At 36.3% G+C, this 71,882-nt stretch overlaps 6 protein-coding genes across 8 annotated transcripts in view; 2 read left to right on the forward strand and 4 right to left on the reverse strand.

The window, feature by feature from the left end:
- pcsk9 (proprotein convertase subtilisin/kexin type 9) overlaps window positions 1-2,216 on the reverse strand; it is a 12,730-nt gene extending 10,514 nt beyond the window's left edge. The window contains exon 1 of the mRNA XM_067384823.1: window positions 1,844-2,216. Coding sequence (XP_067240924.1) covers window positions 1,844-2,020 — 177 coding nt within the window. The 5' untranslated portion in view covers window positions 2,021-2,216. The remainder of the gene's footprint in view (window positions 1-1,843) is intronic.
- Window positions 2,217-9,532: 7,316 nt separating this feature from the next.
- bsnd (barttin CLCNK type accessory subunit beta) lies at window positions 9,533-14,051 on the reverse strand. The gene is made up of 3 exons (XM_067383476.1): window positions 13,794-14,051; window positions 13,575-13,657; window positions 9,533-11,140 (listed from the first exon to the last, which is right to left on the reverse strand). The coding sequence occupies exons 1-3, from the start codon at window positions 13,968-13,970 to the stop codon at window positions 10,873-10,875; spliced, it is 528 nt and encodes a 175-aa protein (XP_067239577.1). The 5' UTR covers window positions 13,971-14,051; the 3' UTR covers window positions 9,533-10,872.
- Window positions 14,052-14,685: 634 nt separating this feature from the next.
- si:dkeyp-51f12.3 (uncharacterized protein LOC107988041 homolog) lies at window positions 14,686-28,608 on the reverse strand. Its single transcript, XM_067383477.1, has 3 exons — window positions 28,336-28,608; window positions 27,425-27,851; window positions 14,686-18,289 (listed from the first exon to the last, which is right to left on the reverse strand). Exons 2-3 carry the CDS (start codon window positions 27,751-27,753, stop codon window positions 18,115-18,117), a joined length of 504 nt encoding a protein of 167 aa, XP_067239578.1. The 5' UTR covers window positions 27,754-27,851; window positions 28,336-28,608; the 3' UTR covers window positions 14,686-18,114.
- A 9,482-nt stretch (window positions 28,609-38,090) lies between these two features.
- On the reverse strand, window positions 38,091-40,535 carry si:dkeyp-51f12.2 (uncharacterized protein LOC100151460 homolog). Its single transcript, XM_067383478.1, has 2 exons — window positions 40,039-40,535; window positions 38,091-38,446 (listed from the first exon to the last, which is right to left on the reverse strand). Exons 1-2 carry the CDS (start codon window positions 40,320-40,322, stop codon window positions 38,206-38,208), a joined length of 525 nt encoding a protein of 174 aa, XP_067239579.1. The 5' UTR covers window positions 40,323-40,535; the 3' UTR covers window positions 38,091-38,205.
- Window positions 40,536-43,975: 3,440 nt separating this feature from the next.
- dhcr24 (24-dehydrocholesterol reductase) lies at window positions 43,976-58,677 on the forward strand. 2 transcript variants are annotated; one of them, XM_067384826.1, is made up of 10 exons: window positions 43,976-44,398; window positions 45,642-45,800; window positions 46,023-46,128; window positions 50,198-50,316; window positions 50,412-50,675; window positions 52,559-52,702; window positions 54,528-54,725; window positions 57,037-57,215; window positions 57,361-57,533; window positions 58,606-58,677. In XM_067384826.1, the coding sequence occupies exons 1-9, from the start codon at window positions 44,168-44,170 to the stop codon at window positions 57,512-57,514; spliced, it is 1,554 nt and encodes a 517-aa protein (XP_067240927.1). In that variant the 5' UTR covers window positions 43,976-44,167; the 3' UTR covers window positions 57,515-57,533; window positions 58,606-58,677. The 2 variants fall into 2 exon arrangements, with proteins under 2 accessions (XP_067240927.1, XP_067240926.1); XM_067384825.1 differs by lacking the exon at window positions 58,606-58,677 and having other exon boundaries at window positions 57,361-57,863.
- Window positions 58,678-64,495: 5,818 nt separating this feature from the next.
- Window positions 64,496-69,097, forward strand: si:ch211-121a2.4 (transmembrane protein 205). Of its 2 annotated transcripts, none has more exons than XM_067384828.1 (4): window positions 64,496-64,629; window positions 65,451-65,600; window positions 67,094-67,257; window positions 68,570-69,097. In XM_067384828.1, exons 2-4 carry the CDS (start codon window positions 65,501-65,503, stop codon window positions 68,870-68,872), a joined length of 567 nt encoding a protein of 188 aa, XP_067240929.1. In that variant the 5' UTR covers window positions 64,496-64,629; window positions 65,451-65,500; the 3' UTR covers window positions 68,873-69,097. The 2 variants fall into 2 exon arrangements, with proteins under 2 accessions (XP_067240929.1, XP_067240930.1); XM_067384829.1 differs by lacking the exon at window positions 64,496-64,629 and adding an exon at window positions 66,522-66,613 and having other exon boundaries at window positions 65,535-65,600.
- Window positions 69,098-71,882: the final 2,785 nt, after the last annotated feature.

Below are 71,882 nucleotides of genomic sequence, written 5' to 3' on the forward strand. Positions count from 1 at the left end.
ATTATTGGATTTCTAGCAGAATTGGTCAGGTTTTGATTTTTTATCTGTTGGTATTTGATAGAATCCATGATACCATGTATCTGAACAAGATGTCCAGGACCTCCAGCAGAAAAATAGGCCCACAACATTAAAGATCCAGCAGCATTAAACAATTCAGATTTATTTTTACAGTCATTTTTGATCATATTTACCAAGGGTGCCAATAATTCTGACCACCACTGTATGCTGATTTGATACTCGTTATTATCAAAGTTGGAAACAGTTGTGTTGCTTAATATTTTTTGGAAACTGTGATACTTTTTTCAGGATTCATTGATGAATAAATAGTCAAAAAGAACAGCATTTATTCAAAATAGAAATATTTTCTAACAATATAAATCTTTACTATCACTTTTTATCAATTTAACACATCCTTGCAAGAAAAAAAATATTAATTTCTTCCAAAAAAAGAAAGAAAAAAAAAATACTGACCCCAAACTTTTGAACGGTAGTGTATATTGTTACAAAAGATTTAATTTAAATAAATGCTGCTCTTTTTTTTTTTACTTTTTATTCATCAAAGTATCCTGAAAAAAAGTATCACATTATAAAAAAATATTAAGCAGCACATGATTTATAATAAATAAGCATATTAGAATGATTTCTGAAGGATCATGTGACACTGAAGACTGGATTTAATGATGCTGAAAATTCAGCTTTGCATCACAGACATAAATTATATTTTAAAGTATATTATAATAGAAAACCATTATTTTAAATGTAATAATATTTTACAATATTACTGTTTTTTTCTGTATTTTTGATCAAATAAATGCAGGCTTGATGAGTAGAAGAGACTTCTTTTTCGAAAACATTAAAAATAGTAATGTTTTCAAACTTTTGAATGGTAGTGTATAGATAAATATACATATATATACATACATATATATATTATATATATATATATATATATATATGTGTGTGTGTGTGTGTGTGTGTGTGTGTGTGTGTGTGTGTGTGTGTGTGTGTACTTGTTTTTGTGAAATATCAGGACATAAATGTGTATAATGACATGGGTATGACATGGGTATTACAAAAAAAGGTGAAATATGAGGACATTCAGCATGTCCCCACTTTTCAAAAGGCTTATAAATCATATAGAATGAGTTTTTGTGAAAAAGTAAAAGTGTGCACAGTTTCCTGTGAGGGTTAGGTTTAGGGTTAGGGGTAGGGTAGGGGGATAGAAAATACGGTTTGTACAGTATAAAAACCATTATGTCTATGGAATGTCCCCACATTTCACAAAAACAAACATGTGTGTGTGTGTGTGTGTGTGTGTGTGTGTGTGTGTGTGTGTGTGTGTGTGTGTGTGTGTGTGTGTGTGTGTGTGTGTGTGTGTGTGTGTGTGTATGTATGATGTCCATGGATTTTTGGTCATATAAAGTGTCCTTATTACACATTAATATATTGGGGCTAACAATGTGCCTGCTACTTTAGAAAAAAATAATATTTTCTGGAATAAAATCTCCATCCTGTAGACATGGCAAAAGCACTTTGCTTGATTTAAAGGAGAACAAATATCTTCATATATATCATATATCAGAATCATTTAAAGGAGAACAAATATCTTCATATATATCATATATCAGAATCATTTCTTTTACATTTATAAAAAGAACAATTTCATGTGATTAAGTCCAAATGCCCACTATGCTATAGTGCACAGAAAACTGAATTATTGAAGTTTGCTATTTGATATGCAGCATTTTCCTATACCCTAAGCATAAATTTCAAAAACAAAATTGTTTAGTTAGGAAAAATACAAAGTTAATATCAGGTAATAAGCCCACAGAGTGATTAGTACCTTCGTGCACCTGTAAAACTGGGCGGATGGCCTGCTCTCTGCTTCAGGCTGGGTGTCATCCTGCAGAATTAGAGACAGGATCATCTCTTCATCCTCAGTGTAGTCTTCATCACTCTCAACCACAGCCACGAGACCCAGCAGAAAGCTCAGACAGCACACCGTCACGACGCCTCTCATTTTGTGGACACTTTCTGTGCCTTTAGGTCAAACTGAAGAATGCAAAATAACCAGCTCAAGTGATATTGCTCAAGATTCCCTTTTTTGCATTGCTGTTCGTCATGTGGTAAGGCAGAGGTATGAAGCAGAGAGATTTGGAGCTGAAGTGTATCCTCATGTCTTTTAACATGTCATTTGAATATCTCTGACGGACTGAACGCTGTGAGGTGGGGCGTGCTGACGTCTCTCTGTGCTTATATCGAACGATGCCTCGATAATAAATACAGCAGAAGAGGAGTCAGATTACAGTCCACCCACACACATATTACACGCTTACTATTCCTGCACAGGCTTGCAACATTTGCTGAAGTTAAACCTGTAAAATGAAAGTGTCAATGAGGCTACAAATAGTCTAACAAATAAAGTGAGCAGCCTTAAACAATGAATTGAATTGAAATTGAAATGTAGTGAGTTTTTACACAGAACATAAGCACGCTCACATGTCACCTGCGCGCGTCCGTGAGAGTCAAATAGTTGCACGTGTCGGATGCTGCTATAAACTTTGACCAAATACAGATTCACGTCGTCCTCTGTTGGCCAGATAGTGGTATTGTTGAAGGACTAAAAGAGTCGTGATCAAATGAAACGAGCACAACACTTATTGTAAAAGCATATACAGGTGTTGGTCATATAATTAGAATATCATCAAAAAGTTGATTTATTTCACTAATTCCATTCAAAAAATGAAACGTGTATATTATATTAATTCATTACACACAGACTGATATATTTCAAATGTTTATTTCTTTTAATTTTCATGATTATCACTGACAACTTAGGAAAATCTCAAATTCAGTATCTCAGAAAATTAGAATATTACTCAAGATTTTTAGAAATCTTGGCCAACTGAAAAGTATGAACATGAAAAGTATGAGCATGTACAGCACTCAATAATAGTTGGGGCTCCTTTTGCCTGAATTACTGCAGCAATGCAGCGTGGCATGGAGTCGATCAGTCTGTGGCACTGCTCAGGTGTTATGAGAGCCCAGGTTACTCTGATAGTGGCCTTCAGCTCTTCTGCATTGTTGGGTCTGGCATATCGCGTCTTCCTCTTCACAATACCCCATAGATTTTCTATGGGGTTAAGGTCAGGCGAGTTTGCTGGCCAATTAAGAACAGGGATACTATGGTCCTTAAACCAGGTACTGGTAACTTTGGCACTGTGTGCAGGTGCCAAATCCTGTTGGAAAATGAAATCTGCATCTCCATAAAGTTGGTCAGCAGCAGGAAGCATGAAGTGCTCTAAAACTTCCTGGTGTACGGCTGCGTTGACCTTGGACCTCATAAAACACAGTGGACCAACACCAGCAGATGACATGGCACCCCAAACCATCACTGACTGAAAACTTTACACTGGACCTCAGGTAACGTGGATTGTGTGCCTCTCCTCTCTTCCTCCAGACTCTGGGACCCTGATTTCCAAAGGAAATGCAAAATTTACTTTCATCAGAGAACATAACTTTGGACCACTCAGCAGCAGTCCAGTCCTTTTTGTCTTTAGCCACTTCTGACGCTGTCTGTTGTTCAAGAGTGGCTTGACACAAGGAATGCGACAGCTGAAACCCATGTCTTGAATACATCTGTGCGTAGTGGTTCTTGAAGCTCTGACTCCAGCTGTAGTCCACTCTTTGTGAATCTCCCCCACATTTTTGAATGGGTTTTGTTTCACAATCCTCTCCAGGGTGCGGTTATCCCTATTGCTTGTACACTTTTTTTCTACCACATCTTTTCCTTCCCTTCGCCTCTCTATTAATGTGCTTGGACACAGAGCTCTGTGAACAGCCAGCCTCTTTTGCAATTACCTTTTGTGTCTTGCCCTCCTTGTGCAAGATATTAATGGTCGTCTTTTGGACAACTGTCAAGTCAGCAATCTTCCCCATGATTGTGTAGCCATTTAAAGGCCTTTGCAGGTGTTTTGAGTTAATTAGCTGATTAGAGTGTGGCACCAGGTGTCTTCAATATTGAACATTTTCACAATATTCTAATTTTCTGAGATACTGAATTTGGGATTTTCCTTAGTTGTCAGTTATAATCATCAAAATTAAAAGAAATAAACATTTGAAATATATCAGTCTGTGTGTAATGAATTAATATAATATACAAGTTTCACTTTTTGAATGGAATTAGTGAAATAAATCAACTTTTTGATGATATTATAATTATATGACCAGCACCTGTGTGTGTGTGTGTGTGTGTGTGTGTGTGTGTGTGTGTGTGTGTGTGTGTGTGTATGTATATATATATATATATATATATATATATATATATAAAATATATATATATATATATATATATATATATATATATATATGCTAGATACCAAATATATAATTGTATATATGTATATATGGAAGTAAAATAATGCCAAATGTTTTTGAAATAAAAAGCTTGTTGAATTGCACTATTTGAAAAAAAATATGCATTACATTAGCTGTACTTGCATTTAGATGCACTGTATTTTTAAGGCTTGCATTTTTATGGGCTGAAATTCAACATGGTCGTATATTTAGGCTATGAATATTTCAATTAAAAATATTTCACACACATTTTCATTATTAAAAATTCAATAATTCATATTCACCTTTTAGATTTCACTTCCAAAATATTCATTCTGTTTAAAAATACAACCTATAAAATTCGACTAGCAATTTTCAGTCCATTTTATTTCGCTTTACAAATTCGCTTCCACAAATTCAGTGGCTCAAATTCGGCAGAAAATTCAACATTTCACATCCGGGAACTGCAGGAAGAGCAGTAGAGTGCCGATACATCATCTCTATCTGCTGTTAGTCTTCTTCACCAGCAGGTGTCGCTAGCGGCTGTTTAGGAAGACCAAAGCAACGCTAGTAAGTCATCATTCATTCATAAAAACGGATTTACAGAAATGGAGCAAGTGGTAAGTGAATGTGTGATGATTATCAGGGCCAGTATAAATGCAGAAAAGCTGATAAAGACACAAAAGCTGCATTTATGTTTAATTCAGTGTATTTACGCTTACTTTCCCTGTGTAGCTACAGCTTTCTCTCCAGTGAACAAGATAACGTTATTGCCCGATGCTGGTGTACAGATCAAACGTTAAATCTGAGATATACATATATTTCTCTCTGTTGATAAGTTTCCTTAAATTTATATCGCAGCGCGGTGTTGTAATAATAGGGTTTCCCTCATCCGTCATAGGATTCCCCTGCCATCAGGACATATAAAACTCTTAACACAGCTTAATGGACTCGTACAGTGATATAAAAGACCAAACTCGCACCTCATTTGTGATGTAGGTTAGACTATATAGGCTCCAAGAAAGCAGATACTGGCATTAAGTTGATTTGACGCTGAACGTTTGATTATAATATTCGCAAATTTAGGGACCGTCTCTAAAGTTACGACATTCTGTATTCACGTTTCTACCTTCAATAGCATTTAAAGAGAATGACTTAGTCACAAAACCAACTCTAAAGTGTTTATCTAGGTGTCAGGTATAATGCAAACCTTTTAGATTATTGATGTTTATTAAAATAAAAGGTAACACTTTATATTAAATAGTTGATATGAACGAACAATGAACTGCACTTCTACAGCACTTACTAATCTTTGTTAATGTTAATTCCAGCATTTACTAATACATCATTAAAATCAAGAGTTGTATTTGTCAACTTTAGTTAATGCATAGTGAAGTAACATGAACAATGAACTGCTGTATTTTTATTAACGTTAACAAAGATGAACAAATACAACAACAAATGTGTTGCTCATGGATAGTTCACATTAGTTAATACATTATGAACCTTACTGTAAAGTGTTTCCAAATAAACTGTCAAGTAATATGTAAAGATTGCTATGTATTTCACTACTGTATTGGATAATTAGAAGCTCAATAACATTTGATGAGAATGATTTACAATCACCAAAACTACCTGTGAAGTGTTCATCTATAGGTGCCAGGTCGAAGAGTGATGCACCCTTCTCTCTCTCTCTCTCTCTCTCTCTCTCTCTCTCTCTCTCTCTCTCACACACACACACACACACACACACACATTCAAACACACTCAACTCAAAGTACATGCACATATACTTTTTCTTTTTTTTACACATTCATCACACAATTAGTTCTACTTTGTTAATTTTATTTCTAAATTTTATTTAAAATTTGTATAAGCAGGATAATCTATGATCAGGTAAAATAAAAAATGAACAAAGTAAAAAAAATGGTGTGATGAACATGTAAAAAAAAAAAGAAATAGTATATATGCATGTGCTTTGAGTGAGGTGTGTTTGAATATGTATATGTGCATGTGTGTCTACAAGATTTTGGTAGAAGGTAGAAACGTGAATACAGAATGTCGTAACTTTAGAGACGGTCCCTAAATTTTCGAATATCATAATCAAACGTTCAGCGTCAAATCAACTTAATGCCAGTATCTGCTTTCTTGGAGCCTATATAGTCTAACCTACATCACAAATGAGGTGCGAGTTTGGTCTTTTATATCACTGTACGAGTCCATTAAGCTGTGTTAAGAGTTTTATATGTCCTGATGGCAGGGGAATCCTATGACGGATGAGGGAAACCCTATTATTACAACACCGCGCTGCGATATAAATTTAAGGAAACTTATCAACAGAGAGAAATATATGTATATCTCAGATTTAACGTTTGATCTGTACACCAGCATCGGGCAATAACGTTATCTTGTTCACTGGAGAGAAAGCTGTAGCTACACAGGGAAAGTAAGCGTAAATACACTGAATTAAACATAAATGCAGCTTTTGTGTCTTTATCAGCTTTTCTGCATTTATACTGGCCCTGATAATCATCACACATTCACTTACCACTTGCTCCATTTCTGTAAATCCGTTTTTATGAATGAATGATGACTTACTAGCGTTGCTTTGGTCTTCCTAAACAGCCGCTAGCGACACCTGCTGGTGAAGAAGACTAACAGCAGATAGAGATGATGCATCGGCACTCTACTGCTCTTCCTGGAGTTCCCGGATGTGAAATGTTGAATTTTCTGCCGAATTTGAGCCACTGAATTTGTGGAAGCGAATTTGTAAAGTGAAATAAAATGGACTGAAAATTTCTAGTCGAATTTTATAGGTTGTATTTTTAAACAGAATAAATATCTTGGAAGTGAAATTTGAAATGTGAATATGAATTATTTAATTTTTAATAATGAAAATGTGTGTGAAATATTTTTAATTGAAATATTCACAGCTTAAATATACGACTGTGTTGAATTTCATCCCATAAAAATGCAAGCCTTAAAAATACAGTGCATCTAAATGCAAGTACAGCTAATGTAATGCATATTTTTTTTCATTTAGAGCAATTCAACAAGCTTTTTATTTCAAAAACATTTGGCATTAATTTACTTCCATATGTATACATATGAACTAATATGAAAATAAAATGCAAGAATCACAGGCTGTCTAATGTAGGCTACAAGAGAACTATAGCAACGATGATGACGCAATCCCGTATTCAGGAGTGTCATATGTTTGTAAATTATATGATTATGCAAATCACATGCCAAAGGCCTGGGCAGTATGCATGGTTAATAATCTAATTGCTTTAACAGAGGCTGAACGCTTAAGAAATGTATGTCAAGTTTGTATAGGCCTGTGGCCATTTTTGGAGAATGTCCAGAAACGTTCCACGACATTCAAAACATTACGAATTCTACAGATAAATAAACAGAACATGTAGAATTGTTCAATAATGAGTTATATGCATTTGTTCTATAAGCTTTAATGAAAGTGTAGTTCTTAAGGTTTTATTTTCGTGCTTTGTCATGTAGAGTTTTAGAAAGGTGGTGAGAAAACTTGAAAAAAATCTGAAATGTTCCATTTGTTTACCTGGATATCTGTGAAATACACTGCAGAACTTTCACTGAGACCAGTAACTAATGAATATTGTTGAGGGTAACGCATTACAAGTAACTTGAGTTACATAATCAGATTACTTTTTCAAGTAACTAGTAAAGTAACGCATCACTTTTTCAATTTACAACAAAACATCTAAGTCACGTTTTCAAATAGTAACTCAAGTGACCTTTTCACATTTAATGACTGACAGCTCTCCTGACCCCACGTTGAAAGAAATAAAGGTCAGAGGTGTTGTGTGCGTAAACATGATGGGTATTGTAGTTCTAGACTAAATGTGAACATGCATTTACTCATCTCACGTGCACGAAAACATTCAGTGTTTCTCAAAATGAATAAAAATTTTATGCAAATCTGTAATAATTAGACATAATAAATTATACAAATATACTTTTTGTATTTAATCTCACTTTATTAACCAATGTCTTTGCTGCTGACCTTCAATTATCTAATTCAACCATACTAATAAACAAAAATGACTTTAGATTAGATTTAGAAATAAGAGTGTTGAACTTCCTTCTCCTGTATCCTATTCTTCTTTAAAGGTGCCCTAGAACCAGTTCACACAGCTAATATAACCCTCAATTGGATCTTTACAAGATGTTCGTCATGCATACTTCATGCATGTGTCGGATCATGTGAGTATAGTATTTATTTGGATGTTTACATTTGATTCTGAATGAGTTTGAAGCTATGCTCCGTGGCTAACAGGCTAATGCTACACTGTTGGAGAGATTTATAAAGAATGAAGTTGTGTTTGTGCATTATACAGACTGCAAGTGTTTAAAATAGCGACGGCTCTCTTGTCTCCTTCGAATCTTCATGAATCTTTTGTTTCGAATCAGTGGTTCGGAACGTGAATCAAACTGCCAAAGTAACGTGAACCATTGAAATTTTGAAACACTTATGATGTAACAAAGCCTCGTTTGATTCGAAACACAAGATTCATGAAATTCGAAACTTCATGACGCAGAGTTTTGAGATCACTTATCACTAGATATTGTTGAATAAAGTTGTTATTTTATTTTTTTGGTGCACAAAAAGTATTCTCGTCACTTTATAACATTAAGGTTGAACCACTTTAGTCACATGAAATGTTTTAAACACGTCTTTATTAGCTTTCTGGGCAATGTAAGTGTTAACTGTCTTGCTGAAGATGCAGATATCCCAAAACATCCTAATTTGTGTTCTGAAGATGAATGAAGGTCTTACGGGTGTGGAACGACATGAGGGTGAGTAATTAATGACAGTATTTTCGTTTTTTGGTGAACTAACCCTTTAAAATTTGCCAAAAATAGAACTTTTTTGTTGTCATTTAAAAAACAAACAAGCAAGCCCAGCCCATGATAAAAAGTAACGAAAAAGTAATTTAATGCAATACATTTCATAAAAAGTATCTAAGTAATGCATTTAGTTTCTTTTTTAGGGAGTAACATGATATTGTAATGCATTACTTTAAAAAGTAACTTTTCCCAACACTGCTCATGAAGCATAAAACAGGACAACAAAGCAGACGACACAAATAGCTGACACCATTGTGCAGCACAAGCCCTGAAAGGTAAAGCCAAAACGTTTTGATCGCCCCCAGAGGGCTGGATGCAGTATAGGTCCCCACCCTTTCCATGCAATCTAATGGGACGTGAGACAAACTAAACGATCAAATTACACTTCAAATACATTTTTTATGTAGTTTTTATCACGTGGATGTAATTTCAAGTGTTCGTTTTTTAAATAAGTTTGGTCTTAGTTATTCGATGATATAAAAATGGGAGTGTGGCATCATGACTGACAGCTGAGATTGACAGCTTCTCTAATCAAAGTAATCACTGAGGCACCAATAAACTTTTTTCTGGATTTTTGGGAGGAGATTGGAGCTTTTAACTTTAAATTCTACATTTCCATAACTGTTTATTTCACACTGACATGAGTTGTTCTGCAGTAAACTGTACTAACCGATTCTGTGGGCGGGGCCTTGATACCGCAGCTCCACATCACTGCGCAGACTCGGGATCTGTCAGCACCATATTGGGACATTGGCTTCACTTTTCTATAACAGAAGAGATTGAAGGTGCATCGTTCATCTTTTTTTACAGTCTATGTCTAAACAGCAATATCAGTAGACAAACGAAGTCAGTGTTTTTTTTAGCACAAACGGAATGACATCATTTCCTGAAATCCTTTATAAATGACAGAACTAGGCGACATAAAGGACATTCACACCAATAGGCCTATCAATTTCTCTAAACAAGTAAATTACTGTAGACATGGACAAATGTATAGTACAACGCTTTATCTTAACACATAGGCAATGACTGTAGACAAGGACAGATGTACAAGTACAAAGCAGTCGACTCCTTTTTGGCAGAAATGGAACCTAATAAATGGAAAGTCCCCACCGTGACAGGAAAACAAACATGCGTGTTGCACATACTTTGTGGCCGAAATGATTCACAGTTCAGTAGGCTACAGCAACTGTTTAGCTAAAAATATCTATAACTAGCTCAACAATTATCCCTAACACATTTAACTACCACACTACATTTAAATAATCTAAAATCAGATATCAGTCCAGGTATGGTGATTTATCCCGCTGTCTCATGTATATGAAGGAGCACCAGAGACAGATATAAAAACAACACATTCCAGGAAGTTCCTCTTTCAGTGTCCTCTGGTGTCAGTGGTATGAGTCAAGGTCACAAGTATTTCATCACCTAATGTTTAAACTTTTTCCAGCCTAATTTCACTGAGAGTGGAACAATCCTATTTTCATATGCTTGTGACAAAGTCATGGCCAGACCTTGTGACATTAACATGCCTAATGTAAAATGATGGCATGGCCTACATTACACACTTAAAATCATTTTAAAAGTATGACAACATAGTGGCAAATCTTTATGTCAGATGTAGATGATGATTTGGACATTAATCAACAGGCACTATTCACTCTCCAGCTCAGATGTGAAGTAACACGAGTCCTCCATTTTCCCATAGTACATCTCTCGGTTCGGGTCTGCTCCTGTGTTTCTTCTGTCCATCACTGGAGTGCTAGAACACGCCAGCACACTGGGAGAACTTCGACATGTGTGGAGGACGATGACGCGCTCACTGTGTTTGTGCTCAGCGTGGAGTTTTGGATCTGCCGATATTTCTACTTTTTCATCATCACAGAAGCCAGCCAATGGAGCTCTTATTGGTTTCGGTGGACTGTAACAGGAAAATACATGTGAACCACTAAGTTTTTATTACCTTAGAATGATCCATTTCTGTCTACATAAACCACAGGTCCACGTACGTATAGCATACTTATGTTTCTACAGTAGCCCTAAACGGACAAACTGCTCTAGACAGCGTGTTTGCTTGATTGGTTACTCTCTGCTGTCTCAAACGACAACCTCTTTGTCCTGTGTCAGCCACCGTAGGTTCTCTATATTGCAATTCGCAACCTAACGCTAGATGGTTCTAAAATTTACACACTGCACAATTCTTTTCTCAGAATTGCAAGATTTAAAGGGTTAGTTCACCCAAAAATGAAACTTCTGTAATTTATTACTTATCATCATGCTGTTCCACACCCGTAAGACCTTGGTTAATCTTTGGAACACAAATTAAGATATTTTAGTTGAAATCCGATGGCTCCGTGAGGCCTTCATAGGGTGCAATGACATTTCCTCTTTCAAGATCCATTAATGTACTAAAAACATATTTAAATCTGTTCATGTGCGTACAGTAGCTCAAAATTTACACTGGACACTGTACAAACTGTGAATAAAAACAGAATGAAATGATGCGGAAGTTTCAAATTCCAATATTTTATTCAGAATACAACATAGATGACATATCAAATGTTTAAACTGAGAAAATGTATCATTTTAAGGGAAAAATAAGTTGATTTTAAATTTCATGGCATCAACACATCTCAAAAAAGTTGGGACAAGGCCTTGTTTACCACTGTGTGGCATCCCCTCTTCTTTTTATAACAGTCTGCAAATGTCTGGGGACTGAGGAGACAAGTTGCTCAAGTTTAGGAATAGGAATGTTGTCCCATTCTTGTCTAATACAGGCTTCTAGTTGCTCAACTCTCTTAGGTCTTCTTTGTCGCATCTTCCTCTTTATGATGCACCAAATGTTTTCTATGGGAGAAAGATCTGGACTGCAGGCTGGCCATTTCAGTACCCGGATCCTTCTTCTACACAGCCATGATGTTGTAATTGATGCAGTATGTGGTCTGGCATTGTAATGTTGGAAAATGCAAGGTCATCCCTGAAAGAGAAGACGTCTGGATGGGAGCATATGTTGTTCTAGAACTTGGATATACCTTTCAGCATTGATGGTGCCTTTCCAGATGTGTAAGCTGCCCATGCAACCCCATACCATCAGAGATGCAGGCTTCTGAACTGAGCGCTGATAACAACTTGGGTTGTTCTTGTCCTCTTTAGTCCGGATGACATGGCGTCCCAGTTTTCCAAAAAGAACTTCAAATTTTGATTGTCTGACCACAGAACAGTTTTCCACTTTGCCACAGTCCATTTTAAATGAGCCTTGGTCCAGAGAAAACACCTGCGCTTCTGGATCATGTTTAGATATGGCTTCTTTTTTGACCTATAGAGTTTTAGCCGACAACGGTGAATGGCACGGTGGATTGTGTGCGCAGACAATGTTTTCTGGAAGTATTCCTGAGCCCATGTTGTGATTTCCATTACATTAGCATTCCTGTATGTGATGCAGTGCCGTCTAAGGGCCCGAAGATCACGGGCATCCAGTATGGTTTTCCGGCCTTGACCCTTACGCACAGAGATTGTTCCAGATTCTCAATCTTTGGATGATATTATGCACTGTAGATGATGATAACTTCAAACTCTTTGCAATTTTTCTCTGAGAAACTCCTTTCTGATATTGCTCCACTATTTTTGGCCGCAGCATTGGGGGAATTGGTGATCCTCTGTCCATCTTGACTTCTGAGAGACACTGCCACTCTGAGAGGCTCTTTTTATACCCAATCATGTTGCCAGTTGACCTAATAAGTTCCAAATTGGTCCTCCAGCTGTTCCTTATATGTACATTTAACTTTTCCGGCCTCTTATTGCTACCTGTCCCAACTTTTTTGGAATGTGTAGCTCTCATGAAATCCAAAATGAGCCAATATTTGGCATGACATTTCAAAATGTCTCACTTTCAACATTTGATATGTTATCTATATTCTATTGTGAATAAAATATAAGTTTATGAGATTTATAAATTATTGCATTCCTTTTTTATTCACAATTTGCACAGTCTCCCAATTTTCTTGGAATCGGTTTTGTATATTTACAGTATATATGGTCTTTTTCAGAAGATAAATTTACTTGAGAATCACATTTATAGATACGTATCATACAAAATAGACTTGTTTTTTTAATTAAGTTTAAGATTTCCTTTAGCAAATTTACATTTAAATTTACTTTTAAAAAAATACATAATTTGCCAGTGTAGTAAAACTTTAAAGTATTTTTTTTATAATTATTATAATGTAATAATTATAATCTATTATAAATATGTATCGAATCTTATTTCACAATATATTCCCTGAAAAGTCTTAATATCCCATGCAATTAATCTAAAATATTTCTTTGTATTGTCTGTAAAGAGATCTTACTCTAACCTTTTTTCATCCAAGCTTTCAGCACTCGAGTCTTGTTTTTCAGCCCCACAGAGCTCTTCCTTCTCTGCCAGTATAACAGTCACCTGTTAGACAGGGGAAACACTCTAATGTAACACTCTCTGCCAAATTATATGCACATTATAATCAAAGTCAATTGCTTCAACATAAAACATAAAATCCATCTATTACCGAACAGTGGGAACAGCCCACTTTCCTTACCCTGGGGTAACACTGACACATGGACCAGACCGTCCCCATGCCCACCATTATCACTCCCACAGCGCAGAACGTGGCGAACACCTGTGGTTCCTCTACGGAAATCATGAACAGACCCAGCGCCACAAACGCCATCCCAAGAATAATGAGCCCATAGCGGTATGGCTTGTTCTCTGCCATGGAAGAAACTTGGAGGTCCAGCAGTGGTAAACCGAGGAAACTACCGGTGACAGTGTGGAGCTTTATGACTGTGTCCCTATAGAGGTGAAGGGCAGACTGAGGGGGCAGGAGTGACTGACAGGACGCTGAGCCAGTGGAGAACCAAGATCCAGATCATTAAACCCGTAATGGGCCTTAGTCAGGTGACCTTCCCCCAGGTAAAGTTGAATTGGTTTAAGAATTCTTACTACGTTCCTTTCCAGAATACTGGCATATTAACAAGAGTAAAAGATAAAAAAGTACAAGTACATACCAAAACGTATACATCCAGACAAGGCTTAAGCCTAGTCAAACCAAAACAAAGTTACTGCGTTGTCCTTTTTCACGTTTTCTGGGTTGATAGATTCACCGGGGACCCAATTATAGCACTTAAACACGAAAAAAGTCATTTTTCATGAAATGTCCCCTTTAACTGAAAGCAACTTGCACTCATATATACTAAAATATGTCAGAGCCATTGTTTTGTCTCAAGATGCACACCAGTAATGTTTTTTTGTTTGTTTGTTTGTTTGTTTTCCAAGGCAACGCATTTTCATAAAAGCTACTAAATGCACTAACTGAACTAAGGCCTAATCCTGGCTTAATCAAAGCCCTGTCTGTGAAACCAGGCCTTAGTTTGATAATATTATTGGTTAACAAATACAAATCAACAAGAGTTTTTGTACCATATGGTGTATTGGTATTTAAATGCACAGGTGATAGCCAGGCAATACAAGAAAAATGTGTAACTGACAAAACATCACAGAAAATAGACTTATGCAGCATTATGTGATATAGTAATAATAAAACACACACAAAACAGAGATAATAGCTTCTGGTAGGCCTGTACAGTGACAGTGAACGTGACAATCAGGAGTGAAAGAGGCACATTTCCTCAATCCTATATTATACAACATAAAGCCAATATACCCACCATTAATATAGAAAAATAAGATTATTTACATTAGGAAATTCCTAAGTCTTTCTAAAAACATGTTCTGGTCATTATGAAAAATCAAGGCACAATTCAATATTTGGTTCAGCTTATTGATAAAGAGGTACTCAAAACCATTAAAATAATGCAGTCAATAATTTTATCCCTTAAAATTAATCTTTGATCACCAAAATGACATATTTAAATGTTTTTTTCCTGTGGGAAAAAAAATAAAAATAAAATGAAAATGCCTTAAAATAGCTTGAATGTAACTCCACACTTTTGCCTCATTTAATATACACGGATCTAAGAATATGATAATTAGCCCCGCCTCCATTCACTCGCACAAGCTCAGACGAGATGCGATCGGTCAACTTACTGAGGTAAACGCTTAAAAATTTGATTTTTACCACAGGGGGACTTTAAATGCATAACCAAGCATCTTAACCTTCATGTTCTGTTCAGACTGACTTTATATTTGGGGTCCAAAAGTCCCCAATAATATACACTACCATTCAGAAGTTTGGGATGTTTTTTTGTTTTGTTTTTTTAAAAGAAAGTAACTCTTTTATTAAGCAAGGATGCATTAAATTGATCAATAGTAAAGACATTTACTTTATTCATCAAAGAATCTTGATAAAAATACTAATAAGCAGTTACTTTCATATAATAATAATCAATGTCTTTGATCAGCAAATTAGCATATCATTATGATTTCCAAATATTAAAATGTATTCAGATAGAAAACAGTTATATTAAATTGTAATAATATTTCACAATATTACTGTTTTACTGTATTTTTGATCAAATAAATGCAGCATTAGTGATCATTAAAGACTTCTTTCAAAAACATTTAAAACTCTTACAATCCCAAAACTGGAATGGTAGTGTATGTGTGATATTAAATAATAGTAGTAAATTCATCTCTCATTTCCCTTCAAATTATTTTGAGTTCATTACCTTTAAGTTCATCTGACCCTATTCAAAACCCAACAGATCAACAGATATTATTGACAATTTCCCCTCCTTCAATGGCAATACTTAGTAGGTTAGTAAGTAGTAAGAACTTTTGTAATGGCTTGGGGTGTCTCAGACCCTACACATGAGGATTTAATAAACGGTCTTTATAACTTTACTATAACTGTCTTTATAAATATTTAAAATGTCATTATTCACATACATAGCTATGCAATAATAGGGATGCACAAAATCATTGATACCAGTTATCAGCCAATAGGCATGTTTTTTTTTTGTGTGTTTTTTTTTTTATGTACTCCATATCAATTCAACAAGTAAAATAGCCTGCTATATATTTTTAGCCAAATGATGGGACTCCACATTATTTCTAACTGGCCTACCTATTTTTTTTTTTTTTTTTGTCATTTCTTTATTCCAATTGTTTAAAAAAAAAAAAATAGCCTACAAATCTTTTGTGATGGCAAGATGAGAAATATTGTTTTCTCCACAATTTGAAAGCAGTTTTCCACTGTTTATAACATTTGGTGTCATTTGAAGCACATAGCAATGCAAACTTTGGTTATTGGTTTTAAAATATAAAACAAATATTGGTTATATACTGTAGGACAAAATATCAGTGCATCCCTAAGAAATAGAAAACTGGCATGTTCAGTCAAGCTACATGCAACAAATAGCACAAATATGAGCTAGTTCAGTTTTAGGTTGGACATGTAAGTCAATGGTATTTGTACAAAATTATGAAACTGAAGTTTCTTGTCAGTCAAGGCACTTCATCATTTTCAGAACAGATTAGAGATAGAAATAGAGCTGCACGATATACGTTTTTTTGTACATTTTTTTTTTTTTTTTTTCATTTATCAGTCAATATTGTGTATTTGCATGTGAACTTGCTTCCCTTTTAGATTTAGATTACTTTTGCTGTCTGTATCTAACAATAACTTAAAGGGATAGAGGTGTAAAAAGATTTATCCCTTTAAGTCAATCATTTGTTGTTGAGTGCAGGCAGATTTGTGTGTATTCATGCATAAAAATATGTTACATTACTTTTTGTCATTCTTTAGCAGATCTAAAAATGAAAACTTATCCTTCTTTGATGCCGTTTTGATGCCTACATTCGGTTGTAGAATTTAAAAGTGTTTAGCTTTTAATCAGTTTTTTTTTTTTTTAAGTAGTATGGATTTTGATATCTGAAATTTTATCCGTTATCAGCCATAACATGAAAATAATTACTGGCTTATCTTTATCAGATGGATTTTTAATACATTACTAGTCAAAAGTTTGGAAACTACTTTTGATGCTTTTGAAAGAAGCTCGTTCTGCTCATCAATGATCATTTATCATTTATTTATTTTGATCATTTATTTGATCAAAAATATAGAAAGAAAACAGTAACGTGAAATATTATTACAATTTACAATAATGGTTTTCTATTTTAGCATAATTTAAATATAATTTATTTCTGTGATGGTAAAGCTGAATTTTCAGCATCATTACTCCAGTCTTCAGTGTCACATGATCCTTCAGAAATCATTCTAATATGATGATTTATTATCAGTGTTGGAAAGAGTTATGCTGCTTAATATTTTTGTGGAAACATACATTTTTCATTGATGAATAAAAAGTTAAAAAGAACAGCATTTATTCAAAATAGAATTTTTTATCAATTTAATACACCCTTGCTGAATAAAAGTATTAATTCCTTTTTTTTTTTTTTTTTTTTAAAGAAAGAAAAAAAAACTTCTAAACGGTAGTGTACATTGTTACAAAAGATTTCTATTTTAAATACATGCTGTTCTTTTTTTAACATGAATTCATCAAAGAATCCTGAAAAATATTACTGGTTGTAAAAAAATATTAAGCAGCACAACTGTATCCAACATTGATAATAAATCAGCATATTACAATGATTTCTGAAGGATCATGTGACACTGAAGACTGTAATGGCTGATGAAAATTAAGCTTTGCATCACACAAATAAATTATATTTTAAATTACATTAAAATATTTTAAATTGTAATCATATTTCACTATATTACTGTTTTTAATCTGTATTTTTGATCAAATAAATGCAGGCTTGATGAGCATAAGAGACTTCTTTAAAAAAAAAAAAAAAAAGTGATGTTTCCCAACTTTTGACCGGTACTGTATCCGTACACCCCAAGTTAGACCAGCTTTTCAGTTATTAAATGTTGGTGTAGACAGTCCCAGCAGTGGTTATAGTTGGTTCACAGCTGTAGTGGTCTTCATAACAGTCTCATAGGATGGCGGTGGCTCCATTTGCCAGGGAGGGGGTGTTGCAGGTTGGCTCTGTGAATTGGCGTCTGAGGTGGGAGGCACTTGGACTGTACTGCTATCCTCTGCTGTAGCCCTCCGGATCCGATCCAGCCTCCTGGGGAAAGGGAAGAGCAATGACTCATGAATACCTGTATCAAAATACAGTTTGAGTATGTGGCTTAATATACTGTAAAGGTCCCGAAATACTCACAGCAAAGTTCTTTTATTCTTCGCTTAAAAATGAAGGGGTAAAAAAGCAAAATACCTTTGTAACGGCTTTTAAATGAATATGTAAATGTGCTAAAATACGAGAATGAACCTCATTGGTTGTTACACTCAAACGTGCTGCGTAACACTTGAGAACGAACCGCATTGGTTGCTCAGAAGCTCAAACGTGCTGCGTAACACGAGAATGATTCTCATTGGTTCTTGCTGAAGCTCAAACGTGCTGCGTAACACAAGAATGAACCTCATTGGTTCTTGAGGAAGCTCAAACGTGCTGCGTAACACAAGAATGAACCTCATTGGTTCTTGCGGAAGCTCAAACGTGCTGCGTAACACAAGAATGAACCTCATTGGTTCTTGAGGAAGCTCAAACGTGCTGCGTAACACGAGAATGAACCTCATTGGTTCTTGCGGAAGCTCAAACGTGCTGCGTAACAAGAATGAACCTCATTGGTTCTTGAGGAAGCTCAAACGTGCTGCGTAACACAAGAATGAACCTCATTGGTTCTTGCGGAAGCTCAAACGTGCTGCGTAACACAAGAATGAACCTCATTGGTTCTTGAGGAAGCTCAAACGTGCTGCGTAACACAAGAATGAACCTCATTGGTTCTTGCGGAAGCTCAAACGTGCTGCGTAACACAAGAATGAACCTCATTGGTTCTTGAGGAAGCTCAAACGTGCTGCGTAACAAGAATGAACCTCATTGGTTCTTGAGGAAGCTCAAACGTGCTGCGTAACAAGAATGAACCTCATTGGTTCTTGCGGAAGCTCAAACGTGCTGCGTAACAAGAATGAACCTCATTGGTTATTGCTGAAGCTCAAACGTGCTGCGTAACACAAGAATGAACCTCATTGGTTCTTGCTGAAGCTCAAACGTGCTGCGTAACACAAGAATGAACCTCACTGGTTCTTGCTGAAGCTCAAACGTGCTGCGTAACAAGAATGAACCTCATTGGTTATTGCTGAAGCTCAAACGTGCTGCGTAACACAAGAATGAACCTCATTGGTTCTTGCGGAAGCTCAAACGTGCTGCGTAACACAAGAATGAACCTCATTGGTTCTTGAGGAAGCTCAAACGTGCTGCGTAACACGAGAATGAACCTCATTGGTTCTTGCGGAAGCTCAAACGTGCTGCGTAACAAGAATGAACCTCATTGGTTCTTGAGGAAGCTCAAACGTGCTGCGTAACACAAGAATGAACCTCATTGGTTCTTGCGGAAGCTCAAACGTGCTGCGTAACACAAGAATGAACCTCATTGGTTCTTGAGGAAGCTCAAACGTGCTGCGTAACACAAGAATGAACCTCATTGGTTCTTGCGGAAGCTCAAACGTGCTGCGTAACACAAGAATGAACCTCATTGGTTCTTGAGGAAGCTCAAACGTGCTGCGTAACAAGAATGAACCTCATTGGTTCTTGAGGAAGCTCAAACGTGCTGCGTAACAAGAATGAACCTCATTGGTTCTTGAGGAAGCTCAAACGTGCTGCGTAACAAGAATGAACCTCATTGGTTCTTGAGGAAGCTCAAACGTGCTGCGTAACAAGAATGAACCTCATTGGTTATTGCTGAAGCTCAAACGTGCTGCGTAACACAAGAATGAACCTCATTGGTTCTTGCGGAAGCTCAAACGTGCTGCGTAACACAAGAATGAACCTCATTGGTTCTTGCTGAAGCTCAAACGTGCTGCGTAACACAAGAATGAACCTCATTGGTTCTTGCTGAAGCTCAAACGTGCTGCGTAACACTAGAATGAACTTCATTGGTTCTTGCTGAAGCTCAAACGTGCTGCGTAACACTAGAATGAACCTCATTGGTTCTTGCGGAAGCTCAAACGTGCTGCGTAACACAAGAATGAACCTCATTGGTTCTTGCGGAAGCTCAAACGTGCTGCGTAACAAGAATGAACCTCATTGGTTCTTGCTGAAGCTCAAACGTGCTGCGTAACACGAGAATGAACCTCATTGGTTCTTGCTGAAGCTCAAACGTGCTGCGTAACACAAGAATGAACCTCATTGGTTCTTGAGGAAGCTCAAACGTGCTGCGTAACACGAGAATGAACCTCATTGGTTCTTGCGGAAGCTCAAACGTGCTGCGTAACACAAGAATGAACCTCATTGGTTATTGCTGAAGCTCAAACGTGCTGCGTAACACAAGAATGAACCTCATTGGTTCTTGCTGAAGCTCAAACGTGCTGCGTAACACGAGAACGAACCTCATTGGTTCTTGCTGAAGCTCAAACGTGCTGCGTAACAAGAATGAACCTCATTGGTTCTTGAGGAAGCTCAAACGTGCTGCGTAACAAGAATGAAACTCATTGGTTCTTGCTGAAGCTCAAACGTGCTGCGTAACACAAGAATGAACCTCATTGGTTATTGCTAAAGCTCAAACGTGCTGCGTAACACAAGAATGAACCTCATTGGTTCTTGCTGAAGCTCAAACGTGCTGCGTAACACGAGAATGAACCTCATTGGTTCTTGCTGAAGCTCAAACATGCTGCGTAACACGAGAATGAACCTCATTGGTTCTTGCGGAAGCTCAAACGTGCTGCGTAACATGAGAATGAACCTCATTGGTTCTTGAGGAAGCTCAAACGTGCTGCGTAACACGAGAATGAACCTCATTGGTTCTTGCTGAAGCTCAAACGTGCTGCGTAACACGAGAATGAACCTCATTGGTTCTTGCGGAAGCTCAAACGTGCTGCGTAACACAAGAATGAACCTCATTGGTTCTTGCTGAAGCTCAAACGTGCTGCGTAACACGAGAATGAACCTCATTGGTTCTTGCGGAAGCTCAAACGTGCTGCGTAACACGAGAATGAACCTCATTGGTTCTTGTGGAAGATCAGACGTGCTCAGTAACACAAGAATGAACCTCATTGGTTCTTGTGGAAGATCAGACGTGCTCAGTAACACAAGAATGAATCTCACTGGTTCTCGATTGCATCAAGCAAACATGTTTGAGCTTCTATTTACCGCAACTGATTTGTGAGTGTTTAAAGCCTAAATTCAATCTGTTCGTCATATAAAGTGATTGTCTCTTCAAAAAATTTGGACTAAACCTCTCAATTCATATGGATTCGTTTTATGATCTCTTTATGAACTTTTTGAAGCATCAAAGTGTCAGCTGTGTAGCTGTCTATGGAGGGACAGAAAGCTCTCAAATTTCATCAAAAATATCTTCATTTGTGTTCCGAAGATGAATGAAAGTCTTACGGGTTTGAAACGACATGAGGGCGAGTAAATGATGACATAATTTTCATTTTTTGGGTGAACTAACCTTTTAAGCATGAAAACAGTATCAGTGTCACTTTCAATTAGAATTACAAGTCAAAGAAGGTGGAGCCTCAGAGCCACATCTACTAATCATGTATTCACCACGGACCAATGGTAGCTCGAAGGTGTTTACCAGCCAGAGCGAACTTTTCAGGAAAATTTGTTTTGGCAAGAGATTTTGAGTTCCTGAAACGAACTCCAAACAAAGTTCATTTTGGCCTGATTTTATTTGAAATGACGTCACACCAGTTTGTACTTTGATTTATCTTTAGGTACATCGGGGCTTTAATCAGCAACTAATCTGGACATTTAGGTTAAGGAATTATGGAAACAACATTCATTTCAGAAGGAAACCAAATAATCTGAGATCGTCTAGTGTGTGCTTGCAAGTCTTTCTTTTTTTTAAGTGAATCCAACTTTGAGTTCAAACCAAACACAATGAGCGTTTACCATTATTCTCTTAAAACAACTACTTCAGATGCCAAAAAGACAAGGAGTGGGGAGAACGGGGAGACCCCTAGGCACTGATTTGATGGCTTCAGCATGTTGCAAGAAACAAAAATCTCTCCTCTGTTCCTCTCGAGCCCTCCCTCCTTATTTTTTTTTCTTCTGGGCTAGTGTACAATGCTGACTGCTTTCTGTTAACATCTGTAGTCCTGATCATGCGGTCAGAATGAACCGCTCTGCTCCCTTTGATTCTTGACTCTTTGATTCTCCTATCTTCCACAGCATGATTCTCTAAACAAAAAACAAAAAAAAACCTTAAATAGATTTAAATATAAACTGAGATCATTATGAAGTACCAGCACCTTAGTATGAAAATGGCAATGGGCCCTTTCTCTTTCTTGTTCTCTCTCTCCCTCTCTCTCTTTCTCTCTTTCCCTCAGACATGGAACACTGAAAGAATTTGGCGCCCAGCAGCTGTTCAGTCTTCACTTGGTCTGTAAACATTACCTTGCCTTAACTTTTTCTCTCAGTTTCTCCATTAATTACATTACACAATTGCATTTTTAATGCTGAAATAGGTTTCTGACAAAAGGGAGTCAGTTTAAACACTTAAACTAATTATTGTAATTCACAACGGTATTACATAGAAAACACTGTTGTGTTGAGCTGTCATTCAAATAGGCACCACAGAATAACACCCTAACAAATCTAAATTAAAGCTGAAGCATACAATTTCTGCATCACCAAACAAATTGCAAAAATGTTCAACAAACAATGAGGAATGTTTTGATAGCATCACAGTTTTCAGCATATTGAACTGGAATTATAAAATCAGATAAATAGATATAGCTGAAGTGTGCAAGAATTAACATTTTTCACAAACCAGCATCTCCTAGATAAAGGCACATTGGATATACGGTTCCTCGCTCTTGCTATAAGAGGAAAATGCAAACCTTGCCTTCTGACTAATACGTCGCACAATGAAAATAACTGTAAATGATGAAGACATGAGTTACTTTATGGACAGGGTGCAGACCCATCACATCTACCATCGAACACTGCAGACTGTTTTCACTGCTGACCTACTTCTATAATCAGAACATTTGTTACTTTCTGCTTTCAAACTTAGAGTGGGTCGAGAAGAGACAGAGCCTGTTAGTTTGCATATTTTTATCAGCTGAAAGCCAGAGAAAAACTGAGTGTTTACAAAACCCCCAATCAGTGCATTATCAGCATTCTTAAGTTCACAACTGATTTTTATCTTTTTCAGCAGGCATACTAGTGTGTGCAAAACAAAACAACACTATTAGCAAAGACTATGGAATAACACAAGATGCGCCACTCATATTGTTTCGAATGGGAGAAAGTGTGGAATAAGTCCCGCCTTCTAAAGAAGACCCAATTGCCAATTGGTAAAGTCATTGCATCACTGCAGCGGCTGTTAGAAGCTCCGGTTTCTATAGAAACTGTCAGACATGCGACAACAAAATGAAACACAAGAGATGCGCATTTAGGACTGTGCATGCGCATTAGCTTGATATAGCCAGAAAAATACTGTTTTTTGTTTTAGAAACAAATTTTTTGAGACGTTATTGGGGACATTCTAAAATGCTTAACGTGAAAAAGGCTTAACGTGACTTAATGTACTAAGACAGTGATTTTAACAGACCAAACTTACTAAATATCATTATAATAAAGTATACTATTTGCAAAAAAATCAGATGAGCCCAAAATATGATCTTAACGCGTTTTATAACACGTTAAGCTTTTTTCTCCCATAGAAAACCATTATAAGAAAGAGCTTAATGTGGCTTAATGTACTTTAGTAAGTTTGGTCTGTTAAAATCACTGTCTTAGTACATTAAGCCACATTAAGCTTTTTCTTATAACGGTTTTCTATGGGAGAAAAAAAGCTTAACGTGTTGTAAAACGCGTAAAGATCATATTTTGGGCTCATCTGATTTTTTGCATATTGTATACTTTATTATAATGTACTTTAGTAAGTGTGGTCTGTTAAAATCACTGTCTTAGCATTAAGCCACGTTAAGCTTTTTCTTATAATGGTTTTCTATGGGAGAAAAAAGCTTATCGTGTTATAAAACGCGTTAAGATCATATTTTGGGCTCATCTGTTTTTTTGCACATAGTATACTTTATTATAATGATATTTAGTAAGTTTGGTCTGTTAAAATCACTGCCTTAGTACATTTAGCCACGTTAAGCCTTTTTCACGTTAAGCGTTTTAGAATGTACCCGTTGTGGTCAGATTTCATTGGTGATTTCAAATATGAAATTTAATCGAAAGCTTGGCAAACGGCTTAGGACAATTTGATGTTTCCCCATTCAAAGAGAGAGTGAAATGTCTTAAAGGGACTTTGCTATTACTATTGTTCATAATGAAGTAAAAGTACCACCTAATGTCCCAGTAGGCTTTAAACAGTACGAAATCTATGGACTTTTAAGATAATCAGCTAACCTAGCTAGTTCTTTTCAATGTTGGTGTTTCATTCTATTTAAATATGTAAATGTTAGTAAGAAGATCAAAAATATAAAAAAAAAAAACGTAAGGATATCAATCAGCATTTGTGATGGACATCAGTTATGCTCGTCTTTGCTCGCTCCTTTGAAGATATCTTGAGGAAAACGGCTCTATATTCAACAACGTACACACAAAAGACCTGAACCGGAAGTAAAGTTTGTTGCTCCCATTATAACCCCAATTATTATAAAAAAATTCAGAACACTTTAGCAAGCAACTTATTTACACGCCGTTTTAGTGTGTGTCCCTTTAAATGCAAATTAGCTGCTTCTCCCAGCCTAAGAGGGCGGAGCTGCAAGAGCTGATGCTCTGAGCTCTAGTGACAGAACAATCGCACTAATAATGTAAGAAACTCTCCGTAGTGGTGTTCAGTTCGAACCGGAGTCTGAAAATGACCCCTACAGAGCCAGAGAATATATGCTGCATGGAGATAGAACAGGTATAATTCAGTAAATGTGGTTATAACTCATGTCGTCATCTTGCTTTTGTCCACTGTTAGTACCTGTTAGTACAACCTGACCCCATTTGATTAATGGCCAAAACTTTACTTATGAAGTTTATTGTACAGCACACAAAACATCACAACAAAAAAATCACCACAAGAGCTGAATAAATCAGTACAAGAAGAGCGCATTAAAGTCTTTTATCTATAAACTCTCTCTCCCCCTTGCATTAACATCAACATACACAGCGAAGCGCACAGAAACACTCATTACAACTAACAGTAAACAAATACATACAGACCTTATGCCTTTTTGGGGATGCTTAATAAACTAGTAAACTTTATATCCGTAACAGCTCAGATGGACTGAAATAAAGTGCACGCTCTCGTCACCAGTCAGGGGCGGAGTTTCCCTACTCTTACGTAGAAGTAGGGGGAATTATAAAACAGTGTGTTCTGAGAGATTGAAATGATAAATGGGGATTAGAAAAAAAAATATTAGGTGGATTTTTACCATTATAGGCTGGTTGTGAACACACACTATGAACACACATCTGTGTTTAAACACCTTATAAAAGTGTAAAATTCAGTTTTTTTTTCTTCATTATGACATCAGGAATGCTGTACCACACTGACATCGATTTCAAACATTCGAAAAATATCCAAATTAATTGTAAATTAAAATAATAATTTAAAAAAAAAATGTAATTTCTGACTCACAGTTGACTTTTTTTTTCACAAATGCAAGTTTATATCTCAACTCAAACTTTAACTGACAATTTCTAGTTTTTAGCTCACAATTCTGAGAAAAAGTCTTATATATAAATATAAACTTACAATACTTGTGTTTTTTACTTGTTAGTTTTTTTCTTACAATTGTGAGTTAATATCTTATAATTCTGAATGTTTTTTCATAGAATTGTACGGAAGAGGATTAGGGCCAAGCAATAATAAAAAAATAAAACCATCTCGAAATTAAAGTGGTTAAATTTCGAGAATAAAGTCGAGATAAAATGTTGAGAATAAACTCGTTAAATTACGAGAAAAAACTCGTTAGATTATGAGAAGAAATTTGTTAAATTTCGAGAAAAAAAGTTGAGATAAAATGTTGAGAATAAAGTCATCAAATTACGAGGAAAAAAGTCGAATTTGTTCTCGTAATTTAACGACTTTTTTCTTGTAATTTATTGACTATTCTCAACATTTTATCTAGATTTTTTTCTCAAAATTTAACAACTTTTTTCTCATAATTTAACAAATTTGTTCTCGTAATTTAACGACTTTTTTCTCGTAATTTAATGACTTTATTCTCAACATTTTATCTCAAAATTTAACAATTTTTTTCTCGAAATTGAACAACTTTAATCTCGAGATGGTTTTATTTTTTTTATTATTGCTTGGCCCTAATCCTCTTCCGTAGAATTGAGATATAAACTTGCAATTGCAAGTTATAAAATCAGAATTGTGATAAAAAAGTCAAAATTGTGAGATAAAAAGTCGCAATTACCTTATTTTTTTTAATTCTGTGGTGGAAACAAGCTTCCACAGATTACTGTCCTTGTTTATACTTAAAACACAAAATACACTTTTATTAAAGAAGCATTATTTGAAAATAAGTGTTAATGTAATATGCAGCTTTGCTTCACAAATAAATGTATCTCATATCAAGGACTTTTAGATTATTTTTAAAACTGCAAAATGGAATTATAACAAATTATAGTGTTATAAATGTACAATATCAGACATTTTGCTAGAGTTACGATGTTAATAACTGTGGAAACTTATCATCATCATCATCTTTGAAAAGGGTCCATGAGACAAAAATACTGATTAAGAATAGTATTTTTTTTTTCTACTAATAATTCAGGTATTCAAAATAATTGTTCATCTGAACTGCATTTTTTATGTATTTTTGAAAAAACAGTGCTATGAAATTGATCCTTGTGGGTTCCTGACCTCTCAAAACTGATTATTTATGTTGTGATTTTGGTATTTTCCATTTATAAACTTAAGGCTGGAACACTACACTACAACTTTTGCACATATTTTTGTCCCGATTTATAGTCTGGACCAGTCAAAGCTGGCTGCCAAAAGTCAGAGGCATTCTGCAGACATTAAAATCCAATTTTAAAGGTCATGAAGTGTATTCCAGCCTTTAGCCTCTCTGTTTATTTTATATAAATTCACAGTGTTCCGGAAACACAGTCCATGACACTCAACTAGTTTGTTTATAACTGCCACAGCTTTGGCTAAACCCTTAGATCTCTTTAATTGCACTCATAAATCAGCCTCGTAATGATATTTGTGTAACATTTGCATCTTCTTACCTCTGCACCGCAATGGCTTGATGGTGGGTGTAACGGGTGCCCGTTCGCGGGTGTAGAAGTAAGTGACCCGTCACAGCTACATGACTGGTTTTGATGTCCATGCAGAAGGAATGGATGAGGATGAAGAGCCCCAGACACACTAAGGCCAAGCCAATGAGAATAGTGTAAGGCCCCAATGTCACAAAGAGCACCAGGCCTGCAATCACAATCAAGGTCCCTAATGAAACTTGCCATCTGTGTTGGAAGAACATGTTGTGTCTTCTGGCTACGCTGTTACTAGCAGGCACGTTGTCTTCTGCCCTTGTAACACAGTTGGTATCACCGTGCATGTGTGTATGAGAGTTTGAGTATGTGTTGCACAAAAGTCAGTCCAGCCCTGGTGTCAGTTCATATCCTTGGAGATCCAAGAAAGGGATTGCAGACCATCCTACACGCAGAGAAGAAAAAAGTGAAACATTATACTACAAGAATGTAATCTACATTGATTTAACGGTTTATTTATACTACAGTACAATGAAAAAAATATTTTTCTTCAGGTAATGTTAACCAACAAATGTGGTAACATAGCTGTTCAGAAGTCAGAAATATAAAATTAATATGACAGAATCAAATTCACCACATTAGTTACACTAAAAAAAGTCACTGTAAGGGTTAAAGTAAAAATAGATACTAGGCTACCAATTGCATTTTACAACTTCCCTATCAAATACATGAACACAATATAAACCTTATGCAGTCCTATCCAAACAAGAGATGCATAGAATTGAAATGGTATTATAATTATGATAGTCTAATATGATGAGTTAATATAGTGACTGACTGTTATCTCTTTTTTTTTTCAATCTAATGTGTAACAAAAAACAACAACAACAGTTTGTGTTTTATCGTCGTCATATTAATGCATGCATTACCTTGTCGGGTTGACGCAGTCCGACGTGCGTTTGTTTTCACCGTAAAGTTGAACATCAGTGGATGAGTGTAAACGTTTCTTCTCACGAGCTGTCTTTAACGTCTGTCTGCACGTCCTCCGCTTCTGTCATTATAACGAGGATAACCATTTCCACCGAGCTCTTCACGGAAATCACGACTCAGCCAGTCATTTCCTTAAAGAATGCTTAATGGAAAATCTAATTCTTCCCACAGTCATCGGTGTCGGTAGATATGCCATCTGTTTGAGTCTCTGTGGTCATTTAAATGTGAAAAGGAAGTGGCAGAGTTTATGGGCGGGGGTTGATGCCACTTAGGAGCGTTGTCCGATTCGTGAACGAATCGTTCTTTTAAGTTGAATCTTTTCGATGACTCGGGTGAGCCGGTTCACTAAACTGGTTCATGAACTGAGAGGGTCTGTGTTTCATTCGGAAGGGCTCATCCCTATGCCCTAATCCCTTCAAAGGGTTTACCCTCCGGAGTGAGAGCTTCGAAGGGATGAAGGGTGTAGGGGTCAAACAAAAAAACTCTTTTTTGGAGCGCACTTCTGCGTAATCTTAATCAGACAATCAAGTAGGAGTAGATTGTGCAAGCTGCGCCTTTTGTTTAACGTTAGAAAATGTATTTATTTATTTATTTTTGGTTTATTGCACCATATTGTATATTGTGGCTATGTATTTGAAACATTCGAATGGACTGATAAAGGGAGCTGTAAAGTATTTTTGTTGAAGTACAATGTCGTTTTGACCCTAATGATGTACCAAATCGAACTTGTATAGTATAGAAAAATACTCATTCTGTGATGCCAAACAACTTCCCTGTGCAAATGGCCCCATAAGCAAAATCTGATTAGATATGTAAGCCTATTAAGCCTATTAAGTGTTCATATTTTAGACCTGATGGTTTTGGCAGGACATTGCACATACAATTGCTTAGGCTACTTGCCCATGTGTGTCTCGACGTCATATCTTTAAGGAGTTAATTCACCCAAAAATGAAAATTCTGTCATTAATTACTCACCCTCATGTCATTCCAAACCCGTAAGACTTTCGTTCATCTTTGGAACACAAATTAAGATATTTTTTGATGAAATCTGAGAGCTTAGACAGCTAAGCAACTGACACTTTGATGCTTCAAAAAGTTCATAAAGAGATTGTAAAACTAATCCATATGAATGGACCATATGCACGGAGTGTGCTTAAGAACTTCCGCAGTAATATAAGCCAGCTGGAAAACTTCTGGTGAAATGTCTCTTGCTGGTGTGTCGGTATTTTCAATGTCCTGAGGTAGCTTTGACAGCATCAGTAGTGTAATACTTAGTTTATAATCAGAATATCCACTTAAATAGTCAGGCCTAGCATTAATTATTCAAATGTAAGACGATATATTAAAAAAAACATGCTCAGTGTTCGACCACCAGTTTTCCTTTTCGTTTGAAAAAAAGCAACACACTGTATATTAAAGATTTATTGTGCACTTTATTTAGATTCATTGAATAAAATGTGAGTTTTCACAAGTGTGCTGAAATCATTGAGCTTCCGTTGCACTGACTTCTTCTGTCATTGTACAAATGTGCAAATGATTATGGGGCCAGTTGCATCCCGATTGTATCCCGATTGGAACGTACCGAGAATTATTCCGGTTGCTTTTTTACTTTCTAAAGAATGTTGGGGGGGGAAAATCAATTAATTACAACAATTTTATTGACAAGAATATCTTTAAACTAAAGCTGTTTGGTTTGTATACTAGCTAACAGGCTAATGGGTAGAAAAAAATGCTGTCAACTTAATACAAATGAAATATTCTCTAGATAATGTCTGATAAAACTGTGGCCTTGGCTGAATTAGGCTACAATGTATAATCTAATTATTTGTGTTTTCTTAATTTTTTACTCACACGATATAAATGGGTTTTTACATGTTTGTTTTGTCAAGCAACACTGGATGACGTGATTTGAATCTATTTTGAATCATTTTTAAATGAACTGTTCAAAAGAACCGAGTCGCGAAATGAATCTGACTTCCCATCACTTGTCGATAAGGAGATCACAGTCCTGGCTGGGCGTGGAAGAGCCGAGCGGGTCTCTCGTGGGACTCGCGTTCAGAGATTTCTCATACACAGCTTTATTAAACACACACACACAACACAGGAAAAGAAAACAAACTCAGTGAAAGAGTATTTCGTCATATTACATGCTGCTTTAACTATTAGCTCATGTTATTTTCCGAAACGTTGCACCTGCCGGCTATTAACCCTTTAATTATTTGAAAGTTAACTTGCATAACTGTGAAAAATGATTGCAGGGCCACTTTACACACTTCCAAACAGAGATGGACACACCTCTGGTCAGATCAGATTTGACTGAGTACCAGCATTCCTCTCAAAAATAGCTTCAGCTGATATGGGAAATAGATTGGAAGGAAATGGGAATTTTTTCCCAAACATTATTTCTCAATAGAGAAATTGTGGTGTGCCAGTCTATGGGTGTTGTTTATCATTGGGTAGGCCTGTTTGAAATGTTAAATTTGTTAGTTGGTGTGACCATATAGTACACCTTTTAACCCTAGGATTATTCAGGTATAGGGTAAGGAAAGTCAAATCTAGTCTAAACCATAAGATACTCACCCGCCGGCAGGTTGACGTCCTTCAGGAATGATGTAGACTACATTGTGGTTGTTCTTTGTCGAGGCTCAGTTTGTAGTTATAAGTAAAGTCTCACAGAAGGCAAACATAACAATAAAATATCTCTTTCATTGATTACAATACAAAGCAGTTAATGCAAAATACAACAAAATAAAACTTAAATCAGCTTAAGCAAGCTCTATATCACCCAGCAATATTTGAGATGCTGTTAAGCGCCCCTTGTATCAGGTGTCCTTCTACGCTTAATGCAGGCAGCATCTGAGGAGGCCTTTTACCCCTCCGATTTTTATATTAATTTTTGGGACATTCCAACTTCATATTACTCATCAATTGATCAATGTCTAGATCCAGTCTTCCTGCTGTATGCGTATCATCTCTTGCTTACTAAGCCGTATGTCCTTCCTTTGTCGCCTACGCTGTCGTCTTCTTCTAGCACTCTTCCTCTTCTTCACTGAAGTCTTTGTCTGGCTCACCTCTGCTTTAGGTTGCAACGTACTCTCTTCATCCTTGTTGTTAACCTTTATGGTTGGTTACAATCATCAAACTCAAAAACCTAATTTTCACAACTGTTGCTTAGTCATCTTATCTTATAACAAACAAAGGAAGTATTGTAGTTACTTAATTTCATAATCATTCAAGCATTTATGGCCTTAACTTAAAAGCAAGCAAATAACAACATTGAAACAGGTAAATAACAATATCAACATCAAAATCCAAAACAAATTCTTCAACTTGGTTCTTCGTTGTATTCTTGGAAATGATCTGAAAATGTTTAAAGGTGCCATAGAAATTAAAATTGAATTTATCTTGGCATAGTTGAATAAAAAGAGTTCAATACATGGAAATGACATACAGTGAGTCTCAAACTCCATTGTTTCCTCCTTCTTATGTAAATCTCATTTGTTTAAAAGACCTCCAAAGAACAGGCGAATCTCAACATAACACCGACTGTTACATAACAGTCGGGATCATTAATATGTATGAAGCCAATATTTGCATATGCCAGCCCATGTTCAAGGCATTACACAAGGGCAGCCAGTATTAACGTCTGGATCTGTGCACAGCTGAATCATCAGACTAGGTAAGCAAGCAAGGACAACAGCAAAAAATGGCAGATGGGGCAATAATAACTGACATGATCCATGATAACATGATATTTTTAGTGATATTTGTAAATTGTCTTTCTAAATGTTTCATTAGTATGTTGCTAATGTACTGTTAAATGTGGTTAAAGTTACCATCGTTTCTTACTGTATTCACGGAGACAAGAGAGCCGTCGCTATTTTCATTTTTAAACACTTGCAGTCTGTATAATTCATAAACACATCTTCATTCTTTATAAATCTCTCCAACAGTGTGTAATGTTAGCTTTAGCCACGGAGCACTATCAAACTCATTCAGAATCAAATGTAAACATCCAAATAAATACTGTACTCACAGGAATCGATGCATGCATGCAGCATGCATGGCGAACATTTTGTAAAAATCCATTTTGAGGGTTATATTAGCTGTGTGAACTTTGTTTATGCACTGTTTTATAGTTGAGAGGTCAGGGGACAGGGAGCGTGAGATTTAAAGGGGCCGCAGCCTAAATCGGTGCATATTTAATGATGCCCCAAAATAGGCAGTTAAAAAAATTAATAAAAAAAAATCTAAGGGGTATTTTGAGCTGAAACTTCAGGGGACTCGTTAGACTTATATTACATCTTGTGAAAAAAACGTTCTAGGGCACATTTAAAGGTACAGTGTATGTAACAAATGTCAATACATCATCAATCCTTTTTCCAAAACGTGCTTTTGTCTAAAATGTATTTTTAGTTAATTTTTAATTTTTAAATGATTTTATGTTTAATATTTATTTAAAAGCGAAACTGAGTGAAACTATAGACCCCTTAAAAGTTTGTAAACATTGCAACGTTTCCTGGTGGGCGGGGCTTAGCTGGAGGCAAAAAGAGGCGCTGGACGCAATGTTGACAAGCGTAAGCTAGCATGTTTTAGGAGGGATTTATTGAACATGGATGCAGAAGAAGGTTCAGAACTGTCCGAATATGTACAGTCACTGACTCTGCGGGACCGTGACAGCTATTTTTTGTAAATTAACTTAAGTTTTGGATATTTCCTAGACAACATATGAATTACTTTCGGGTGGTTCGGGGAATTTTGTCAAGGCTTATTGTCTAATGTAACCTAACGCTGGGCTAAATATGATTATGGCTAGCATTGTGGATTATTTTAAGAGACCATTCAAAGGATGGCACACACATCTATCGCTGTATGTTTGGTTAACATTTAAGCTAGGTAGTGCGCTGAAGGTTGGCGACTTTTCACCTATAAAACAGAAACTTGCTGATTTGTACTAGATAAAACCAACAAACCATTACATATGCATCGATTATTTGACCTGATATGAAGTGTGCACTGCAAACACGAGCATTATTTATGATCGTGTCAGTCCAGGCTGTACGCCGTATTGCATTCAGCCACAATTGTCAACTTGATTTCTGTGAAGGAATGTCTGCCGGGATCCGGTAAAACTTTAGTTTTGAACCAAAAGTGCTGTTCCTTCTATTCTGGCAGCCAAAAACACAACAAGATGACATTTTAAAGTCAAAACCTCAAACTTTTAGCGCGGCTGCATTGAGTTCTTCCTTATGTTTTGCCACCAGCTAGAGCGGTGACGTCACAGTGACGTAGGCGATTAAGGGGTCTATCCGCTTGTTAAGTCGTGACATAAAGAACGCCGTTTCCGGGTCCAAGCCTCGACTCGTTTCACTTGAGAATGCCATCGACGGCCGTTTATGAGCGCTATTTATTCATATTAAACATCAATCATTTAAAAAAGTTAAACATTTTAAATAGTTACAGTCTACACAACAGTCTCCGTGCTCACAGCGTCACAGATATTAATATTTTAATGATTTATAAAAGATGAATCATTGTCTGGCCATCTGGAATTTTGATATGGAGATAAAGGTTGTAATTATATATTTTTTGTAGTATTACACCACATCGTGTATGTATATTAGCACCATTTGTTGTTTTCTTGTGGTATGAGATAGAGCATAGGAACTGGAAGCGCTGCCGCGTGACGTCAGACTTAACAACCGGATAGAGTGCCCCAGGGACCCGGAAGTTAGCGGTGCACGGGTTCCCTCGGTTGAAAGCATAGGCCGTTTCTCAAAACCAAGTTCGCAAACTTCGGACTCGCGTGCTTGGTAGTTAGGACTTAGCACGTTCGACTCAGGAGAACGAACTCCCGTGGACCGGAGAACACAAGTCCGATGATTCTTCAAATGGAACGGCAGCGTTCTTGATAACGTCACTCAGCTCGCTCTGGCTTCTCCGGTTATGTCTTTATGTATATTTTAGCCAAGAATAAAGCGAAATTTGTTATAAAACACCACTCTGCCTCTTTTCGTTTTATTTAAAAAACGAACAAAAACATATTAGCCTAATAGTCTCTGGCAACGAGTGATCTGCAATGTGCATATATTTATAACAAAACGAAATATTAAACAACCCTGCCTCTTTTCGTATATATTTCAAAAATATTAAATGTAATACTATTTGTGCATACTCTGATTAACTTCACTGTAATAAAATGAAATAGGCTATAACATAAAACAATGTCTCTATTTGTTTTATGTCAGTTTTAATAATAGCCATTATAAAAGGTAAGAATATACAATAAGAAATAAAGCAAACAATTCAGTCAAGCGTACAAAATCAGCGCTTTAGTATGATACGAAACTTAAATAGCCATATATAAAGTTATGAACAAACGTCACATTGCCCTCAGCCAAAACGGAGCCAGCGGCAAACGTCAGAAGGACTAGCCGAGGTAAGGCTGCTCTCGGCTGGGCACATGAGCGCTGAGCGTCCGGTGATCGCCTGGATCTCACAACTCCGACAACGTCAGATCAAATTGTCAGAAAGGTGCAATCTTTATCAATAAACCACAAATTTGAGATTTAAACCAGCATTCTCACCTGAAAAACTCTTAAAACTACATATCATGACATAAAAACAGTAATATGTTTAAATTATGCGGGGGTTTCTCGCTTGCTGGTTAGTGCAAGATGCATTCTGGGATACCTGGCTGTCTCAAGTTTGCTCTCGATGTCTCAAGTCACCTCTCGATGCATCCTCGATAAAAGGGGCGGATCAAGAACACATCCGGGAATTTGAACTGAACTTGGCTAGATGCGAACTTTGAATTGGAACAGTAACTTACTTGGACAGCGACTGATGACGTTTCACAAGTCCACAAGTACAGACAAGTACGCATATTGAGAAACGGCCGGTTGAAAGCCTATTCATTTTTCCCATAGACTTTTGGAAAATTGCAGAAAATTAGCTCTGTGTTTAACAAAGGGTTATGACACTTACACGTTTTGTCTATCAAGATAATCTTTACAAGTTAACACAACATTTATAGATTTTGAGGCCTAAATAAAAATGGTCAGAAGTAAAAGGCTAACAGTATGCTATAAACGGACTACAGCACACCATGGTCGCGGATCAACGTCGTCACCACCAAGCTTCCTCAAACTTTATTTAGAAAACAACTCTATTTAAAAACATGCTCGCTGATTATGATCTGCGCTGTGTATGAATACTTATCCACTTTTTCATGAGAAATGCTGTCCAAATGTCCTGTTTTTAATGATGACGTCTAAAGTCCCCGCCAAAGGAATAGTCCCTTCTAGCAATTTGTTAGTAACTGCCGTTTTTAAGACACAGTAAAAGTTTAAAAAATCACAAGTGGGTTATAACTGGTGTGTTTGATATCATAGATCAAAACGTGAAAATATTTAGAGGCTTTGTTAACCACACACCTTATTTCAGGCAATTTAGCAAAAACCCATTAAAAAAAACCCATAGACTTGACGGCGCTGAAACCGGAAGTCCTAAAATGCTAACTCGCTTCCAGGTTTTGCCTACAAAAACGCGTCATCCCTGGGGTACTCCTCTGCTGCCATCTGCTGGTTATAGTGGTAATGTTTTTTTTGTTTTTTTTTTTCTATCAAATGTTGGATTTCCTACATCTTGAAACGTTCGGTATTACAAATGGGGACAATCTCAGAAGGATGAACAAATAATGTTTTTGGTCATCACATTAAAAATAACATTCGAAGTGCTGGAAAAATGGCACGTGTGCGTGTCTAATTACAGACACCATGTTTTTTATTCAAACGTTCCTATTAGTTTTGTCTTCTTTATAGCATAACTATTCTAGCATATAGGTTAGTTGTAAATGATGAGAACGGAAGGATTTGAAATGTTGTAAATGTGACGTGGAGATGGCGTTTTTATTACTCAACAGGTGAGTATTCAACAGATAAATCACCATAGCTCACTAACAGAGTTCATTGTAAAGCATTATCTATTGTGAAAGGTCATTTGATTATGGCTGTTGTCTTCAGCAAGTCAGCTTGAGATCCTTTCCATCTAAACTGTTTACATCTCTTGGCCTATAGTAGTGAATGTTTTATGAGCAGTAAGAAAAGCATTCATCTGCCCACTCACACAGAGCCCAAGCACAACCAAAACAATGTTGTTCTGCAAAATGCATGCAGTTTTGTTTTTTAAAGTTACATAGTGTACCTTTAAGTGTCATACGTTATGTGTATTTTATATTTATCCGTGTAAATTTTACACTGACATACTGTACATACAACCAACCTACGATTTACAGATTTTAAAAATGAGAAACTGACATAAATACTGGTTTCTTCCCTTAAGTATTAAAAAAGTAGGCCTATGAGACATTTAAAGAGCATAACGTTAATTTTTTGGTAAGATCTTCACCTGTTAAATATGTCAAATATTCTGCAATGCTCGACTTTAGTGCAAAAGTGTATAATCATTGTTTACTTTTCAATCATACCACATCCGAAAAAGGAACTGGAGTCTGGTTTATCCTTTAGTTAGTTGTTCAAATTAAAACAAAACAAAAAAAGTACAGCATCTCTGAAAAAAAAAGTCTAGCATGCACACAAAACTGATGTAAACAGCCCTCGGTAGATTATTCATTGCAGTTCAAAGAAAACACAGTAAGTACGCAGAAGGTTGAGAATACCCAGAAGTGCCTTTGTTAAAAGATGAATATCGTTGTAATGGGTGAGTCAGAGGAATTAGTGGCTGTGAATGCCATGTTTTATAGTGTTCCAAACAATATTAACAGAGCATTAGTTCATCATTAAACTCAGTAATGCTGTGTGGTTTTCTCAGCAGAGATGTGCTCCCATTATCAGGCACCACAATGTGTGCCTTATGCATAAATAATCTCTCTGGCCAGATCTCTAAAGTGACCTGACCATGCGGTTTCTGAGTCTGTGAAAATTGTGTGCTCATACAGGCTATCCCAAGAAAATATTCTATTGACTAAACACAATATTTTGCCCTGAGAGTCTAAAAACAATTAATAAATATACAAACAAAACACTTCACTTTTCAAAAATTCATCCACATTACTACCGGAAAGCAATTAGAATGCCAAGTGCACTGACTAGTCAAAGGAAGTACTCTAAATACTTTTCATTGTGAATATTTTGATGCTTTTTGAATATTCAATGGATTTATAGATATGAACCTGTTTTATTATTTATATGTAAATATATATTTACCTTTATTATGTGAAATAATTCAAATATTTTCTGTTAATATTGGTTATTAACATTTATATGATACACATATATATATATATATATATATATATATATATATATATATATATATATATATATATATATATATATATATATATATATATATAGAGCCCAGGAAATGTTTATACCTATATATAAACATAAATGATTCATCCTTGATTCATTAAATCCATCAATATTAACATATATATATATATATATATATATATGTGAGTGATCTGTTAAGGGTGGGAGACAGTAGGCCTACCTAAAATTAAAGCCACATCTCTTGTAAAATGCATTACAGTATGTTTAATGAGAGATTACCCACTTATTTCCAAAAGCTTATGTATATATATTTATAATTATAATGCATTTTATTTGAGAAAAGGCCGTAAACACATGGTTAAGATGAAAACCACCTCAAGAGGCACAAAACACCCCCTCTGCGAGCTGTGGATTGTCAAAGCCTGTTTCGTAGCTTCATCAACACTTGTTTGTGAATATTTTAGGGTGGGTATTCAGCAGTTCAGGTCTCAAGAGAGGAACATGGCACAGTTGTCACACTTCGAAACTGATCTCCCGTGAGCGTCCGAACAGAGGTTCAGTGAGAAGCTGTGTGTCTGAGTAGCTGCGCCTCAGGTGTGTGGAGCTCCTGGTGGTTTTGATGGCCACCTCATAAGGTGGAGGAGGCTCCATGTCCCAGTGAGGCGGCCGACCCCGAGTGGTAGGGCTGAAGCATGTTGGTTCCATGGGGGGATAGTCCAAATCTTCACCGTATACACCTCGCCTTTGCATAGTCCTTCAAAAGAATCACACATTATTATTATTAATAAGTTCAAACGAATATATATATATATATATATATATATATATATATATATATATATATATATATATATATATATACAGCTATGGAAAAAATTAAGAGACCACTCCAAGTTCAGAAATCAATGTTAAGTGGTCTCTTAATTTTTTCCATAGCTGTATATATATTAGTGCTGTCAAACGATTAATCACATCTAAAATAAATTTTTGTGTTTACATAATGTGTGTATATGTATTATGTATATATAAATACACATGCATGTATATATTTAACAAAAATATATTATATTTATATATAAATGTATGTAAGATCAGCATTTGTGGTTAAAATGTATATAACTTTTTATTTTTTTTAGAAAATGACCGATTCACTATATAAGACCCTTATTCCTCGTCTAGGATCATGTAGAGCTCTTTGAAGCTGAAACTGTAATTTGGACCTTCAACCCGTTGAACCCCAGTGAAGTCCACTATATGGAGAAAAATCCTGGAATGTTTTCCTCAAAAACCTTTTTTTTTTTTTTTTTTCAACTGAAGAAAGAAAGACATAAACATCTTGGATGACATGAGGGTGAGTAATATGAATATGACATTTTAAAGTGATTCTTGCAGTATTACAGTGTACTCTGGGCCTGGATAACTGAGACCAAAATCAAAGGTTTTATACAGTATATCAACACTAGAGGGCCTTTCAGTATCAGATAACAGAGCAGAGGAGCAGTAGCTTCTCATCTAAGTGATTTTTAATGGCGTGGGAGAGAGGGGGAAAGGAAAAAGATATGCGCAAATCTGGATAAGGGTGGAAAAGTAAAATTATCTCCATGTTTGCTCCTATCAATTCCATTTATGAATTTCATTAAGATTTGGATAGCTGCATGAAAACGTATGCATCTTGATGTAAATGATGTTATCTCCTCCTATAGGTCACTTTTTGGTAAATTATCTATAGAGGTGCATTTACACATCTTCAAGGCTGCTGTTTTAATGTTAGGTCAGGTCTCCTCTGATGTTGAAAATATTTCATAAAAATTGTTTAAATATATTCTAATTATTTTAATGTAATGTACATGGCATTATAAAGGTTTGTGAAAGGACGTTTGAGTTCATAGAGATTAAGATTAGCTTTATGGGTGTTGGAATAAGAACAATAACACACACACATATATGAATTATAATATTATTATTAATGAAATGTGTAACAAAATAATTTCTTTCAAATTGCAATTGTATATGTACTTTGTAACTCAAAAGCTGCATTAAATGGGTATGAGTTTATTATACCCAAACAATTTTTAGCCTATTCTAAACATTTTTTTTTTAATTATTATGAAGTGTTACTGAGAATTTGTTTGTTTTTTTTTTTTTTTTTTTTTTTGAGAGAGAGAGTTTGAAGTCCTTGAGACTTCAGAGGTCGTTAATTAGTCATAACTATCTATAAATCGCACTGTTCGATGGTACTTCCTCTTTGACTCAACTCTAAATTGCTCAAACTGATTTTATCTTCGGTACGTTGATTTCATTTTATCAAAGCATCATCTGGTTTAGTTCATTTGTCTCCCCACTTACCCGTGCAGAAAGACGGACTGGGATTCGGGGAAGTGGTTTCCGGGCGGTGGGGTGAACATGACTTGACTGTAGTCGTGGCTGTACTCTTCATTATAAGGCACCGTGGTTCTCTTGCCGTTCATAGCCCAGAATAGTCCTAATATGAGCATCACCGCCCCGAGCACCACACAGCACATGCTGAACGCCTGGAGTCGACTTTGATTAGAAGTTAGAAAAGCGGAGGAGCCACCGGTGACTATTAAAAATACTCCAATAAAAATAGCGCCATGATGTAGTGAAGGCATAATGTAAGTTCATATCATTGATCTATCTGGAATGGTCCGCGCGCATCGTCCAGCTTCAGGATGATATCGAGACTCCAGGGTGAATCAAGTTCCTCAAACCGATCTGCATTGGTTCAGCTATAAAGTAAATACTTTCATATTACCCAGTGTCTTGATTTAGGCACTTGTAGCTAAAAAAAGGGACATAAAGTGCATTAGACTACACTCGATCGAGCTGCTGCTCACGCGCATCAGGTTTAGTCCACGCTGTCAAATGAGCGCAGCTGCTTTGCTGTCAAACTCCTCTGTCATTATAAGAGCATCATTAGAGTTCATGCCCCACCCAAGAGCCGTCTGTAGGCCAGATGGTTATTGGCATGAATTTAAAATTATGATTCCCAACAAGAAAACAGATACTAGGACCTATTTGTTGTACATGGCGAACCCTAACCTTTTTAGAATAGATTTCCACCGTATAAACAGGTTCAAATGAAAATCCAGTTGATAAATACCATCGCTGTGAATCTTTTGTTTGCCGGTTAACCCTTTGTGAGATGCTCAGTCATGACGTCAATTTGTAGGCCAACTGGTTTTTTGAAGAAATACAGGTGCTGGTCATATAATTAGAATATCATCAAAAAGTTGATTTATTTCACTAATTCCATTCAAAAAGTGAAATTTGTATATTATATTCATTCATTACACACAGACTGATATATTTCAAATGTTTCTTTCTTTTAATTTTGATGATTATAACTGACAACTAAGGAAAATCTCAAATTCAGTATCTCAGAAAATTAGAATATTACTTAAGACCAATACAAAGAAAGGATTTTTAGAAATCTTGGCCAACTGAAAAGTATGAACATGAAAAGTATGAGCATGTACAGCACTCAATAATAGTTGGGGCTCCTTTTGCCTGAATTACTGCAGCAATGCAGCGTGGCATGGAGTCGATCAGTCTGTGGCACTGCTCAGGTGTTATGAGAGCCCAGGTTGCTCTGATAGTGGCCTTCAGCTCTTCTGCATTGTTGGGTCTGGCATATCGCATCTTCCTCTTCACAATACCCCATAGATTTTCTATGGGGTTAAGGTCAGGCGAGTTTGCTGGCCAATTAAGAACAGGGATACCATGGTTCTTAAACCAGGTACTGGTAACTTTGGCACTGTGTGCAGGTGCCAAATCCTGTTGGAAAATGAAATCTGCATCTCCATAAAGATGGTCAGCAGCAGGAAGCATGAAGTGCTCTAAAACTTCCTGGTGTACGGCTGCGTTGACCTTAGACCTTAGAAAACACAGTGGACCAACACCAGCAGATGACATGGCACCCCAAACCATCACTGACTGTAAAAACTTTACACTGGACCTCAGGTAACGTGGATTGTGTGCCTCTCCTCTCTTCCTCCAGACTCTGGGACCCTGATTTCCAAAGGAAATGCAAAATTTACTTTCATCAGAGAACATAACTTTGGACCACTCAGCAGCAGTCAAGTCCTTTTTGTCTTTAGCCGCTTCTGACGCTGTCTGTTGTTCAAGAGCGGCTTGACACAAGGAATGCGACAGCTGAAACCCATGTCTTGCATATGTCTGTGCGTAGTGGTTCTTGAAGCTCTGACTCCAGCTGCAGTCCACTCTTTGTGAATCTCCCCCACATTTTTGAATGGGTTTTGTTTCACAATCCTCTCCAGGGTGCGGTTATCCCTATTGCTTGTACACTTTTTTTCTACCACATCTTTTCCTTCCCTTCGCCTCTCTGTTAATGTGCTTGGACACAGAGCTCTGTGAACAGCCAGCCTCTTTTGCAATGACCTTTTGTGTCTTGCCCTCCTTGTGCAAGATGTCAATGGTCGTCTTTTGGACAACTGTCAAGTCAGCAATCTTCCCCATGATTGTGTAGCCTACAGAACTAGACTGAGAGACCATTTAAAGGCCTTTGCAGGTGTTTTGAGTTAATTAGCTGATTAGAGTGTGGCACCAGGTGTCTTCAATATTGAACATTTTCACAATATTCTAATTTTCCATGCCACGCTTCATTGCTGCAGTAATTCAGGCAAAAGGAGCCCCAACTATTATTGAGTGCTGTACATGCTCATACTTTTCATGTTCATACTTTTCAGTTGGCCAAGATTTCTAAAAATCCTTTCTTTGTATTGGTCTTAAGTAATATTCTAATTTTCTGAGATACTGAATTTGGGATTTTCCTTAGTTGTCAGTTATAATCATCAAAATGAAAAGAAATAAACATTTGAAATATATCAGTCTGTGTGTAATGAATGAATATAATATACAAGTTTCACTTTTTGAATGGAATTAGTGAAATAAATCAACTTTTTGATTTCAGATAAACTTTATCTTTATGGTATAAAAGGGTTAGTTCACCCAAAAATGAAAATTCTGTAATTTATTACTCACCATCATGCCGTTCCACACCCATAAAAGCTTCATTAATCTTCGGAACACAAATTAAGATATTTTTGTTGAAATCTGATGGCTCATTGAGGCCAATGACATTTCCTGTCTCAAGATCCATAAAGGTACTAAAAACATATTTAAATCAGTTCATGTGAGTACAGTGGTTCAATATTAATATTATAAAGCGACAAGAATATTTTGGTGCGCAAAAAAAAGAAAAGAAAAAATAATTATATAGTGATGGCCGATTTCAAAACACACCTTCAGGAAGCTTCGGAGCATAATGAATCAGCGTGTCGAATCTGCGGTTCTGAGCCCCAAAGTCACATGATTTCAGCAGTTTGACGATTTGACGCAATCCAAATCATGATTCGATACACTGATTCATAACGCTCTGAATCTTCCTGAAGCAGTGTTTTGAAATCGGCCATCACTAAATAAGTTGTTATTTTGTTTTTTTGGCGCACCAAAAATATTTGTGCCACTTTATAATATTAATATTGAACCACTGAACTCACATGAACTGATTTAAATATGTTTTTAGTACATTAATGGATCTTGAGAGAGTCATTGCTGGCTATGCAGGCCTCACTGAGCCATCGGATTTCAACAAAAATATCTTAATTTGTGTTCCAAAGCTCATTGAAGGTCTTATGGGTGTAAAACGGCACGAGGGTGAGTAATAAATGACATTATTTTCATTTTTGGGTGAACTAACTCTTTAAATTCATTTTAGCAGCTTTCTAGTGGTTCTTATTTTAATATATCGCCAAAAAAAAGTGTCCTTTTATTTTTTTTTAAATAACCTATTAAAATAATGTTCCCAGCAGCTTAAAGTAGCCACAGACGTTATTTTACTCATAAATTAAAAACTATCAGGGAGAAATTGCTAAAACCACCTTTCTGTTCTAAACCTTGGAAATAATTCGGTATAAATAGCACATTATAGTATTAGAATTAAGTTTTAAATGTTATCAATAAAAATAAAAATATAAAGAAAGGTCAGGTCAGACATGTGCCAATAACTGTATCACAAGTCGCCTGATTTCTCAACTGCTGAATGATAATGAACACATCGCGCTGAGACAATGGTGTGACGGTGATTCTTTCTTGTGATTGGCTGAAGAGACGAACGAAACCACTGGCGTCATCTGATTTGACTCTCCACTGACCAATCAGCGCACGCTGGGGGAGGTGCTAAGGCCACCTGGTCAAGTTCCCAAACATCATGCAAAAAATATAGATGTTAAATCGTGCGCGTGCAAGTGGTGATACTGATCGCATAACGAGTACAAGAAGTCGAAAGAAATGTCAGTTTATTAGACCGCGTGAATGCGTGTTTTTATGTTCGTCTGTTGTAAATACAAATAAAAGCATTTGCCAAAGCAAAGACAAGCAACGAGCTCTATGCGTTTTTAAATTCCTTTGAAATTAGTCGACTCGTGATTTAAGAATGGATCCGTTGTTATATTTGGGTGGGTTAGTAGTTTTGTTTTTGTTATGGATTAAAGTGAAGGGCTTGGAGTACGTGATAATACACCAGAGATGGATCTTCGTTTGCCTCTTTCTCCTCCCCTTATCCGTCATCTTTGATGTGTACTATTACCTGCGAGCGTGGATCATCTTCAAGATGTGCTCAGCGCCAAAGCAGCACGACCAGCGCGTCAGAGACATCCAGAGACAGGTAACATGCTGGATCTTAGTATGAGCGTGGGGTTTTTATACTGTACTTTCATATCCAATGTAATATGCATTGCACTAAAGCAAATTAGGATCTGATTGCATATTTCTGTCAAATATTTATTCAGCACATCAGTGAGGCTGATAATGCATTCTGCATACAAATTAGAAATGCATGCAATACTACTAATGAATATACATGAAAACATTATTAAAGGGATAGTTCACCCCAAAATAAAACTTCTGTCATGATTTACTCACTCTCAAGTTGTTCCAAACCTGTATGAATTTCTTTCTTCTGCTGAACACAAAAGATATTTTGAAGGATGTCTGTAAGCAAACAGTTGATGGACCCCATTCACTTCCATAGTATTTTTTTTTTTCCCTACTATGGAAGTCAATGGTGCCGTCAACTGTTTGGTTACTCATATTCTTCAAAATATCTTCTTTTGTTTTCAGCAGAAGAAAGAAATTCATACAGGTTTGGAACAACTTGACAGTGAGTAAATCACGACTGAAGTTTTATTTTTGGGTGAACTGTCCCTTTAAGAGAGGCAGCGAATTCTCACTTTAAAAAATGACGGTACAGTAAAAAGTAGCAAGTATGGTCTCTACAGGACACTAGGGGCGTGGCGAAAAGTTATTGACACGCCCCTTACTATTTGACATAAGGATAACAACATTGGTGCACCTGTCATGGTAACTAAAAGTAAAACATTTTAAAATCGGTTGTTGTAATTGAATTAAAGCTATTATTATTATTATTATTATTATTATAGGAATAAGTTGAAGTACTAAAGTTACTATAACAAATAAAACTAAATTAATGCTAAATAGAAATATTAAAACAACAAAAAAAAACTGACTAGTACATAACAAAATTACAGATACTAAAACTTAAACTAAAATTAAAAAGAGAACTGAAAATATGAAAATGAACTAGAAATGAAAGCTAATTCAAATAAATATAATATATACTAAAATAACATTGAGGTGCACAAATATGAATTTGTCAAACTGATTTAAAAATAGACTAATTACACTTTTGGTCTCTACTGAATCAAAATGAACTTAAAATTACTTGAAACATACTGTTTGTGGAAGTATGTGAAAGATATACAAAGTATTGCTACTGTTTCATTGTGGTTATTGCTGAATCAATGTAAAAAATGATTAAGAATGCATAAACTTGATGAGACTTTGATGCAATTTAATTTTAATAAAATGCGACGATTTCAATTTTCCAGGTGCGAGAATGGAAAAAAGATGGAAAAAATAAGAAATATATGTGCACGGGTCGTCCAGGATGGCTGACTGTGTCCCTCAGGGTGGGAAAATACAAGAAGACGCACAAGAACATCATGATTAACATGATGGACATCCTGGAGGTGGACACAAAACGGCAGGTGGATGTTGCCAAATATGTCTTTTTAACAGCAAAATTGTTTAGTTATCTTCTCCTCATTTAAAGTTTGGAAAGACAAGGCTTTCAGTGGACAGTAAAAATGTATGTAGACAAAATAAATAGCTGCATCGTATGTTATTCTTAAAGTTAATACAATGTAAAGAGAGGAAATTTACAATTGTTACAAGCAACAAATCAAGCATTTACTTTACCAATTTTCCAGGTGGTACGTGTGGAACCTTTAGCTAACATGGGTCAGGTGACCGCTCTGCTCAACTCTATTGGCTGGACACTGCCTGTGTTGCCTGAACTTGATGACCTGACAGTTGGTAGGTTATGAGAGAGAAAATATATATAAACAAATGTTTAAAGTGTTATTATACTTTTTCGGATATTATACATTTCATGCAGTGTGTAATATCGCTGTTTGTGAATGTAAAAGGTCTGAAAAGATCAAAGTGCACAATAAATTTCTCAAAAGAAAGAACTGATTCTGAACTGCCTGAAACGAGTCATGAGTAATTCCATTCTTACTTCCTGTACAAACCTTTTTAGGTTTGTTGAATTTTACATATATATATATTTTTAATTGTCTTTTTAAAAAGGCATCTGAAATAATAAACTAAGTGCAATGTACTGTTGTCAAAAATACTGATTTTTCGATACATATCGATACTGAAATATCTGAAACTCTTCCAATACTCATTTTCCTCAGAATAGACACACAATACCAGCTGCTCTTTCTCTCTCTCATTTCTCCGACAGCAAGTCGACACACAAACCCTCCTCACCTCACTCATTTCATTTGCTCCAGATGAATATTGTTGGTGTTACAGGGCTTTAATTTCGCCGTTGGATTGTGCATATTGCGCATAATTGTACTCATTCCCGCAGATTTTGTGCTCACACTCAAAGTGTGCACACATAAAGCCACCTCTCAGTACTAAATTTAGTTACTTTTCGCTGTTTATTGCACTTAAACTGTCAAATACACACAAAATGATGTCAAAATCTTGGTGAGTATTCACATAAACACAATCAGTATGTTTTAAGTGAACATAAACAGTTGAGAAAGAAAACGCATGTGTATCAGTATAATGGATCGTGAGTCAGGTCTTAAAGTGACAGCAGCCTAATAAACCTGCTGCCAAATTATGAGATAATATTAAAGGGGACCTATAATGCCCCTTTCACAAGATGTAATATAAGTCTCTGGTGTCTCCCGAATGTGTCTGTGAAGTTTCAGCTCAAAATACCCCACAGATCATTTATTATAGCTCGTCAAATTTTCCCCTATTTGGGTGTGAGCAAAAATACACCATTTTTATGTGTGTCCCTTTAAATGCAAATGAGCTGCTGGTCCCGGCCCTCTTTCCAGAAGAGGGTGGCACTTTATCAGCTCGTGCTTCGGTTGCTCAACAACAACAAAGCTGGAGAATCTCACACAGCCAAAATGCTGATTGTCAGTAACGGTGTTCAGCCAACTGCAGTTGTAGCAGAAGCCTGGAAGAGTTTGGTTTGTGTTGTCGACACGTCAAGAAGATGCTGTTTTCGGCGCTGTGAAAGCAAATCCACTTTGCATGCACTTCCAAAGGAAAATTACGGCATTGTTACTGTTTGTATCACTGTGCTGAGGAAGCCTCCCGAGCTGAATTTCAGTCATTTTGGTAAATTTGCAGGAAAAAGTATGTGAACCCTTGCACATGCATTGAATATGTGCATAAATTCAAGAACAAATGCACATAAAGGGTTCACATACATTTCTCATCATCTGTGTGTTACACCTAGGTATGCTTGTTTTTTTTTACCAAGTCTCAGATTACAGCAAACTCTCATTTTTGTGGCATCTAGATCCATTTGGACATTTTCTATTCAGCACACAGTAACACTTCTCTCCATTTAGATGAAGATTGTAAATCATCTCTGACCTGAATAATCTCTCCCTCTCTTTGCTCCACAAGGGATTTGTTTAATGTCTCTGAGCACTTGCAGATATTCGCTTTCTTTAAATGGAGCATAACTTTCTCTCCTGATCAATATTATATGCCATGTGTGGTGCATCAGAGGCCGCTCCTAACTAGGTTATGGATGAGCATAGTCCCTGTTTCAATGAGGCAGATTAGATTAGGGCGGATACGGGTCCTATTGCTGAAAGTGTTTATAGATCCCAGAAAAGAGCGCTCATCGGTGGAGAAATGTTTTATACTGACTCTCCTTCAAATTCATTTGTAATTCTGTTGAGACACAGTGCTTAGTAATAAGACATGGGAAAGGTGTGTTGTGTTTGTAAAGTGTTGGACGATAGGAGGCCACATGTATTGATTCCTGTATCTTTGAAATGGTAAGCACCATATCAAAGCAATAGTTTTATGCAATACCATTTTTAAAAGCAGTTTAGAGCTGTGCATCTGTAATCAAAGGTCAGTTATTTGGACTTTTGATCCTTCCTTTTTAGCTCCCAGTTGGCACTTTTCCCAAATAGGGTATAATTTGATGTCCTGTTACTTTAAAAAAGCTTAGAAGCACAAATGTTTGTGCATTTTGAATCTCAATCCATTTCATGTGACACTGAAGACTGGAGTAATGGCTGCTGAAATTTCAGCTTTGCCATGAATAAAGTACATTTTAAAATAAAAATGAAATTTTTAAATAATATTTTATAATATTACTGTATTTTTTTTTTATCAAATAAACATAAATGTTGAGCATAAGAGACTTATTTCAAAAGCAATAAAAAATCCTACCAACCCCAAAACTTTTGAACAGTAGTGTATGTACTAGTGTATGTAGTGTCCATTTTTTTAACCTTTATTTAACCATGAAATAAAACTCCTGAGATTTAAAATGTGCTAAATCATGCTAGCAATGTGCTAAGTTGTGTTAGCAACATGTTAACAACATGCTAGTAATGTGTTAAATCAAACTAGCAGCAATGTTAAATAATGCTAGCAACATGTTAAATCACGCTAGCAGTGTGTTAAATCAAACTAGCAGCAATGTTAAAACGTTAGCAACATGAAAAATTGTGCAAGCAACGTTAAATCATGCTAGCAACATAATTTATGCTAACAACATGCTAAATCAAACATCATGCATTCAACATTCTAGCAACATGTTAAATCATGCTAGCACTGCGTTAGCAACATGTTAAATCATGCTAGCACTGCGTTAGCAACATGTTAAATCATGCATTCAACCAAAGACTATAGAATAACACAAGACGTGTCACTCGTATTGTTTTGAATGGGAGAAAGTGCAACGCGCAAGTCCCGCCTTCTAAATAAGGGCAAATCACTGTCTGGTAAAGTCATCGTGTCAGTGCAGTGGCCGTTAAAAGCTCCGGTTCCTATAGAAACAGTCAGACGCGCACCTCCAAAATGAGGCACAAGAGACGCGCATTTAGGTCTGCGCATGCGCATTAGCTTGATCCAGCCTGAAAAATACAGTTTTTTATCATGATTCCAGCATTTGGAAACAAAATTTATTGTTGTTGTTAGATTTCATTGGGGATTACAAATATGAAATTTAACCGAAAGCTTGACAAACAGCTTTGGAGACTTTGATGTTTCCCCATTCAAAGAGATAGGAGCTGCACTTGCATGCCCGAGAGGCATTTCAAAGATGGCCGCCGAGTGAAATGACTTGTCTTAAAGGGACTTTGATTCAACATGCTAGCAATGTGCTAAATCATGCTATCTACATGTTAAATCGTGCAAGCAATGTTCTAATTGTGCTAGCGACATGCTAGCAATGTTAAACCATGTTAGCTACATGTTAGTTAGGTGCTAAATAATGCTAACATGTTAAATCACGTTCGCAACATGCTAATATGCACCCTATCTATCTATCTATCTATCTATCTATCTATCTATCTATCTATCTATCTATCTATCTATCTATCTATCTATCTATCTATCTATCTATCTATCTATCTATCTATCTATCTATCTATCTATCTATCTATCTATCTATCTATCTATCTATCTATCTATCTATCTATCTATCTGTTTTTCTAAGAGACTATTGCCTTCAAAATATTCAAACTTTAAACTTTAAATCTACTTTAAAATTCAAACTTCTTCAAACTTAAAACCTTCAAACTTCAAGCTTTTAATTCTTTTCAAACTTTTTCAAGCCAACCTCAAAGTTTGTCATCAAACTTTACTCATCTAGTTTATCTTGTCATTTTATCATTTCATGATCTACAGTATCAAAAGCTTTAGATAAATCGATAAAAAGAGCAACTCTATGTTTCTTATTGTAATGAAACCATTAGATAATCGCTTTTGTTGTACTATATTTTTCTAAAATAATATATATTATCAATGTATTTTTTAGGCTATTTATTGTGTCATCCCCCATCAAGTGTCTCTCATGATTGTCTCATGCTTTGTTCAGGTGGGCTGGTAATGGGAACAGGCATTGAGTCTTCATCACACATCTACGGCCTGTTCCAGCACATTTGTGTGGCCTTTGAGCTGGTGTTGGCTGATGGAAGTCTGGTCCGCTGCACTGAAGTGAGTCAATTCTTACAGACTATATAAATACACACAATCGCACACACACAGTTGCATATTAAAAACCTTTATTAAATCAAAATTCTTGTGCGCAGAAAGAAAACTCTGACCTGTTCTATGCGGTTCCTTGGTCCTGCGGTACTCTGGGGTTCCTGGTTGCGGCGGAGATCCGGATAATTCCAGCTCGAAAATGGGTGAAGCTTCGTTACGAACCTGTACATGGTTTGGATGATATATGCAAGAGATTTGCAGAGGAATCGGCCAATAAGGAGAACCAATTTGTGGAAGGACTGCAGTACTCACGGGACGAGGCCGTGATTATGACGGGAACCATGACAGATCATGCAGAGCCTGACAAGGTGATAATGAATATTCTGTAATACAAGTAATCTGATTGGTTTTTCTTAGTACTTTTTCTATGGCTTATTTATGGAAGCTTGTTTCTGCAATGCATTAAAAAATAAAAAAATATAATTGCGAATTCTGCAAAAAAAGTCTGAATTGCAAGTGATAAACTCACAATTCTGAGGAAAAAAAGTCAGAATTGCATGTTAAACAATATTTAGAAAAAAATTCTGAATTCTGTTAAGCTTGCAATTGTGAGAAAAAAGTCAGTGTTTAACTCAAATCTGAGGGAAAACTTTTTAAACGTTTTAAACTTGTAATTCTGAGGAAAAAAAAGGTCAGAATGCAGTGTTAAACACACAAGTGTGATAAAAAAGTCAGAATTGTGTTAAACTAACAATTCTGAGAAAAAAGTCAAAATTGAGTTTTTTTAACAAAATTTGGAGAAAAAGTCAGAATTGAGTGTTACACTCGCTATTCTGAGAAAAAAAAGCCAGAATTCCTTATTAAACTCACATTCCCGAGGAAAAAAGTCACAGTTGTGAGATATAAACGCGCAGTTGCAGGAAAAAAGTCAGAATTGAGTGTTAAATTCACAATATTGAGAAAAAGAGTCCAAATTCCGCATTAAACTCAAAAGTCTGAGGAAAAAAGACAGAATTGAGTATTAATCTCGCAATATTGAGAAAAAAATTCAGAATTTTGTTACAAACTCCCAATTCTGAGAAAAAAAGATAGAATTGAGTGTCTAAAAAAAGTTAGAATTTTGTTAAATTCACAGAATTGAGTTTTAAACTTTTAATTCTGAGAAAGTCAGAATTTATCGTTAAACACACCATTTTGATCAAAAGTCTGAATTGAGTGTGAAACTTGCAATAGTGATAAAGTCAGAATTGTTAGACTAACATTTCTGAGAAAAAAAAAGTAAAAATTGAGTTTTTTAAAGGGGGGGGTATCAAACACAGTTTCTGCCAATCTCATGTTAATCTTGAGTACCTATAGAGTAGTAGTGCATCCTTCATATCTCCAAAAAGTCTTTAGTTTAATCATATTTATAAAAGATACATACGCTGTACCGAGTAATTCTGAAAACAGCCGAACGCCTGGAGGCGTGTCCTGTGAGCGGAGCTAGAGTCACGAGTATGCGCCGCTTTTGTGTAGAGATCGTCTACAAGCTATCAATGGTCAGCTAAACAACTGTATTTAAACACACAATACACCATCGCATTATCCCTGGATAACTTTTGAATCGCTATAATGAATATAGCATATGAATGATGAATAATGAATTTATTCATTCACTACGTTCGTGTTGTTTACATTATATGCACTTAGGCACCTATTGCCAACAAAACGGACATCTGAAGCAGTTTTACTCTCCACCCGCGGTTCCGACTCATGACCGGGATCATTACCGCTGTGACCGCTCCATCCTTCAGTTTCAAACGATCTGTAAATCCCGTGTAGAACTGGGCCTTGTTTATGAAACCATAAGCGCCGATCCTGAGGGCTCGAGCATCCACGGAAAAACAAAAGATATTCTCCATTCATTTTAACCAATACAAAGTGATTGTAACTATCAGTTTCTATGGTTATTTTAATGATAAATATCGAGAGCGCATCAATGTAATGCTTGAGCACAAAGATCCACTGAACGCTGGGTTCTTTGGGAAACAAGGTTATCTTTCCCTCACAACCAAAAACACACTTCTTACTTTGGCAATTACCTTTTTAATTTTTTTATTCTGTGGCAGAAATTAGCTTCCATACTCACTTGCCTGTTCTCTACATATCGGCAACTTTCTCAATGTGTTTATTATGAAAACTTTTACAATCAAACACCATTGTATTGTCATACAGATTCTTTTTCTCTCTGTCTTTCCCTTTGTCTGATCAGACTAACTGTATAGGTTACTATTACAAGCCGTGGTTCTTCCGGCATGTGGAGGGTTTCCTGAAGCAGAACTGTGTTGCAGTGGAGTACATTCCTCTCCGGCACTATTACCACAGACACACCCGCAGCATCTTCTGGGAATTACAAGTAAATCACTCCGGAAAACTGCACTCACCAACAAACTTACCCAATTATATGCTGCTTTTCGTATTTGTTTTTCAAGAAATAATAACAATAACAGAGCTCGGATATTAAATCATTTCAACTCAGACAAGTAAATAGCTAAATAAATAAGTACAGTGCCCACATGCATCACAGTCACTTTTCTAAGCCATTTTTGCACTTGCTGTCACAGTGATTTTGGCTGTGTGAAGTCACACAGGTGTCCTGGAACAGTATATTTCTTTATATCTATCTGTACATATGTTATAATTCATCTACATTGTGTCTCAACGAGTATCCCATAATACAATCATTTTTTTTGTATTCTGGTCCAGTTTAACACAAGGAGTTAAGTATACGAGTATGGTTCTCCACAGTTATGCCAACATTGTGTGTTTTGTACTATATTATGACTGGATCACTAGGGATTATATCTTCCAAGAACTGTCATCATGTTGCTTTGCATTTGGGATATTAATAATATTAGACTCTTATTGAGACAATTTATAACTTTCAGTGTGGCTTTTTTGGTTTGTGGTGTACTGTAGTACACTTAAAGTGTATCAGGAGTTTGAAACACTTAGTCAGTCACGTACTTCCTCCCCTATGGGTTGCATTAGCATTTGCATTTTTCACTTGTCCCATAAGGCATAGTTAAAGAGACAACTATTATCCTTCTCTTCCATCTTTATCAAGCCACGTCTCTCGCCCTCTCTCTGTAAACCCTTCTGTCTCACTCTCAAACATACTCACACACAGTTTTGATGCATTACTGTATATCCACTAAAGCCTTCCATTAGCTACAGGAAGCTTGTGTTGTCTGTTGATTGGCAGCACTAGTCTGACATTACTCAATAAATTATGCAGCTAAAGTGGAGATGGACAAGGTCAGGAATGTGCTTTGATTTTCAAACATAACTTTTGTGATCATAAAGAACGGTGTACATATACACTAGGGGTGTAACGGTACACAAAAATGACGGTTCGGTACGTACCTCTGTATTGAAGTCACGGTTCAGTACGGGTTTGGTACAGCAGAGTGAGAAAACAAAACATAAAATTGCTTCTTGTTCTTCTTTTTTTTATTAAACAGTGTTTTTTTTGTCATCTCAGCTAATGCCATAAACTATATACAGGAAGCCCTTTCTTGCACATTACCATAATATTAAAGGTTACAATTAAGATCAGAGCCCAAACTATTAAATTCAGTTGCTATTTATTTTTATATATAATAATCAACACTATATAATGGATATATAAGCAAATATATATTTAGTGAAATGCTCCCTCTAGTGAACTAACATGCTGTGGACACTGAATGACTTGCCTGAGGTAAATGTAATGCTACGTGAGATATTATTCTCAAGCTGATTTATTGATGTCTTTCCGCGGTTGAGAGATTACACGTAAACATGTCTATATATAGATCGTCTGTTCTTCTTCTTCTGTGCTTTTTCCTGTTGTAGTAGTTAGCAAACAGTGTTGCATTGCTGTGTGCGCCCCCTTCTGGATTGGAGTGTGGATCGCCTGTTGTCTGACTGTATGCACCGAATCGTGACGTCCGTACCGTGACGGTTCGGGACCAATACATGTACCATTACACCCCTAATATACACATATACTTAATCCTGATAACAGCACTTCCTGTAATAATCCTGTAAACATATTGATCGGTCATCCCATTTCCTTTTTGTTATCGTCTTACTCTATATCTTGTTCCCCTTTTCTTTTTCCATCTATCATCCATATAAACTTTTGTTTGCTTTTCCATCTCATTTCCATCCACCGTTCCTTGTTGTCTGTTTTTTAGGACATCATTCCATTTGGGAATAACCCATTGTTCAGGTATGTGTTTGGCTGGATGGTTCCTCCTAAGATTTCCCTGCTGAAGCTGACGCAGGGAGAGACCATCCGCAAACTGTACGAGCAGCACCATGTGGTGCAGGACATGCTGGTCCCCATGAAGCACATCAAGACTGCCATCCTACGCTTCCACAAGGACATACATGTGAGAAACCCGAACATGCACACACATATACTCAAATAAGGTGATAACTAATAGCTAATATTCTATATTATATAAGTCTGTACTGTTCTGTGCTATTTTATTATTATTTCAAAACATGCTAAAATTTCAATACAGAATTCTTTATTTATTGAAAAAAGCAGGCATCAAAATATAATTGATTTATATGAAGGTCTGTTCCAGTAATGCTCACCACAGACTTTATTTTACTCAAAAATCGAAAGTAGCTATTCTGAAAACACATTAGAAGTTCTCAAGGGAAACCATGACTCAAAAAGTGAATTCTCTTCTAGACTACAAACTGAACAGCTCTATAGCAGCCAAATTAGAACAATGTCATCAATGTAAAAAGAGCCAATATTACACACACTCACAAACATTTATATTACATTTGAACATTTCTGTTTTCCATTTTAATATATTTCAAAATGTAATTTATTCCTGTGATGGCAAAGCTGAATTTTCAGCACCATTACTCTAGTCTTTAGTGTCACATGATCCTTCAGAAATCATTCTAATATGCTGATTTAGTGTTCAGTTATTATTTGGTATTGCTTGTGCTCAATTATTAATAATGGCTCTTATTATTATCAGTGTTGAAAACTACGGAAAAGGATTAGGGCCAAGCAATAATAAAAAATAAAATCATCTCGAGATTAAAGTTGTTAACTTTCGAGAAAAAAGTCGCAATAAAATGTTGAGAATAAACTCGTTAAATTACAAGAAAAAACTTGTAAAATTTCGAGAAAAAGTCGAGATAAAATGTTGAGAATAAAGTCATTAAATTATGAGAAAAAAAGTTGTTAAATTTCGAGAAAAAAGTCGCAATAAAATGTTGAGAATAAACTCGTTAAATTACAAGAAAAAACTTGTAAAATTTCGAGAAAAAGTCGAGATAAAATTTTGAGGATAAAGTCATTAAATTATGAGAACAAATTCTCTTTTCTCGTAATTTAACAAGTTTATTCTCAACATTTTATCTCGACTTTTTTCTCGAAATTTAACAACATTTTTCTCATAATTTAACGAATTTGTTCTGGTAATTTAATGACTTTTCTCGTAATTTAATGACTTTATTCTCAACATTTTATCTCGACTTTTTTCTCGAGATTCAACAAGTTTTTTTCTCGTAATTTAACGACTTTATTCTCAACATTTTATCTTGACGTTTTTCTCAAAATTTAATGACATTTTTCTCATAATTTAACGAATTTGTTCTGGTAATTTAACGACTTTTCTTGTAATTTAATGACTTTATTCTCAACATTTTATCTCAATTTTTTTCTCGAAATTTAACGACATTTTCTCATAATTTAACAAATTTGTTCCCGTAATTTAATGACTTTATTCTCAACATTTTATCTCGACTTTTTTCTCGAAATTTAATGACATTTTTCTCATAATTTAACGAATTTGTTCTCGTAATTTAATGACTTTATTCTCAACATTTTATCTCGACTTTTTTCTCGAAATTTAATGACATTTTTTCATAATTTAACGAATTTGTTCTCGTAATTTAGCGACTTTTTTCTCGTAATTTACTGACTTTATTCTCAGCATTTATCTCGACCTTCTTCTCAAAATTTATCGAGTTTTTTCTCGTAATTTAACGAGTTTATTCTCAACATTTTATTTAGACTTTTTTCTTGAAATTTAACAATTGTTTTCTAGAAATTTAACAACTTTAATCTCAAGATGGTTTTATTTTTTTTTATTATTGCTTGGCCCTAATCCTCTTCCTTAGAAAACTGCTGAATATGTTTGTGAAAACTTTTTTTCAGGATGAATAGAAAGTTAGAACAGCATTCATTTGAAAAAAATCTTTTGTAACATTATAAATCTCTTTACTGTCAATTGAATCAATTTAATGAATAAAAATGTTGAATAAAAATATTAATATTTATTTATTTATTTTTAAAAGATCGATCTTACCCCAACATTTTACTTGTAGTGTATCACAGTTTCCACAAAAATATTAAGCAGCACAACTGGTTTCAACATTAATAATAATCAGAAATGTTTCTTAAGCAGCAAATCAGCATATTAGAAGCATTTCTGAAGGATCATGTGACACTGAAGACTGGAGAAATGATGCTGAAAATTCAGCTTTGATCACAGGAATAAATTACATTTTAAATATATTCAAATAGAAAACAGTTATTTTACAGTAATTTTGAACAAATAAATGCAGCCTTGGTGAGAATAACAGACTTTCTTGATTGACCCCACATTTTGAAGGATAGTGTGTGTGTATCTGTATATATATATTTGCTCATGGGTATGTGTGTTGTAGGTGTATCCTCTGTGGCTATGTCCCTTCGTGCTGCCCAACCAGCCGGGAATGGTGCACCCTAAAGGAGATGAAGATGAACTGTATGTTGATATTGGAGCATATGGGGAGCCCAAAGTCAAACACTTTGAAGCTAGATCATCCACACGCCAGCTGGAGAAGTTTGTTAGAGACGTTCATGGGTCAGTTATCACTTTTCCCCTTTCCATTAACTGGTAAAGACTGGCATAAATTTCAACAACCAAGCTTTGAAATGCAGTAAAATTGTCTTTGACAATAGTCGTTATTGTCATAGGGTATTATATAACACAGTACTTCCATATCTAGATTCCAGATGCTGTATGCTGACGTATACATGGAACGACAGGAATTCTGGGAGATGTTCGATGGAACATTGTATCATAAACTCAGAGAGCAGCTCGACTGTAAAGATGCATTTCCTGAAGTATTTGACAAAATCTGCAAGTCTGCAAGACACTGAATCCAGTCGAACCTGAAAGGTGTGATCAACCAAACAACCCTTTTGCTGAAGAACATGAGCAAATTGGGCCAGATACACTTAAAGCGCAAATACTCTTCTTTCTTGAAGGAACACCAGCTATGTTTCAAGTTCAATCCCCCTGACCTATGTCTATATTTGAGACAAAAAATAAAGGGCCTTATTATAACACTATTAGATTAATTTAAACAATATACAGTGCTTAACAGGTCAGTAGTTTATGGACATTCAACTGTGAATAAATAAAACTATTTTAGAATATTTTGTCTAATGATCTGTTAAGAGTCATATAAAACAATTTTACTATAAAAGAGTTACAATTGAAGCTAGTTTCCACCATGTAATAAAAAAAAAAAAAAAAAAAAAATATATATATATATATATATATATATATATATATATATATATATATATATATATATATATATAAATGATCTCACAATTCTGACTTTTTTCTTTCAATTGTGAGTTTATATCTCACAATTCTGAGAAAAATGTAGATCTATTTATAACTATATATATATATATGTATATATATAATATATATATATATATATATATATAATGTGTGTGTGTGTGTGTGTGTGTATGTATGTATATAGGCCTAGATAATATCTAAAATATCTTTAATATTTAGACAAAATCGCAATTGCTACTAGAAAAAAAGTAACAATTACATCTTTTATTTTGTAATTTGTGGTGGACAAAATCATATTCTCTATTTTCCTATATTGTGAATGTTTCGTACCTCACACTAGATGTCTTAACATTATCTAACATAATGATAATGGTGTGTTGAAAGGGATATAACATTAAAGCACTTAATATAAGCCTGGCACAATTTGAGAATGTGTTTAGCATTTGTTTTCTACCCATAATGTAACACTTATTATTATGAAACATATATTTGTACTAATTATGAAATGACTTTTGTCATTAGTACAGTTATTTTCAGTTACAAACATAAAAAATCAAAAACATTTTTTTAAATCAAAAAATCATATTTGTGGCCTTCTGAACTTGTTTTTGCTCTTTTATACTGTGTTCACAATATTCTGTATTTGTATTTTCAGTGTGCTGATACTGTGGATGTCACATACTTAGCAGACTCAACACACCCATTAAAATGAATAATTTAAACCATCTACAGTCTGTCGATATCAGTGAATTTGGCTTTGATCATCATAAAATTGTTTGGTTTTGATGGCAGTGCTTAATGTATATGGGCTGGGTTGGAGTGGATTTATGGCTGAGGAATATATTATTTGCCATAGAAAACAATCATCCGTCTGGTCCAAATTAACATTAACTGCTCCCGGTCTCTCACATTATGATAATACAGCAGTCACCTCAATGTCATATTAATTGACATCTTTGCTTCAAGAGAACATTTTTCTTTTTTTGGCAACATTATTAATATCCCCAAAAATAAAGCATCTTACAAATCTTCACTAATATCTATAATCAGTCATTAAAATGTACATAAATGATGGAAAACATTGAAGGATACAAGATATTTTCCCTCTTTCTTTCTTTATATATATAAGTTAAAGAACTAGTTTTTGTGAACATTTGCTTTACAGAATATTGTGAATCCATGGATTGTTGGCCATGTCTCCCTCTAGTGACTGAATTATACCTTTAAGTCTTTTCTTTCATGGTCCCACATGCCTATGAAACTGTAAGGTCTTCAATGAAGCTGGTGATTTTTTTTAGGAACATGTACCAAATTATCCCGGTTTTCTGAGAGAAAAAACAAAGATTAAATTATATCTATGATATAGATACACTGCTGCCCCCAAAAAGTACTTGGACACTTAAGCTACAAATTAAAAATGTGTAAATGTCTTCATAACAAAATGTAACAAATTTATTTTATATATATTTATTAGATTATGTAATATTATATGTAATAATAATATATAATATTAGCCCTTAAACAGGCAATGTGTACCACAAGATATATGATATATGATGACGTAATACTTTCTCACATGACAGTACGTTTACAACAATCAATATCCAGTAAACATCAAAATACTCTTGATCCACACAATACAATTTACTATCACAAAAAATTCACATATTAATATGCATGTCTTTCCCTCACAGCCTCGCTTTCATTCCCTTTAAAACTCAAGGATGGCGCTGCTGTGAATAATGGCCATTTTCCACCAAAGCTGACAAAGATTCTCCATATCTCTGAGTTTGAAAATTCAGATTTGATCTCAGGAATAAATTATATTTTTTAAATGTATTAAAATAGAAAACAATTATTTTAAATTGTAATAATATTTCAAAATATTACTGTTTTTACTGTATTTTTTGATTAAATAAATGCAGCCCTGGTGAGAATAGAGACTTCTTTCAAAAACATTAAAAAAATTTAATGTTTCCAAACTTTTGACAGGTACTGTATATATACGGTAAGCTTGTTGGGATTCAGTTATAGCATCTACATCATAAAGGTCTGGCTCAAGGTTTCTTTTCTGTTATACATACATTTACAAATTCACTACAAATGTTCATGAAGTCTCTGGTGTTTCTAGGAATCAGATTTTGTTCTCCTTCAGTTGCACATGGTAATTGCTCTGAACAAAGGCAGTGAAGAAAGCGCCCATGAGAGTCACACTGTCCTTTTCTCTTTCGCACCCATTAAATACAGACCAATAACATGTTGAGCGCTAATTAATCCACCAGTTTGAACATGCCCTGTGAAGTGACTGAGAGAGTGAATTCTCTGATTATTTACAGTCAGAACAGTTATAATTAAGGTCTTTATCTGGTCCTTTGTTGCAGTACTTTTTGTTGAAGTTGTGTCTCAAAGTTAAAGAGTTAGTTCACCCAAAAAGTCTGTCTTTAATTACTCACCCTCAAGTCGTTCCACACCTGTAAGACCTTCGTTCATCTACGGAACACAAATGAAGATCTTTTTGATTCTTATCCTTTTTTTTTTTTCTTTTTTTGATCTTTTTGATGTCTGATAGGTTTTTGTCTCTCCATTGACATCCAACGCAACTACCACTCCAAGGTCCATAAAGGTAGTAAAGACATCATTAAAGTATAATTGACCACTTTACTTACAAAAATATTGATCTGCAACACGTGTTCACGAGAGCATCGCGACGCACGCGTTGTGTTCAGACTCACGCGTCAACTCAACACACGAGTGTTTATAAGAGCATCGCGACGCACGCGTTGTGTTCAGACTCACGCTTCAACTCAACGCATGTGTGAGTGTTTATAAGAGCATCGCGACGCACACGTTGTGTTCAGACTCACGCGTCAACTCAACACACGAGTGTTTATAAGAGCATCGCGACGCACACGTTGTGTTCAGACTCACGCTTCAACTCAACGCATGTGTGAGTGTTTATAAGAGCATCGCGACGCACACGTTGTGTTCAGACTCACGCTTCAACTCAACGCATGTGTGAGTGTTTATAAGAGCATCGCGACGCACACGTTGTGTTCAGACTCACGCTTCAACTCAACGCATGTGTGAGTGTTTATAAGAGCATCGCGACGCACGCGTTGTGTTCAGACTCACGCGTCAACTCAACACACGAGTGTTTATAAGAGCATCGCGACGCACACGTTGTGTTCAGACTCACGCTTCAACTCAACACACGAGTGTTTATAAGAGCATCGCGACGCACACGTTGTGTTCAGACTCACGCTTCAACTCAACGCATGTGTGAGTGTTTATAAGAGCATCGCGACGCACACGTTGTGTTCAGACTCACGCTTCAACTCAACGCATGTGTGAGTGTTTATAAGAGCATCGCGACGCACACGTTGTGTTCAGACTCACGCTTCAACTCAACGCATGTGTGAGTGTTTATAAGAGCATCGCGACGCACACGTTGTGTTCAGACTCACGCGTCAACTCAACGCATGTGTGAGTGTTTATAAGAGCATCGCGACGCACACGTTGTGTTCAGACTCACGCGTCAACTCAACACACGAGTGTTTATAAGAGCATCGCGACGCACACGTTGTGTTCAGACTCACGCGTCAACTCAACACACGAGTGTTTATAAGAGCATCGCGACGCACACGTTGTGTTCAGACTCACGCGTCAACTCAACACACGAGTGTTTATAAGAGCATCGCGACGCACGCGTTGTGTTCAGACTCACGCGTCAACTCAACACACGAGTGTTTATAAGAGCATCGCGACGCACACGTTGTGTTCAGACTCACGCATCAACTCAACACACGAGTGTTTATAAGAGCATCGCGACGCACACGTTGTGTTCAGACTCACGCTTCAACTCAACGCATGTGTGAGTGTTTATAAGAGCATCGCGACGCACACGTTGTGTTCAGACTCGCGTCAACTCAACGCATGTGTGAGTGTTTATAAGAGCATCGCGACGCACACGTTGTGTTCAGACTCACGCTTCAACTCAACGCATGTGTGAGTGTTTATAAGAGCATCGCGACGCACACGTTGTGTTCAGACTCACGCTTCAACTCAACGCATGTGTGAGTGTTTATAAGAGCATCGCGACGCACGCGTTGTGTTCAGACTCGCGTCAACTCAACGCATGTGTGAGTGTTTATAAGAGCATCGCGACGCACACGTTGTGTTCAGACTCACGCGTCAACTCAACACACGAGTGTTTATAAGAGCATCGCGACGCACACGTTGTGTTCAGACTCACGCTTCAACTCAACGCATGTGTGAGTGTTTATAAGAGCATCGCGACGCACACGTTGTGTTCAGACTCACGCTTCAACTCAACGCATGTGTGAGTGTTTATAAGAGCATCGCGACGCACACGTTGTGTTCAGACTCACGCTTCAACTCAACGCATGTGTGAGTGTTTATAAGAGCATCGCGACGCACACGTTGTGTTCAGACTCACGCGTCAACTCAACGCATGTGTGAGTGTTTATAAGAGCATCGCGACGCACACGTTGTGTTCAGACTCACGCGTCAACTCAACACACGAGTGTTTATAAGAGCATCGCGACGCACACGTTGTGTTCAGACTCACGCGTCAACTCAACACACGAGTGTTTATAAGAGCATCGCGACGCACACGTTGTGTTCAGACTCACGCGTCAACTCAACACACGAGTGTTTATAAGAGCATCGCGACGCACACGTTGTGTTCAGACTCACGCTTCAACTCAACGCATGTGTGAGTGTTTATAAGAGCATCGCGACGCACACGTTGTGTTCAGACTCACGCGTCAACTCAACACACGAGTGTTTATAAGAGCATCGCGACGCACACGTTGTGTTCAGACTCACGCGTCAACTCAACACACGAGTGTTTATAAGAGCATCGCGACGCACACGTTGTGTTCAGACTCACGCGTCAACTCAACACACGAGTGTTTATAAGAGCATCGCGACGCACGCGTTGTGTTCAGACTCACGCGTCAACTCAACACACGAGTGTTTATAAGAGCATCGCGACGCACACGTTGTGTTCAGACTCACGCATCAACTCAACACACGAGTGTTTATAAGAGCATCGCGACGCACACGTTGTGTTCAGACTCACGCTTCAACTCAACGCATGTGTGAGTGTTTATAACGTCAACTCAACGCACATGTGCGAGTGTTCACGAGAGCATCACGATGCACGTGTGTTGTGTTCACGCGAGAGTTGGCATTGTTGCGTGAACACACTTTAGATAATATTATTTTGTAAATAAAGTGGTAAGTTATGTTTTTTTGCACAAACAAAGCACTCACGTCACGTTGCTTCATAAAATTGAGTTTAAGCCTCTGGAGTCACATGGATTACTTTAATGATGTCTTTTTCCTACCTTTTTGTAGGTATAATCGGTTTAAGAAGTCTTTTATACCTATTTCAATTAAAATGTTAAATGATGAATGAATGTAATTTAATTTACTATATTTTTTAAATATATTTATTTATTTAATGATTTTAATGATTTTGTCTATGTAAACACCTTGAGTCCAACACAAATTTCCCCTTTGGGGACAATAAAGTGTATTTCATTTAATTTAATTTAATTTCATTTCTTTCTGAACCTTGCAGTGGAAGCTGCTAGGATGTCTTTGGAGAGACAGAAACCCAAGGTGCGTCCCAATTCGCGTACTTATGCACTATTCTATGATGTTTTTAAGTATAATAGTGCAAGTAGTGTGTTCACACTGAAAATTCCAAAAAGAAAAAGTGCACTTTAAATACCCGGATGATGCACTAAATTAACGGAAAAAACGAAAAGGTGCATCCCAATTCGCGTACTTATGCACTATTCTATGACGTTTTTAGTATAAATAGTGCGAGTAGTGTGTTCACACTGAAAATTCCAAAAAGAAAAAGTGCACTTTAAATACCCGGATGATGCACTAAATTAACGGAAAAACAAAGTGTGGAATGTTGGACACTTTATGCACTCACCTGTCGCAGCTTTAATTACATAGTGGAGGGTGAGGAGCTGTCAGACTCCAATGTTAAATGACAAAATAACCTTATACATTTCACGCACTATGCGTGAATGAGTACATAGTGCATAAGTACATAGTGTATAGTGCGGCGTTTGGGACGCAACTCCAGACTTCATCAAAAAGATCTTAATTTGTGTTCTTAAGATGAACAAAGTTCTTATGGATGTGGAACGACATAAGGGTGAGTAATAAATGACAGAATTTTAATTTGTGTGTGTGTGTGTTTGTGTACTTAATTTTAGGACAAAAGTGTACCCAGAAGTGAGCTAAATCTGACAAAACCTATTTTAAATAAAATGTAAGTGTATTATTTCAAACGTTACTGTTATAGGCTATCAATCTATATAAAAACAAAAGAAGTCTATGGAATGACCCCATATAGATAGCTAAATGCATGTGTGTAAATTCCACATAAAGCACGCCCACCCGTATACAAAACCACGCCCAACAATAACGAGAACATTCACAAACCACGCCCATCAAACAACTCCAACCGCGTACACATAAACGCATAAACCCCGCCCACCGGTCTGACTGCCAGTCCGAGAGTTACTACAGCTGCAGACCGGTTCCTCCTTCATCGTATATTTATGGTGTTCTACCCACCGTGACGCGCAACCAGCCCCCAACGATTTACATAGTCACGGCTGATCGTCCGGTAAGTAGATCGACATCATGGTGACAGCATGTAGCTGTAATGATTTCCAGCCTTTCATATCCCTACAGGTGTAGGTTTCACATGACGCATCAGAAGTGACGCGCGAGCTTGTCTGTCTTGTACTGTGAGTTGGTGTCAGTTCAAACATCAAGGATTTTCCTCAGTTGGAAAGAGTCGCGGTGCTTAATAGGAAGCTTTTGGGGTGTTTGGACACCATGGCTGTGTCTCAACAACTAGTGAGCAACCTACATAGATAATACGCGCCGGCATTAAAGGCGCAGACAGAACCGAAAACGCAGTCTAGCTAGGCAGCTCAGTAGGTTTTGAGACACAGCCTACATTCTGGACATGGCGTTACTCTGCACAATAAAAGCACAAGTAGTGCAGTGCAGTCACACACACGATTCTTAAAGGGACAGTTCACCCCAAAATCAAGATTTGTCAATGATTTACCCTCATGTCCTGTATGACTTTCTTCTGTGGAACATGTTTGGCAGGTTGACAGCCTCAGTCACCATATTTTTCTATGCAATGGAAGTGAATGGCATTATCATTCTACAACATGTTGAGGGTGAACAATCCCTTTAATTTGTTTTACCTTTTGCAGTCAGTGTGCCTGATATGATTTATATTAGATTGCAGATCTTCTTTTAAGAAGGTTTGTTCCATTATGGTATGCCTTGTTACTCATGTGGGTGAAAGGTGAATGCCTCCACCTCTATTGTTTATAACGCAGAGTGTGCTCTGTGGTGTGCATCACATCATGTGCATTAACTCTTACATAAACCTGAGAATGATTTTTGTGTCACACTTTTAAACAGCACAGTGGCAGTGAGTGAGGGAGGTGAAAGACAATAGTGTGCCCGTGACAATGTCTGCAGACAGAGAGCCTCCCGTCACTGCTAAACTCCTTCACCTCATGTTTCTCTCCACCTTCTGGGGAATGCAGATATGGGTCACCTTTATATCGGGTAGGTGTGGACACTGTTTCGCTTTTTGGCAGTGATTGCAAATGATGGATTAATGGAATGATTGTAGTGTGCATCAAATCTTAAAAGTATATATTTTAAATAATTTACTTGAAGATAATATAATGATAGGTCATTTAGGTTTACTTAAATACATTACACTTTCTTAACATGCTTAAGTACAAAAAAATAGATAATGCACTTTGTAATAATGTCAACTTAAAAGTTTCAATTTAAAGTTTAGTTTTTAGTTTTAGTGCTTTAAAGAAGTACACTTATGTTGACTAACATACTAAAGGGTTAGTTCACCCAAAAATGAAAATAATGTCATTTATTACTCACCCTCATCGTTCTACACCCGTTCTTCTGAACACAAATTAAGATATTTTTGATGAAATACGATGGCTCAGTGAGGCCTCCATAGACCGCAATGACATTCAAACTCTCAAGGTCCATTAATGTACTAAAAACATATTTAAATCAGTTCATGTGAGTACAGTGGTTCTATCTTAATATTATAAAGCAACAAGAGAACTTTTTGTGCGCCAAAAACACACCAAAATAAAGACTTTTCAACAACATCTATATGGGCTGATTTCAAAACACTGCTTCAGAGCTTTACGAATCAAATCAGTGAATCGGAGCGCCAAAGTCATGTGATTTCAGCAGTTTAGGCGTTTGATGGGAGATCTGAATTACTTATTCGAAACAAAAGATTTATAAAGCTCAGAAGCTTCATGAAGCAGTGTTTTGAAATCGGCCATCACTATATAAGTCGTTATTTTGGGTTTTTTTGGCGCACCAAAAATATTCTTGTTCCTTTATAATATTAATATTGAACCACTGTACTCACATGAACTGATTTAAATATGTTTTTATTACCTTTATGGATCTTGACCGTTTCAATGGCTTTGCTCTCAACAGAGGCCTCACTGAGCCATCGGATTTCATCAACAATATCTTAATTTGTGTTCAGAAGATGAACGAAGGTCTTACGGGTGTGAAATGACATGAGGGTGAGTAATAAATGACATTATTTTCATTTTTGGGTGAACTAACCCTTTAACTGTAATTCTATATTACGTTTCAAGTTAAAATATTTTAAATTTACTAAATGGCAACCTCGTAATTACAAATGTGTAACTATATTTCAAAGACAGTAGAAGTGAGTTAATTATGAAATTACACAAAGATGTACTTAAGTCTTAAGTGGGTCAAAAAGCACTCTAAAGTTCAGCTAATTGCATTTAATATAAATTTAAACTATAAAATACATTTTGATTTAGCTGTAAATAATGCAGTCAAGTTTCTGAAAACATTACATTCAGTTCACACTTAAGTATATCATTTCTGTAATAAGTACTCTTTTTAAAAGTATGCTAAGTGTACTTCTTTTTCACAAGGGTAGATTTATACATGAATACATTTATACAAATTTAAACAAAGTTTATAATATGCACAGTACTTAAGGTTCAATTGATTTTTGTTTTGCTCAGGCTTTGTGATGGACAACCATCTAAACCGACACACGTTTGGCTTCATCCAGAGCCGGCTCTTCCCGTTTTACCTGCATATCGGCTCAGCCTGTGCTTTCTTCAATCTCACCATCTTCGCCATGTACCATCCCAGCAACATGCTGGATGACAGAGAAGCCTTCCAGGTATTCAGAACAAAATGTTCAGAACAAAATGTGAAAACGTGTTACTTAAGGGGATAGTTCACCCAAAAATAAAACTTCTGCCATGATTTACTTACCCTCATGTTGTTCCAAACCTGCATGAATTTCTTTCTTCTGCTGAACACAAAAGAAGATATTTTGAAGGATGTCTGTAAGCAAACAGTTGATGGACCCCATTCACTTCCATTGTATTTTTTCCCCTTCTATGGAAGTCAATGGTGCCGTGAACTGTTTGGTGACCCTTCAACCCGATCTAACCAATCATAACACAGAATCCGCCATATTGTCTGACAAAGCAGTCAGGAGTAAGAAGATTAACCTCGGTGGACTTGAACTTGAAAAATGATGTCTACCGGCGTCTTTCCGCGTTTGAAACAACATTCCTTCTCATGTTCATTCATGTTTATTTGATGCTATAAATGAACTAGTAGGAAGAGAGGATCTGTTCACGAGCCGCTTGAGCTGAGGCGCTACAGTGAGCCACAAGAGCCACAAAACGTTTTTTATTGTTCGAATTTCTTAAAAAATTACACCGTTTGAAAGCTGGGTCTTTGTTTAATATCATAAGTAACCTGCTCTGTCTTGTCTGTCGACGTGTTGTCAGTGTCCTCTTTGCTCCGCGATGTATTTTTCACTCTGTGTGGCGTGACAGCGCCACGGCTTGTTGGCGAAGGGTCAATTGGACATAAGGTTTTTATCTCTCAATTCTGACTTTACATCATTCAATTCTGAGGAAAAAAGTCACAAGTGTGAGATGTAAACTTGCAATTGTGAGAAAAGAAAAGTCTCGATTACTTTTTAATTTTTTTTATTTCATGGCGGAAACAAGCTTCCATACAAACAAACTCGTGAAATATTATAATGGCGCACCATTTACACGTGGTAAGGAGGGAGCAGGTGTAAATTTCTTTCATACAAACTAACATTTTGAAAATGTAAACATATTCATGAATCCGAAAATGTACGTCAGAACGGCTTTACGAATGATTTACACACAAATTCGTTCTGCTCGTGTTTCATGTTTCGTGTTCCCAATACTTTTATGATGCTTTTGAATCTCCGGTCCCCATTCATTATAATTGCATGGAAAAGAGTGGCCAGCACATTCTTCAAAATATATATATATATATATATATATATATATATATATATATATATATATATATATATATATATATATATATTTTTTTTTTTTTTTTTTTTTTGGGAAGTCATGGAATGACATGAGGGTGAATAATGATTTTTGGGTGACGGACTCTCTCTTGATTCCACCGGCTTTCTGTTTTCTCCCCAGATCTTCATTTATTTTGTGTGTGTGACTGTGGCAGCAGTAAATGCCCAGTGGTTTGGTCAGATGACCTCGGAAATCATGGCGGACATGCACCTGATTGAGCAGGCCTGTGGATTGGGTCAGGACATCGGACTCTCATCCAATCGGGAAGCTTACGCCAAGCTCTGCGAGACGGACCCAAAGTACAAAAAGCTGAGTGGTCGGCTGTGGCTGTACCACATGCTGTCTTCCCTCTGTAACCTCTGCTGTATCGTATGTAACGGATACAGCCTATATTACCTGGCAGAAAACCTCACCACACTCTGATGACCTTCCTGTAACATAGTGGAGCTCTACTCCCATAATGCAATTCAAAACCTTCGGTTAGTGTCTGTGTGACTCCGGCAGCAACGACCTGCTCTCAGGTACTGGATTACTTCCTGACAAATCTGGTCATTCTTGTAATAGATTGTCTTTTTTAATCTTCGATGTGCTAATTTTAGTGTAGATATATGGTGTATAGAGAATTTTTTTTTTTTTTTTTTTTTTTTTTTTTTAAAAGTTATAGATAATGATATTTAAATTAAAAGATGTTACACTGCATGCTTGAGGAATGGGGAAAAAAAATGGGAAGTGGAATTCAAAAACTTTTTTTTTTTTTTTTTCATTCTAGAAGTTATGGCACATATTTTCTGTTTTCTGAACAAAAGCAACCTCACTCTATCACAAAACAAATTAATTTATCAAATTATTTGATTTCTCTGTTTCAACAGCCTTTTCTCCTGGACTGTTAATTATGCTCTCACCTGAATGTTGAAATGGAGCTTAAATAAAATGCACCTAGCACCAGTTGTACCACAGAATGTGGTCATGCACATTATATAAGAAGTTCAAAGGCATAATATGTAAGATTTTTGGATTAAAATGGCTTCCAAATTTTGGCTTCCAAAAACCACTAGAACAGTGTTCTATATTATGAGTTATCCTAAATGTTTCCAAAAATGTTTACAATTTATGTTTTATTTTGTAGAAACCATGGAAACACCAATTTAATATATTAGGTTTTATGAGACCGGTGAGCAACTGTTTGGATCCATTCATCAACAAACTCTAAACATGTTATATAGCTCAACACAGTTAGACTTACTGTTTAAATCACATTTTGTTGATTTACAGCGAGTACCACGTTTTACCATGACTAATATCGATCTAGCTTACTGTAGTGTGCAACAAGCAGCTGCCAAGTGAACGCAGAGTAGCTTTATAACAACTTTCAAAACTCAAATGTATCTTATATGATAAACAGCGCTGCGTTACCCCACATACGCTTGACCAGAAGAAGCGGAAGTGGCGACTGTGGCATAATAAAAGCTCCACTGCTCTTTAGACGTGTGTTTTTAATCCATAAGCTCATCCATGAATATGATTTCTGCCTGCGCTCTGTCAGATACTTTTCCATTGGATGTAGACATAAGCGACCTCTAGTGGCAAAAAATTACATATTGTGCCTTTAAAGGAACACTCCACTTTTTTTGAAAATAGGCTAATTTTCCAACTCCCCTGGAAAATGCTAACTAAGCATAGCTTAGCATAGTTCATTGAATCTGATTAGACCGTTAGCATCGCGCTTAAAAATGACCAAAGAGTTTTGATATTTTTCCTATTTAAAACTTGACTCTTCTGTAGTTAAATCGTGTACTAAGACCAACAGAAAATAAAATTGTGATTTTCTAGGCTGATATGGCTAGGAACTATACTCTCATTCAGGCGTAATAATCAAGGAACTTTGCTGCCGTTCCATGGCTGCAGCAGTGCAATGATATTACGCAGCGCCCGTGAGCCCCTAATTGCACAGGGAATGTGCCTTGCAACCATGGAGACGTTTGTGAGAGACGCTGCGTAACTCTTTGGTCATTTTTAAGCGCGATGCTAACGGTCTAATCAGATTCAATGAACTATGCTAAGCTATGCTAAAAGTGGTACCGCCAGAACCGGAGATCGGCTGAATGGATTCGAAAACGGTAAAACTCAACTGTTTAACTCTAGGGGAGTTGGAAAATGAGCCTATTTTCAAAAAAAGTGGAGTGTTCCTTTAATGACTCTCATCTGCCTCACAAACAAATATTCTTATTTTGTATACAGTGTAGTATTTATCAGTGCACCGACTACAGCTGTGACAATCTGCTCAGAACTAATGTAGTCATGTTTAGATGTAAAATATATGCTACTTATCAAAAGTTTGGGGGTCAGTACGTTTTTTTTTTTTTTTTTTTTTAAGCAATTAATACTTTTATTCAGCAAGGATGCAATTGATCAAAAGTGACCGTAAACCAAAAAATATATATTTCAAATAAACTGCTGTTCTTTTGAACATTTTACATTCATCAAAAAATCACGCGGTTTCCACAGAAATATTAAGCAGCACAACTGTTTTCAACATTGATAATAGTAATAAATATTTCTTGAGCAGCAAATCAGTATCATGATCTTTCAGAAATCATTCTAACATGTGGAAGACTGGAGTAAAGATGCTGAAAATTCAGCTTTACCATCACAGGAATAAATTACATTTTAAAATATATTAAAATAGAAAAAAGCTATTTTAAATTGTAATAATATTTCACAATATTACAGTTTTTCAGTATTTTTGATCATATAAATGCAGCACAGGCGAGCAGAAGAGACTTCTTTTATATGCATTTAAAAATCTTACCAACCTTTTCAATGTATATTTATGTCCGCTTGGTTTATGAAGTATGTTCAGCATTTTAAAACAAGGCGTTGTTTCATGTATATTTGCTGTTAAGAGACATTTACAGATGTAGATGCTCTCTTTCTGAAACCATCAAATTGACCTTTGTCATGACTGGTTCAACAGAAACCAGTTTATCTCCTGTTTGACTGCTTTCGCACACTGTGCCTTTTGCCTTTTGCAGGTGTTAAGCAACAGCAAACCGGACTACCTTGGGTGTACATGACATTGTGTGCTTCAGAGTCTTTTATTTTTTGTGGATCATACAATGCGCCTCACTAATGTGTTAGTCATATAAAATTGTGTGTATTCAGATAATAAGCACTATTGTTATGATAGCTACACCTTGCTTTGGAATGTAGCTTCTGTGTTCAGTTGCTTTACACTTCTGCTGTCTGTCTATCATATTTGTGCATCAGTTACTGTACAGTGCCTTTCATTGCGATATCTTCCATGTTATAATACTGTATGACAGTGTCCAAGATGCTGGAGAGGCTTTGTCCCTGTAATTGGGGATTTACTATGCTATCAATGCAAATGAACTGGCAGCTATAACAGCCCCAGTGAGCCTGTTAGTGATTATAT

Source organism: Chanodichthys erythropterus, chromosome 4, assembly GCF_024489055.1.
Source record: "Chanodichthys erythropterus isolate Z2021 chromosome 4, ASM2448905v1, whole genome shotgun sequence".
Classification (NCBI taxonomy): Eukaryota; Metazoa; Chordata; class Actinopteri; order Cypriniformes; family Xenocyprididae; genus Chanodichthys; species Chanodichthys erythropterus.

What these genes read in the sequence shown, in the direction of transcription:
- bsnd (XM_067383476.1), bottom strand. Translation starts at nt 13,970, where the DNA reads ATGGCAGAGAACAAGCCATACCGCTATGGGCTCATTATTCTTGGGATG. An exon ending in TGTGTCAGTGTTACCCCAGG is followed by an intron (nt 13,658 to 13,793) that starts GTAAGGAAAGTG and finishes CCTGTCTAACAG; the next exon opens with GTGACTGTTATACTGGCAGA. An exon ending in GAAAGCTTGGATGAAAAAAG is followed by an intron (nt 11,141 to 13,574) that starts GTTAGAGTAAGA and finishes TTCCTGTTACAG; the next exon opens with TCCACCGAAACCAATAAGAG.
- si:ch211-121a2.4 (XM_067384828.1), top strand. Translation starts at nt 65,501, where the DNA reads ATGTCTGCAGACAGAGAGCCTCCCGTCACTGCTAAACTCCTTCACCTC. An exon ending in ATGGGTCACCTTTATATCGG is followed by an intron (nt 65,601 to 67,093) that starts GTAGGTGTGGAC and finishes TGTTTTGCTCAG; the next exon opens with GCTTTGTGATGGACAACCAT. An exon ending in ATGACAGAGAAGCCTTCCAG is followed by an intron (nt 67,258 to 68,569) that starts GTATTCAGAACA and finishes TTTTCTCCCCAG; the next exon opens with ATCTTCATTTATTTTGTGTG.
- si:dkeyp-51f12.2 (XM_067383478.1), bottom strand. Translation starts at nt 40,322, where the DNA reads ATGCCTTCACTACATCATGGCGCTATTTTTATTGGAGTATTTTTAATA. An exon ending in CAGTCCGTCTTTCTGCACGG is followed by an intron (nt 38,447 to 40,038) that starts GTAAGTGGGGAG and finishes ATTCTTTTGAAG; the next exon opens with GACTATGCAAAGGCGAGGTG.
- dhcr24 (XM_067384826.1), top strand. Translation starts at nt 44,168, where the DNA reads ATGGATCCGTTGTTATATTTGGGTGGGTTAGTAGTTTTGTTTTTGTTA. An exon ending in GCATCTTCTGGGAATTACAA is followed by an intron (nt 52,703 to 54,527) that starts GTAAATCACTCC and finishes TCTGTTTTTTAG; the next exon opens with GACATCATTCCATTTGGGAA. An exon ending in GCTTCCACAAGGACATACAT is followed by an intron (nt 54,726 to 57,036) that starts GTGAGAAACCCG and finishes TGTGTGTTGTAG; the next exon opens with GTGTATCCTCTGTGGCTATG.
- si:dkeyp-51f12.3 (XM_067383477.1), bottom strand. Translation starts at nt 27,753, where the DNA reads ATGCACGGTGATACCAACTGTGTTACAAGGGCAGAAGACAACGTGCCT. An exon ending in CAAGCCATTGCGGTGCAGAG is followed by an intron (nt 18,290 to 27,424) that starts GTAAGAAGATGC and finishes CCCTTTCCCCAG; the next exon opens with GAGGCTGGATCGGATCCGGA.